The sequence below is a fragment of the Sitophilus oryzae genome, unplaced genomic scaffold (genome assembly GCF_002938485.1).
Source record: "Sitophilus oryzae breed Bouriz unplaced genomic scaffold, Soryzae_2.0 scaffold_1111_pilon_pilon, whole genome shotgun sequence".
Classification (NCBI taxonomy): Eukaryota; Metazoa; Arthropoda; class Insecta; order Coleoptera; family Curculionidae; genus Sitophilus; species Sitophilus oryzae.
The window spans coordinates 4,150,769-4,222,857 of NW_022145740.1; the positions used below are offsets into that span (position 1 = coordinate 4,150,769).

Genomic DNA, 72,089 nt, shown 5'->3' on the forward strand with positions numbered 1-72,089 from the left:
AAATATTAGATTTTGTTACATCAAATATATCCGAAATATTACGTATACTTAATTCCTTGTCAATGTAATCCAATATTTTGCATTTCTTCAGCAAGAGTAATGTACTAATTTTTAGCAAAATTTCATATAGCCATATTTTTAAGCGGTATTGGTACCCCTGTAATTCAAAAAAAGACAATACTGCAAATTGTTATAACTCGTTTTTTTAATTAGGAGAATGCGGACTCTATGTAAATTTGCTTGAGAATTTTGTTAACGTCCGATGGAAAGAGGTAAAAATGTCAAATTGTCGGATTAACAAAATACGCCGAACATCTGCATTAGAGAAGTTCTATGTGTAAAAATTACATCACTTAACAATAAAATATACTCGTATTATGTGAAGTAAATATGATTAGATAAAATGGTAAATTGTGGTAAAGTTCTCTTTCTTCCTATTCGTATTATTCTAATTTTTGTTTCTTAAGTTATTAAATTAATGAGATAGTCGGGTAGTTTCATCTCGCTTCGCTGATTTTATTAGTCCCATACTCACTATGCGCTAATGCGTCGATTTAATGCAGCTATACATGCATAGTGAGTATGGTGTGATTCGTCGTTGCAATGCGTCGATGCAATTCGTTAGTTTGTTAAGAAATCCATCCATTCTGTTCGTTATACTTCTTATAATGATTCACTGAAAAACCGACGTTCCACCAAACCGCCGGCCGGCGTCGGCGCCGCACAGCTCATCACATTGGCGCACTATATCGACGCATTGATAACCCGTATAGCGCATAGTGAGTATGGGAAGTTATGCTAAATTACAATACCAAACAAGTAGCTCTATAAATACCCAATTTTTGTATAAACATCTAGTTTTAATCATCTGCAAATAATGTTAACATGGTTTTTGTTGCGTGGCAAGGTTGTAATACCGTTGCTTGATTTAATAAATTATATCCTATTAGAAATGTATGAAATATAGCCAGGAGAAAAACTAGCAATCAAATAAGTGTATTTTCAATAGTAATAAAATGAATATGTTATTATTATTGAATGGCTGTGATATATACGGCAGTATTCTGTTAGAATATTAAGTTATATTTGATAAACTTATTAAATATTATTTGACAAACTTATTAAACCGGAAAGAGAAATTAATTAAAATTCTTGAGAATTTTCATAATTACTATTGAGAATTATACAAACTTCTTTAGATTTTGAACCCAGTGACTTTAAAATAAAAAAGATAACATTTTGATTTAATAGAAATATTGTCAAAGAATTAAATAAACGATTCTGAAAAAATATTGGAAATACAAACAAAGAATATAATAAAATTTAAAAAGCTGAATATCTATAAAAATTCAGAGAGGTGAAAAGTTGTTTATGTAAATTTTTAGTTATTAGATAGCTTTGGCTAATACAGTATTTATAAAAATTAATTGATTTTTTTATTGCAGGTAAGCCGACTTTCCTATATGAAGAATTTTATTGGTATATATAATTATTCGTCGAAGTTACAGCAGCTGTGAAACTAATAATATCTGAGGTGAGTCTTAATGCTTAATTCAGTTTTTTTTACATTTAGTATTTTTTCAAATCAGTACAGTAAAATATTTTGTTATTTGAAGTCAAATATTGACTTTGAGAGTTAAACAAAAATAAGACACACAGAATATTTGTGGGTAGAAGAATTGATTAAAAATATAATATTTTTTTTCACACTAGTTTTATTAAAGTGTTGAAAGTGCTTTATTGAAAATACATACCTATTTATAATAAAATGGTGTACTTACAAGATTGCTCATTAACTCATTAGTAATGTATGTTGTTTTTAATGTAGCAATGTGTGGCATAATAACAATATAAAACATAATTGTTAAAAATTAATGTGTGATATTCATGTTTCGAATGAATATGATAAATATATTCTCATTATTTTGAAACTAACGTACCCTTGGTGATAATAGATTTTCCGTATTTTAACTTAATAAATCGTTTTAAAGAAGAATTTCGGACTTCCATTGTCTTTATTTATTTTTGATCAGCACAAAGTTTCGGTCAGAAGGATCAGTCCTTTATACTACAGTCAGGCAAATAAAAGCTCAGTTGTTTTAGGAATTAGATTAGTTTACACTTGATAACGGTCACTGACCCTTCTGACCAAAACGTTGTGTTAATCAAAAATAAATAAGGACAATAGAAGTCCGAAATTCTTTTAGTTTCAATACTGAATCATTGTTTAGCACATGCAAGAAAATCGTTTTAAAGTAGTTGTAATTATATAATTAATAACTAACATATATTTTTGAAGACAAAAGGGAATAGTTATGAAGTTATAGTAATTCAAATGTACGCAAAATATACCACGATATATAGAAACAGATTTTTTTAATATTAAAAAATGAAACTTTTAATTTAATATAGGAAATATAGCACTGGCGGACTAAGTCTGTCGGGGCCCGGGGCGGCAAAGCTAAATGTGGCTCCCGGTCTTTTTAGATAATGATATTTATCTAATGCACATTTTGTAAAAATTGAATGATGTATATATAATGGTTGGCAAAATTCAACTATTTATACAGGGTGTCCCAGGCTGAGCCTGCGTTTCTAGAGAACTACAATGTCTAGATACGATATTTTGTGCATATCATTGTTTCACAATGAGATCTATCGATTAAAAACATTTTCAATATGGCGGCACTGGTGACCCCATTTTTTATTACATACTTAAATTCTCTGTAAAATTTTATGAATTTTGATATTAAACACTCTATACCTAACGTTAACAGTTTTTGAGAAAAAAAATTATAATTTTTGGAGGAAATAACTGCCTGTCAAAAATATGTATATAGCCTAAACGTCAAATTTAGTGATTGCCAGAGCCACTGTACCATAAAGACAAGACATGTGGCTATCTATATCAAAAATTAAATTGTCCGAATGTCATATAATAATGGCCGCAGCTGTCATGGAATTGAGCCATTAAAAAATTATCATAAATCATTTTTTTTAAATGGAAATCCACTTTTTTATTTTACTCCTGAAAAGGCTTTCGTTACTTTCATTTTTAAAATTTGTTACTTTTTTACTATACATGTTTCTGCACCTAAAATAAATCGGTTTTAAGTTATTTAAGATTTAGCTTTAATGCGTATATTTTTCTTGATTTTAACTAGTAGCCTATGACAGTATATTATCGATCATCATTTCCAAGCTAACTTTGCGCTGTTTGTTTTTCGATCGTACGGTATATTATTAAAATATCAAATATTATATATCACTAAAGAAGAAAATACGAGATATATTTATATAAATACACTTTTTAAATTTTTAAGGCAGCAGTAGTTAATAGTTATAATATAGGAAATTCAAATAATTAATTTTCTGACAGATGGAAATAAATTGTCTGACTGTTTGACACTTAATGTCAAAGGAAGCTAGATAAAATTAAGAAAAATATACGTTTTCAAACTAAATCTTAAATCTTAAATTACTTAAAAACGAATTATTTTAGGTATAGGAATATGTCTAGTTAAGACGTAACGAATTGGAAAACCTTTTCACTAGTGAAATAAAAAAAGTGATTTTCCAGTTGAAAAAAAAATATTTATAATAATTTTTTAATCGTTCAATTCCATGACAGCTACCGCCATTATTATATGACATTTGAACAATTTAATTTTTGAAATAGATAGCCACATGTCTTTTCTTTATGTCACAGGGGCTGTGATATCACTAAATTTGACTTTTAAGCTGTACACATTTTTTTGACAGGTAGTTTTTTTCGTCCAAAAATTTTAAATATTTTTTTCTTAAAAATGCTTCCAGGGAAATACCGCGACAAAATATCCCCCGAGATCCGAGGGGCCCCTTCGCTGTCTCAGGCCCGTGGCCCCCGTTGTACTAAAGACTCCACTATTTCACTGCTCATCATCAGTAATAAAGCTAGAATACAAGTTATGCTGTGCATTGGTTATAATTTAAAATGTTTATTCAGTAAAAATAAATAATGAAACCATTGAAAAATAACTTTTTCTTAAAAATGCTTCCAGGGAAATACCGCGACAAAATATCCCCGAGATCCGAGGGGCCCCTTCGCTGTCTCAGGCCCGTGGCCCCGTTGTACTAAAGACTCCACTATTTCACTGCTCATCATCAGTAATAAAGCTAGAATACAAGTTATGCTGTGCATTGGTTATAATTTAAAATGTTTATTCAGTAAAATAAATAATGAAACCATTGAAAAATAACTTTTTCTTAAAAATGCTTCCAGGGAAATACCGCGACAAAATATCCCCCGAGATCCGAGGGGCCCCTTCGCTGTCTCAGGCCCGTGGCCCCCGTTGTACTAAAGACTCCACTATTTCACTGCTCATCATCAGTAATAAAACTAGAATACAAGTTATGCTGTGCATTGGTTATAATTTAAAATGTTTATTCAGTAAAAATAAATAATGAAACCATTGAAAAATAACTTTTTCTTAAAAATGCTTCCAGGGAAATACCGCGACAAAATATCCCCCGAGATCCGAGGGGCCCCTTCGCTGTCTCAGGCCCGTGGCCCCCGTTGTACTAAAGACTCCACTATTTCACTGCTCATCATCAGTAATAAAGCTAGAATACAAGTTATGCTGTGCATTGGTTATAATTTAAAATGTTTATTCAGTAAAAATAAATAATGAAACCATTGAAAAATAACTTTTTCTTAAAAATGCTTCAGGGAAATACCGCGACAAAATATCCCCGAGATCCGAGGGGCCCCTTCGCTGTCTCAGGCCCGTGGCCCCCCGTTGTACTAAAGACTCCACTATTTCACTGCTCATCATCAGTAATAAAGCTAGAATACAAGTTATGCTGTGCATTGGTTATAATTTAAAATGTTTATTCAGTAAAAATATGAAACCATTGAAAAATAACTTTTTCTTAAAAATGCTTCAGGGAAATACCGCGACAAAATATCCCCGAGATCCGAGGGGCCCCTTCGCTGTCTCAGGCCCGTGGCCCCGTTGTACTAAAGACTCCACTATTTCACTGCTCATCATCAGTAATAAAGCTAGAATACAAGTTATGCTGTGCATTGGTTATAATTTAAAATGTTTATTCAGTAAAAATAAATAATGAAACCATTGAAAAATAACTTTTTCTTAAAAATGCTTCCAGGGAAATACCGCGACAAAATATCCCCCGAGATCCGAGGGGCCCCTTCGCTGTCTCAGGCCCGTGGCCCCCGTTGTACTAAAGACTCCACTATTTCACTGCTCATCATCAGTAATAAAGCTAGAATACAAGTTATGCTGTGCATTGGTTATAATTTAAAATGTTTATTCAGTAAAAATAAATAATGAAACCATTGAAAAATAACTTTTTCTTAAAAATGCTTCCAGGGAAATACCGCGACAAAATATCCCCCGAGATCCGAGGGGCCCCTTCGCTGTCTCAGGCCCGTGGCCCCCGTTGTACTAAAGACTCCACTATTTCACTGCTCATCATCAGTAATAAAGCTAGAATACAAGTTATGCTGTGCATTGGTTATAATTTAAAATGTTTATTCAGTAAAATAAATAATGAAACCATTGAAAAATAACTTTTTCTTAAAAAATGCTTCCAGGGAAATACCGCGACAAAATATCCCCGAGATCCGAGGGCCCCTTCATGTCTCAGGCCCGTGGCCCCCGTTGTACTAAAGACTCCACTATTTCACTGCTCATCATCAGTAATAAAGCTAGAATACAAGTTATGCTGTGCATTGGTTATAATTTAAAATGTTTATTCAGTAAAAATAAATAATGAAACCATTGAAAAATAACTTTTTCTTAAAAATGCTTCCAGGGAAATACCGCGACAAAATATCCCCCGAGATCCGAGGGGCCCCTTCGCTGTCTCAGGCCCGTGGCCCCGTTGTAAAAGACTCCACTATTTCACTGCTCATCATCAGTAATAAAGCTAGAATACAAGTTATGCTGTGCATTGGTTATAATTTAAAATGTTTATTCAGTAAAAATAAATAATGAAACCATTGAAAAATAACTTTTTCTTAAAAATGCTTCCAGGGAAATACCGCGACAAAATATCCCCCGAGATCCGAGGGGCCCCTTCGCTGTCTCAGGCCCGTGGCCCCCGTTGTACTAAAGACTCCACTATTTCACTGCTCATCATCAGTAATAAAGCTAGAATACAAGTTATGCTGTGCATTGGTTATAATTTAAAATGTTTATTCAGTAAAATAAATAATGAAACCATTGAAAAATAACTTTTTCTTAAAAATGCTTCCAGGGAAATACCGCGACAAAATATCCCCGAGATCCGAGGGGCCCCTTCGCTGTCTCAGGCCCGTGGCCCCGTTGTACTAAAGACTCCACTATTTCACTGCTCATCATCAGTAATAAAGCTAGAATACAAGTTATGCTGTGCATTGGTTATAATTTAAAATGTTTATTCAGTAAAAATAAATAATGAAACCATTGAAAAATAACTTTTTCTTAAAAATGCTTCCAGGGAAATACCGCGACAAAATATCCCCCGAGATCCGAGGGGCCCCTTCGCTGTCTCAGGCCCGTGGCCCCCGTTGTACTAAAGACTCCACTATTTCACTGCTCATCATCAGTAATAAAACTAGAATACAAGTTATGCTGTGCATTGGTTATAATTTAAAATGTTTATTCAGTAAAAATAAATAATGAAACCATTGAAAATAACTTTTTTCTTAAAAATGCTTCCAGGGAAATACCGCGACAAAATATCCCCGAGATCCGAGGGGCCCCTTCGCTGTCTCAGGCCCGTGGCCCCCGTTGTACTAAAGACTCCACTATTTCACTGCTCATCATCAGTAATAAAGCTAGAATACAAGTTATGCTGTGCATTGGTTATAATTTAAAATGTTTATTCAGTAAAAATAAATAATGAAACCATTGAAAAATAACTTAAAAGCTAAAATAAATAAATTGAGTCTCAAAATATATAAAAAATAATAATTATTCGACATTTTAAACAAAGAAAATTACCCCTTGATTTAATTTCCTAAATAGAAAATGCCATTGACAATTACTGGGGCCTGATAATTGATAATTAAGTAAATATCTGCTTCCATTTATACTGGTTATAGTTGGCGTATATGGTTTGCATACTCCACCTACAAACTGCTTTATAACTACTACTGAACACATAGTGGCCTTGTTTGCGAACAGTTGAATAAAAAATTACTTATTAAGATTCGGAGGCCCCCTAAAAGACGGGACCCGGGGCGGACCGACCCTTCCGCCCCCCGCCCCTACCACAGAAAGCTTGAAAATTTTATTAAGTGAAAAACTTAAACTTTAGCAAACACTCAAGAGGATTATCAAGATATAATTTGATAACTTTAGTTTGCACTTTAATTTTTTTCTATTAACAGCTACCAGACATTTCCTAACAATTGAATTTAGTAGATATTAATATAATATATTAGTTACATAACAGTTTTATCATATGTTAATAATACTTCTACTTTAAGCTTTATTATTTCATAAAAATAAGAAAAAGCACATTAAAATGTGTCTTGTTAACCTTGCAAATTTAGTAGCAATTAAAATATCAAATATATTGGTTTTTTACATTAAAGAAACGAGGAAAAACTTTTGTAACATTAAAACTTTGTTAATATATATAAAAAAATTATATGTAATTAAACATGTTTTACCCAACAGCAAATTTATTTAAATTATTTCAGTATATGAAAACATAAAATAAGGTGAACGTCAATATTTTAACTGCGTATCTGTAAAAAAGTATCAGGGCCTCGTATTATTTATGTTTTAATGTTTAATCTTTAATGTTAATATATTTTACCAACAAAGGTAGGTGATATATCTCTTGAAACGTGTGGCTTGCCGATCCACGAGCCTGGCGCGCGAATCGCCGAGCCAGGACGCGCGAAGACGCGCCGCCTATACGCGCCAATGCGTATTTTCGCATTTGCGATCTCACGACGGTTATTTATGTTCAAAGTTAAATAGTTATTTTTTTGCTTTATTTATGAAAGTATAATTAGAGTATATCATATTTTCAGAAAGCCTATAACAAGGCAAATAATATAAAAAAATAATATACTAGGTGTCTCGTTTAAAAAATAGAAGTCAGATTTAGAAAATGAGAACCAACAGCGAAACTAGTTAACATCACTGGATTCTACGTAAAAAACTCAACAATACTGAGTTTTTATCTTTTCGATAAGATAAGATAACCGATATACGATGGAATCGAAAAATGCAACATTTTAAAATTTGCCCTGTATTTTAGGAACTAAAAAGACTAGGACAACTCTTCTTCTTTTTTAATTATTTAATTAATTAATTTTTCAATTCGCTCATAGTGCAGTTGATACCAAACATTTGATGATTACCATATATTACCATATAGGGGTTAAAAATTCACAGATTTTACAACATGCGCAACTATCATAGGCGTATTGAAAATACCAGACACAAAAGTCGGCGGTGGTCGGCAATCACCTGTTTTTTACATTTTATATTAACTTGTAACGTCGTTTGGAAAAGGTCAATAGAAATATAAAAGAACTAAACCTTGTTTGGAAAGCAATTTGACATTCGTGACGTCAGCATTCTGGCCGTATAACGTATCGCTAGTCGCCATTCGCAAATACCAGGGTCGGCATTACTGGTCTTGGGTGCCGATTTTCGTGTGTACGAAACGTAAAATAAGATGTACTGAATAAAACAGAAGGCAAGTATTTTAACAAACGCGTGGAATCTAGCGTCATATTAAAGTGATTATATAATAAATACTTCGTATTTTGGCTCTCTCCGACTTAGTAGATTGCCATAGCGATTCACTCCTATACATGTAAACGCCGACCCAAGGTTTTGCTTGCCAGTAGGGTATATTCCAGATACGTATAGTGAACAAGTGAACCGTTCGCAACGTTAAGTAATTTTGATATTTAATTTTTATCGTTATGGCTTTTTATAAAAGTGTAGAATTTAGTAAGAAAAATATTGATGATGGAGATGGACGTGTGCGGTTTGGTCACGATCATGAATGGTCACGATCACGGTCACTACACTATAGAAATGTGAGGTATGTATATACATAGAATTAATGGCATTAATTTGCAATAGCACCTGGAACCCACAGTTTCATTATGGAGCCAGATTAAACCCATCAGAATGAGTATTATGTTACCGTAAAATCCCGAATATTGGTTAAACATATAGTGTGACCAACGGATCTGTAGCTACGGGGTATCGGTAGGGGAACGCAGTTGTAAACAAAACACGCCCTATTTCATTCATAAAATAGGCATGGGCGTACGGTGTTATATGAAAATAATGTGTATCATAAATATAATACTCAGATTAATAATTTTTTTCAAAAAATTTTATGCTGTTTGAATCGTTACTGTTGAGTTAGCAGATAAACACTAAAAGCTTGTATTAAAGCTCCCATAAATATTTTGAATCATTTTATTATTGTGTTGTTAATATAATAGAAGAAATAATTACAGCTGGGGGTTGGAACCTTTGGTGTTACACAGCAAAATAAAACACTAAATCAGTACAATACACCAGAACACTTTTAATTTTACACTGGACGCACGTTTCGCTAACCATGTCTGCCATCAGCAGATGATCAAGACTGAGTCTTGAGGTATACATATTTATTTATATATCTGTACTAACTATATTTTTTTTCTATAATACATAATTTTAGATATAACTATTTCCAGCAAAAAAAATCTTGAAAATAGTTAACTTTGGAAGCGCAAACAAAACATAATTTTACTCACCAGTAGATCCAATATTGCCTATTACACCAAATATGGTATCGCTCCGCCAGCAGTTTTTAAAGGTTAGGTCATTGTCTACCCATATGTTTCATCCAAATAGATAATACTTGGCTATATTTTCGAATTTCGCGTATATATTTATATCTCTCTCTGCAATATAATGGGCCGCTCCATTAATATTTATCTGTTATTTTAACATTTACGCCAAAAAAATTCATTTGATTTTAATGACCCCCTAAACGTTTCCCTGCAAAAGGAAAATTCGATTCTTCCTGCAATTTTTGCAAAAGCTTTCTAATTGTGGGGACGAGTTTGAATTCGAGATAAAATCTATTTATCAAATTCCTGACCACTTCGAAAAAGTCGTCGAGCTTTTCGACAGCAGTCTCACGTGGTCGTTTCTTTCCAGAGCTGGATATCATTTTATCGGGGTTAGTTTTCAGCCTTTTTTTTATCTTCTGTGTGAATTTTTTTATAGCGGATACGCTAACTCCGGTATAACGAAATATCCGCTCAAGTTTACGTTTAAGCGGCAACTTAAGCGAACTCTCTGTAGCTTCTTTATCGCAAACCCTATTATGAACACAAGGAAATAAACCAAATGAGATTTCATCCACGTTATTATTAACTTACCTATATAAATTAGCTATTATTTCTCTTGTCTGACTATGTAGTGTCTTACCCTTAACAAATTTATTCATTTTAAAACACAAATATACGATCAAACTTGATATTAATAACAAGATAACAAAACAATAAAACACAACTTAACTATCAAATATACGAAAAATATAGGAATAAAGTTTAGGATAACCGGTATCAAATAATGAAATAAAGTAATAATGATCAAAAAAATGACACCGCCACTGGATATTTCAATAGTATTCAATATTCCTACTCTTTTCAGAAGAGACCGTGAAGTTGGGGATAAAGCAAGCGAATAGGAAAGGCGTAAAAGCCATGGCAACCACGTGGTAACAAATCCTGTGACGTACTCTCGCCAATCATGTTCGATGAATAGGCGGCTATGCCGGTTTGCCAATGATATCGTTGAAAAATCTTCAACATGCCAAACCAAACCAAACTTTCATAATAAGCAGATTATACAGAATGAAAGAAATAAGTTATTAAATAAAACATATGAATGAACAATATGAACTACGTTAAAATTCCTTAGTAATATACGTGAGAATATATGCTAAACACATTATATATAATAAAAATATATTAAATTTATAGTTCATGTCTGGCAATTTTATAGATAAACGTGGCAATATCGATTTTTTTTCTCGCATTCCTTCCGTAGCTTCAGATCCGCTGGTCAAACAGTAGGGTTACCCACGTAGGAGCCCGAAATATACAAAAAAGGTCAGTTTAGGTTAAGTTTAGATTAGGCCTATATTTTTATTAATGCAAAACCAACTAAAAACTAATTCTAATCTAACCTAAACTCACTCCCTCTTTTGCATATTTCGGGCTATTACCTAGGTATTTCTAGGTTTAACCAATATTCGAACTTACGGTGTAAATTTGTGGATGGCCCATAAATTTAAATTCGCCGTACAAAAAATAAGTAATAGTTACTGTAGATAAAAATAAATTAAAATATAGTTCCACGATAATTTAGTTTGCAACTTCTTTTCATCATACCTAATAAAAAACCGTAACCAAACCACTACTCATAGTATGATGTATACCAAACCAAACCACTACTCATAGTATGATGTATACCTATGTATTTTTAAACATCATTATGAGATTTAAGTATACATAGGTGCCCATAATATGAGTAGAGGTATTGACGGTTTTTTGTCAAGATGAAAATGTTGTGTGATATGAAAAAGCAACAAAATATATTATCGATTGCAGCAACTATACCTAGTTTACATTCAGTATGTCCAATTAATATAGAACATTATACCTATGCATGATTTTAAAAATTTGCTACCATTATATTTTGATAGTTGAGTTTTTGAAATTATTTGTTAGTTTCTTAAACAAAACAGACCCCTAATAATTCAAATCTTTATCATCCAAGACTTCCAAGAATTATAAAGTAATCTCACGTCAAATTTTTTTTTAAATTATTGGATGCTTTAAATGTTTGCAAAGTTAACAAAAATATTTCTTTGAATATCTTGCGTCATATCCGAAATTCAGATTGTGTGTGACACAACGAAGAGTCAACGTGCAACGTGAACGACAAGAAAAATGGCAAGTAAAAAATTGTAAAGTCTTAATTACTAATTACACAGTCCTTCCCTTGAGTTCTTCTGCCTAAAATCTATATTGCCTTTCCTAAGATTTTAAATATAAATGATTGAAACTCATACAAGTTTACCACAATTTAAAGTTAATAAATAACTAATTAAGATAATTATTTAATTATTAAATCCATAATTATATTAAAATATAACACTTATGAAGTTACTAAATATTAACTATTTCTACTTAATCCAGTAGCGTAGCGTAGGCCCCGCAGCACACGCAATGGGGGCCTCGTGATTTTGGGGGCCCCGCAAGAGCCTCCAATTTTATTTACTAAATACATATATATGTGAACAGCGTCCCCTACAATTTCCAAAAATGTTGTGTTGATTTATTTTTTAATGTTTTATTTTTTATGTTCCTTTATTATTTTTTTTTCTTGTGTGGAATAAGTTTTTTTTTGTTTTTATATTTTAAATGACTTGATATACGTACATAAAGCTATATTATGTTTTTAGTGTGTTTTTTTTATTTTAATATAGGGGTCCCAAAAAAATCTTTCGGGGGGCCTCACATTTGAAGTTACGCTACTGACTTAATCATTTAATAATTCTGATAAAAACACGCCTGATTATTTATTTTAGAAATCGTACGGGCTATAATCATTAATATGACTATATTAACAATACTTAAATCAAAATTTATTTGAAGGAATGCCATAACCATCATTACAATAAATTGTAAAACAAGTATGTAATAATAACTCGGAATAATTATTAAAAACTGCTCATCGCGTTATAGATGTCGGCGTCTTGTCTCTATTATTTTATTAGCCGTTTAGCTATAGTTTGATTTCAGATAATGCAGATTTTAATGTGCCATTTGTGTTTTTTTATTAGAATTATTAATTTTAGCATATTTTGTATACTCTATGAAGTGATTTTAAGAAGTGCTCCTGTTCATTTTTCAATTATTAAAGTGCCTATTTAGATACATTTAAAATTAATTAATTGGTGTATAGTACCGTATGATCGAATAAAAACGGCGTCAGCGATGGCTATGAAATGAAGATCGCTGTCATTTTATATGTAAATTTATATAGGAAATGCCATCGATCGTCATTTCCAAGCCAACTGGACGCCGTTTTTATTCGATCATACGGTATTTGTATTATGGGTTTGTTTATTTTTTATTAAATGTATTTGTAATGTAAATGTAATTTTCGTATTAAAATAAACATAGCTTACTAAATCACTAGCTAGCCATTTTTAAATACAGGGTGTTAATTAAGTATCTGGCCAAACTTCAGGAGGTGATTTTTTAGTGTTTTTAAGGTAAAAAGTTAATATAAACGTGTGTCCGGAAATGTATAATTTTAAAGATACAGGGGTGTGAATGTGTTTTCTAATAGACCTTTTTTATTAATATCTCCAAGATCCGTTGGCCGATTTTGTTGAAATTTCGCCGTGTTGTGAACTTTGATAAGTTAGCACTAATTAAATGATAATTATTTACAACAATATTCAAACGATAAAATCTTATCCCAATAAAAAATATTTGGCACCGCCTTGGATTCATTTGTTTTTACACCTGTTGGCGGTGGAAACCATGGAAGCTTTTTCTTTGTCCTAAGTTGTTAATTAAAAAAATAATAATCATATAAAAAAAATATAGGTCCTAATAGCCTAAATTTTATCCTTGTTTATAATATATACAAGGATTTTATCAAAATGTATTAGCAGATCCGATGAGACCCGAGTTATTATATGTTTTGGAACTTAACGATTTAATTAATTATTCCTTTTAATGCATCGATTGTGCGCATTATCCTACGCGCCAAGAAAAAATATTGCATTAGTCTAAATTTATTATTTATGTTATTCCGCTCTTTCACGTATAGCTTGCCCACTGCTTCTCATACGGAAAGAGTTAGATTAAAATAGCCCAATTAATTAATTAACAACCCATGCCTTGACGCATATTCATTTCTTCGATAATAATATCGGCTTTCCCAGACTAAACATCCATATCCATAAAATAGTTGGCCCACACACACTAATAAGACCTCATTTCGGCCTTTGGACGTCCTTGCCCTATTCAGCTATTGACTTACGTGTTGACAAGTTGATTAGGCAGGTTATTGAACTCATATCGCCTCTAGCTTGTTGTTTTTTCAAAGATGGGTCCCATATAAACGCGGCCAGAAGTATTTTCAATACTAAAACTCAGATATAGTCTCGTTCGATCAAGACATGTTGTCTGGAAATATGCATAATATCAATTATTATTCTTCGAATCTCCGATTTTCTATAGATATGATTTCTAGGTTACATAATCATCACATACCTACTGTGTTCAAAGTAAACAATGTTTTGTCGTATCGGCTATTAATGTGTTTATGTATATGGCCGTCATCCGGACGGAGCATACATGATCTATGTGAAATTGTTCTCTGTGATCTATGTGAATGGTACTTGTTCGAAGTCGCGGACGGCCCGCCCGCGCCCCGCCCGTCGCGGACGCTCCGCTCTCCGCTCCATCTGAAAGTGCTGTAAATCAGTTCATTTGTGATTGAACTAATCGCTGAGGGGTAACTAACTGAGGGGTAAATTGTTATAATATATTGTTATAATCATCGGCAACAATCTCTCAAATTGCCGCCAATAAATTAGTATAGCTAAACTAATTTTAAATAGCATAATTGCACATAAAACTTTATGAATTAACATTTCTATAGCTCCTGTAAAATTTAAAAGTATAAATTAAATATTATTAAAATACAATTATTATACACACATAAATCACCTCATCAAAATGTATCTAGTGCTCCTTACCCTCCTAGTAATAGTCATCATTTTTGACATGTTCTACACCCTTCGGGGTATTTGTATGTAACTTATATTATTATACTTAGAACTAATAAACTATATCTTTTTTTTAATTAAATTTTCTTTGACCAATGTAATATTTTTTTTTACTTAAAGGGTTCTTGGCTTTTTGTAAATATTAAGCTTTTTCTGGGTTTAGGAAGTGTTTATTACATAACTAACGTTTCGGTTCAGTTTTAACCTTTTTCAAAGTCTACAATAAGATATTATCAATAAAATACGACAGTGCAAAAAATATAAATCAAACTTAATTTAGAATAAACAATAATTTTAAACAATAACATGGTATAGAGATGTTTTTAATAACATGGTAGATTATATTGGGATACCCTTATTTATCAGTAATTTTTATACCTAATTAATATGATATTTAGATATTTTTTTAAGCTAATATCAAATTATGTATTTTTGCATTAAATGAAGTTATGACGCGCCGACCGACGATCCTCGCGCCGACCCATTCACACGGCGTGTGGCGCGTATTTTTTGTTTCAGGCTCGGCGATCCACGCGCCGTGTAACGGCACCTTTAGACAAGTTTCTGCTGGTATCACCGAAAAATTGAACGCAAGAACCACTGAAAATGTTTTAAGTGTAGTTTCTAATAGTCTAAGAGTTGGCTACATAAAAAACCTTATTATCGTTACATGGATAATTTTTTGATGGCTAATGAAATAGTCATGTCTGCCAGCGCGATCCTGGTGCTTAAGGCGGGGGCGGCCCGTCGAAAGAGTGAAATTTTGACACTAAAAATGTTATAAAGTACACGAGTTATAATTGCGAAAATAGCTTTTATTTATTATTGAAACGTGGAAAATTGTTGATAGACATTTTTCTGGTCGCTAAAATACCGACAGTCAACGCGAAAGAGGCATGAAATTTTAAAAATTATCTCGAAAATTATTAAAAAATGAAATTTGACGAATGAAAAAAAAATACGGCATACATGCAAGCCGATTGGTGGAATGTCATATATATTTATTTTAAAAGCGGTATGCAAAAGGGCAGACAAAAATATAGTGGCTAAATCAGCTGCAAACAGTTTTATCAAAAGCGCGATATTACTCTAGCACGTTCAGGAAACGCTCGCCGCCTCATCCATTTAAGTATAGATAAGTTATGTATACGATTATATTATATATATTTTTTTATTATTTCAAAAGGAAATATCATACATTTACTATTCTCTGTCTCGCTATTTGTATCTGACTCATCGTACTGCAGATCCCCGCTCTCACAAACGAGTCTTTCTCTGACTCGATATCTGCACCGTAAAATTTTTGTAGACTTACAGGTATTCAATTATACAGGTATGTTTCAATTGATAACGCGGCCAGTGTTTCCTGAAAACGTTTATACAGGGTAAGTCTTAAATAAGTGAAAATACTTTTAAGGGTGATATATTTCGACCCCAGGAACACGTCTATTTTTTTTTTGGCGCAAAAAAATGTAGAAAATCGTGCATTATTTTTAAATTTTCCTGTATATTTTAGAAAACTTTTTAGAACTGCCTGTTCACCGTAAAGTTACCAACGGTATAATTATTTCTTAACCTATCATGATTACGGCTTTACACTATGGCTACGACACTAAAATAATGGATGCAAGTACAGAAAAAAAACAGGTGTCTCCCAAAATTATTTAAAAATAAATCACTTTCTTTTTAAATTTTCAAACTTGAATAACTCCGTTATTTTGGACTTATTTGAAAAACGGTAAAAAGAAAATATGTTTCTTTTATCGAGATATACCAGCTCTGAAACTATTTGCACTTATTCAAGATGTAGAGAAATATCTGTAGTATCCCTGTAGGGTAATATCGCGTTTTTTATAACTGTTCCGCTGATTGAGCCACAACTCTTTTGTCTGTTCTTTTGTATACGGCTTTTTAAATAAATAAACATGACATTCCACTAATCGACATGCATGTATGCGATGATTTTTTTTTGTCAAATTTCATGCCTCTTTCGGGTTGTCTGCCGGCATTTTAGCCACGAAAAAAATGTCTGTCAACAGTTTTTACACGTTCTTTAATAATAAATTAAAGCTATTTTCGCAATTATAACACGTGTACCTTATAATATTTTTAGTGTAAAAAGTTTACCCTTTCGATTGGCCGCCCCCACTTTAAGCACCAGGATTCACTCTTTTTATATTGACAAATCAATATTAAATTAGCTTCAAAAGCAGATTAAAATAATTTTAAGCAACTATAGAATAAAACTTTAAATAAAGTTAAAGGATCAAAATGAATGAATTTTGCATGGTGTATAAAATAATTCAATACGAATATATTTTTAAATCACTTCGATTAAAAGGAAAAATAAAATGTTTTAAGATCTTTAGCGTATCGACTTTACGTAACAAAAGCAAATTTCTAGAAATTAAAATTATAAGCGTAATTGGCAATTGCGAAAAATATATCTTTTTAATTACGAATTTTATAAAATCATCAAATTAGCACTAAGGCGGTCATCCCACCAACAGGTCGATAATGCTGGTTTGATGATTCGACACATTGAACTAATAAATGAGGAAATATCATTGGTTGGAGTCAATAGTTATTAGTTCGAAATACCTGGTAACACTACCCCCAAGCCAGTGACGATGTATCTCACTGTGTAAGTAATATTTATCTTTATAATTAATTTTAATCCTGTATTAATGGAAATAAATGTTAAATCAAATCTCAACTTCTAACCGGAAATATTTAGTATTATAGTTATTATTTTATTTACTATATGCGCTGGGCAAGGGCGAGGGAACCATTAAGGTTTATATCCAGCAAAAAACGTGGTATTCTATTAAAATATAGGTAGGTTTTTACTGCCGTATGAATATTCGCAGTTTGATGGCCGATCAAATAGCCACGAGGGTGTTAGTGAATAATATATAAATATATTAGTGAGCTGGGGGTACCTCGGTATTAGGTGAGCTTTTCTGTTTGCTAATCGCAAATTACCTGTTCATAATTGAGGGATTTTTTGCATTAGATCGAGCCTGAAGCTCTAGACTGAATAAAGCTGAGTCTGATCATCTACACATTATTTTCCATCTCTAATAAACCCCCACAATCCATCCTATTACATCTTGGCGCCTAACGTGGGGCAGAGATTTACTTTAAAACTTAAGAAATGTTCGTTTTTCAGACAAGAAATGACATTTTTTGGTTACATATTAACGTCAGAAGGTTATCGGCCAGCGATCCACGACGAATACAAGCGTTAAATGATTTTAAGGTGCCTACAAATAAAAAAGAGATACAAAGTTTTTTAGGGTTAGCAAATTTTGATAGAGCTTTTTGCGAATAATTTTCGAGTATGGCCGCTCCACTATCAGCGTTGCTAAAAAACAATGTAAAATGGAAATGGAGCGAAGTTCAACAAAGAGCTTTCGAGAATATTAAAAGTAAAATCAGTGGAGCAACACTTTTGTATCATCCTCGTGAAGACGTACCGTTTTGTTAGTATATTGATGCTTGTGATACGGGATTGGGTGCGCAATTATTTCAGATAGTGGATGGTAAACACCACGCTATTGCTTGGGCATTGGTTGACCGAGAAACCAGGTATTATATAAATGAGAAAGAAGCGCTGTGTTTAGTTCGGGCAACGACTATTTTTAAAAGTTATTTACTCGGTCGAAAATTTGTAGTTTATACGGATAATGCTACGATTACATATTTGAGAACCTGTCGATTATTGTCGCCTAGAATTGCTCGATATGCGTTGGTTCTTCAAGAGTTTGAGTTAGATCTGGTGCATATTCCCGGTCAACAAAACTTAGTTGCAGATGCATTGTCTCGATTATCCGCCATTAGACCACCTACGCTAGAAGATAAGCATTTTAGGATACTGGCTGTAAACAGATTTTCCAAGGAATTTCATTATATTTAGAAATAGAAATATTGAACGTTTTCAGAGGGAGGATAAGAAACTTTGCGATATAATGGAAAAATTGCCGCAAAATCAGGAGCTACAAAAGAAATTTGTTGAAAGAAACGGAATTTTGTATATACACCAACAGAACGACGAATTTTATCTTTTATGTGTGCCTAAAGAGTTGGTGGAGAGGTTTACAATGGAGTATCACCATGCGCTGGGACATTTAGGCGCGTATAAAATTTGGTGCGCTTTGCGTAATGACGTGTGGTGGACAAATATGTATAAAGTGGTTAAGCGAGTAATAAAGTCGCGCGAATTATGTCAGAAAACTAAAGCGAGTAAACTACCAATTCTGAGTTTACAGTCCGTGGTTTCGACGGAAAAAAAATGATCTGATTGCCGTGGATTTTTTCGGGCCACTACCGCCCAGTAGGGGAGGCGTGAGATATATTTTGGTGGTACTAGACATATTTACTAAATACGTAACCTTTTATGCCATGAAACGCGCCACCACGACAGTAGCTTTGAATCGAATAACAAAAATTTATTTGGAAAAAATGGGAAATGTGAAAAGCATTCTCAGCGTTCAAGGAAATCAATTTCTGTCTGCCCGATGGAAAAGTACCTTAGAAAGCTTGGGTATTGAGGTAGTATATACGTCAGTGCGACATCCGCAAGCAAATCCGTCGGAACGGGTTATGCGTGAGCTAGGTCGTTTAAGCCGTGCTTTCTGTCAAGATCAGCATACTAGATGGGCGTACGAGCTTCCAAAATTTGCTGATTTTATGAATACTGTGGTTCATGATTCAACGGGTTACGCTCCTAAGGAGTTGCAGTTTGGAACTGACAGGGAAAGGTTATTGCCTAATTCTTTCCAGGGCCAACTTTCCGGACCCGCTGCTACCTATGAACAGAAGTTGATTTTGGCACGGGAAACTTTCTTGACAAAGGCTGTTCGCCGAAGAGCACAACAGACCAATTTCCGAAATGTTAAGTTTAAGACAGAAGATTTAGTTTTGCTTAGGGCCTTCATCAGCTATTAAAGCTGAAACTAAAAAGTTTTTGTTTTTGTTTGAAGGGCCGTATAGGATTAAAAAATCGGTTAGTACGGATACTTATATCTTAGTGAATGATAAAACGAGTAAGGAACGGGATATGTTCCATGCATCGCATTTAAAATTATACAATCAACCAGTGTTATTGAATAAGCCCGATCTAAAGGTTTAGACTTTAGACCGTTGTTGTTATTATTTTATTTACTATTGTTAAATACGGTGAATGCGGGGCAAGTGCGAGGGAACCATTAAGGTTTATACCCCGCAAAAAATGTGGTATTCTATTAAAAGATAGGTAGGTTTTTACTGCCGTATGAATATTCGCAGTTTGATGGCCGATCAAATAGCCACGAGGGTGTTAGTGAATAATATAATAAATATATTAATGAGCTGGGTATCCCGGTATTAGGTGAGTTTTCCTGTTTGCTATTTGCAAAAATTACCTGTTACCATAATTAAGGAATTTTTGTATTAGATCGAGCCTGAAGCACTAGACTGAATATAGCGAGTCTGATCGTCTACACATTATTTTCTATCTCTAATTAAACCCCCACAATCCATCCCATTACAAGCTTTATTTTGCTATGCCACTATACATAACCCACAAATTGGGGATTGACAATATCTCAATAATTTGTAACATAAACAACTCATCATAATTTTCTTGTGTGACGATTTTTTTTATTGTGCTTGCACATTGATCACCACATAAAATACTTTTTAATTCTCTCAGAATTAATTAGATAGAACACGATTATATTTTACATAGGTAAATAAATTTCGGAATATTACGGTTATTTCATTTTTAAGCCAATCATAAATTGCATTTAGTTTTCCATCGATTTTACGGAAATGATGGTTTAGTTAAATATTCGTATAAATTAAGTGAAGTCTGGAAACGAAATGCGATATATTCCAGCAAAGTAGCAGCAACTCGTTTGGAGCGAACAAGTTTTCCTGGAAATGTTTTCCTTTTTGATTTAGTTTACTTATTTTATCTAGGACGCGCCTCGTGCATTACCTTCCTATTTTATTATGTTGTCAGGTCATACATTAAAGGATATTTGTAAATAAGTCGACCGAGATGTCAGAAATATACACGAGAGTTATTTATGAAATTCTAGTAATATATAAAACGTTTTAAGATAAACATATCTATTTGTATATATTAGCAATGTTTAATAATGCGGAAAATATACAATAAATTTATTGCTTGAAATACATTTGACACATTTATATATCTTAATAAAAATATATAAATGTGGGTTTCATAAGGATTAATTTAAATGGTATGCTTAAAACCGTATGTGCGACTTGTATGTGTTCTAAAAAATCATTATATCAGATATCATAATTGAGATTTTCATAACTTTTATTTGGCCAAAAGTACTGCACATTTTATAAATAGATTTATAGATTCATGGTATTTTAAATATATTTATATAAATATATAATTTTTCCCTAAATATATTTTTTATTTATACATTGTTAAACTATCCTGAGGTCAAATTTTCTTGATATTTTAATCTATCTCAATATTATATTACTGCATATTATTCAAATTTTTAATTAGAAAATATCTAATTAAAACTCTAGTATAATATAAGTATTGTACTTTTCTCAACTGATTATTACATGATATATACAGGACGATTCAAAATTATTTTATGCGTTTTCTTAACTTTTTCTTAATAATATATGATAATGACAATGATAATTTCTTATGAAATTTATAAATTAGCGCTGTTATCTATGCTTATGAAAGTATCCAACGAATTCATAAGAAAACATAACGTCGCACCGCGCCGGTCGTATCGCCCGCGTCGCGCGCCTTCGTCGCTCACGCTTCGTTCTACGTGGTCGACAAAAGTGAGCGAGCGACGCGTGCGACAACAGAGGGCGATGAGCTCTTCTGGCGCGACTAATTTCAATAGCCTTCGATGCCGCTTCAGTCGCGCGACTCTCCTAACTAGGACAGCTTAGTAAGAACACGTTGTTTGATATTTATCACAGCGAGCGCGCTTTTGTCTCCCACGTAGGACGAAGCGCAAGTGGTGTCCAATATAGGTTTTAACATAGTGCAACAGAAACGTTTGTCAACAACGTTTGACAAACTTGCCAGTGCGTGCAACTTCGTGGTTATAAATAGTCTTTATATAACTTCTTTGCGGAGGGGGTTAATCTTTTTTTGGTATAATATAACAACAAAAGATTAACACCTTCCGCATAGAAGTTGAAACCAATGCAATCAAAACTCTTCCGCGTAACTTTGTAGATATAGGTAGGTATATTTAATTATAATCGCCATATTTCTAATTATTTCGGACATAGGCCGAATTCGGCATCTGCCTCCAACATGTATAATAATATAGTTTACAAACTTTTATTTTAGTATAATAGGTGCCTGGTGGCCTAGAGATACCTACAGCTCTCGTCTGCCAGTCCAAAGGTTGTGGTTTCGAATCCCACAGCCGGCATTTTATCCGCTGACTATTTTTAATAAAAACAAAAATAGTTTGGTCGACTCAGCCTTAAATGAGTACTTGGGATTCACAATCCTGAGGTAATAATGAAGCGTAATGCTAGCCACAATACCTTCCATGTATACCGAACGACTCTAGCATGACAAGCTGTACATTGCCTACTCCCAAGGCGTTAAACGCTATATACGGGAGTTATTATTATTATTAACTTTTATTTTCTTCTCTTTCGCCTCTTCGCGTATTATTATTATTATTAGTATCCCATATTACACATTATGATTACAATTTTATGGTCCAAATGGGGAGGGTACATGTTCAAAGAGCCAGAGATAAAAATATTAACTTAATTGTTTTCATGTGCTTTTGATTCCTTAACGCCCCTCGCACACTACGTTTTTTATCCATTCGTATCGCAACGATTCGAACGTCGTGTAAAAATCACCATAAAAATGTCTGTTAGCAATTGATATTTTGTTGGGATCGACGGCTCGTAGGTTAACGGCGTGGCGTACAAAATATATAAATAAACACTAAAATTGGCTAAATAAAATACCATTGAAATTCAATAAAATAGTGATAATCGTGATATTATCGCCAAACGCTCTTGTGCGTTTTCACTCTTAATAAATTCGATTACCGTTGTGGAAGGAGACAGAGTGTTCTAAGCGTCGGTTTTGATAGTTTTCATAGAGAAATAAATCGGACATAAATTAATTCGACATTACTTTTACCGAGTAGAGCAATATGACAGAAACTGGAAGGATTGAACCATTATCTCTGTTCATATTATCTTTACATTAATTTATTTTGACACTCTCATATGCATTTAAATGATAATATTGATAAATTATTATTAATATTGTTGCGGACCGGTGTGAACTCGACCTAACCTAACTATATGGCCCGCCCTCGGATGACCTTAACATCGCATTAAAGAATAGACACCGTAATGATTCATCGAAGATTCGAGAAGAATCGAGTTCCACTAGAATGGAGTAGTACATACGAGAACAATCGAAACCTTCTCTATGCACCTAACGATCTATGGACTATTCTAGAGATCTTTAGCTGTCGGTATAAAAGCCGGCGGCTGTGGCCTACAGAGGGCAGTTATAAATCGACGAGTGCAGTTGACGCGCTAAAATTCAAAATAAATTCTTAGTTATAAATCGTTTGTAAATAGTTCTATAAGTTTTTTACCGTTATTGTTTTTGTTAATTAGTGTTAAATAAATAGTGTTTAAATAAATTGTGACTTTCTATCCACACGGAACCGACGAAAAACGTAACAATATCTATACAATAACTTATATCAAAAATATGTTGAGCAACGCAAGATTTAATTTGTTGTCAGAGGGGGTTGGAAAATATCCTGTTCCCCTTATAACAGGAAGATCCCCATGCATGATGAGTTATAGACTGTATGATGAGGTATAGCTCAAGAAAGGGGGACACAATACATCCTTAAGGTCGCGGTGATTATACCCCCTTCCACTTATTGTACATCTTTTACAACGCAAGATTTATCCTTATCTTATCTGAGCCTTATGTACTTTAAAATATTTAATATTGATCTTCTAATTTGTTGAATATATTTTTGATTACAATCTTTATATGAAACTTATTAATACCCGACTTTTCCAATGAAGGTGTTTTATGTTTACTTTTGAATTACCTAATAGTTGTTGTAATTTATTATTAGCGCGATACAAAAGTTTATAATTGAGTCTTAAAAATATATCTCGTGATTTAAATACCTACTGCTAATGTAAATACTGACTACTATACACTACTAATTTAAATACTACTCTCTATCAAACGGTATTAAAATATAGTTTGACGTATGTCTCCACTGAAAAAGTCGAATTTGCAAAAATCGCAAATTTCAACATACGTCTTCTAATTATTTTATCAACTACTGAAGGATAATATCCATTGCAATCAGCTATATTTCTAATGTAATGTTTTCTGTTTCGTATCTTTCGTTGGTAAGTGGAAAACTAAGTAGCCTATGAACTAAGAAATTTAAACTAGGCGTCTTATGTTCAACACTCAATTGCAGATTACTCTACGCAGATGGTAGCTTTTTCAGAACTTAAAATTTAATACCACATTGAAAATTTCTCATAGGTAGTTTTCCGTACCAAAAATAAAAATGGAAAATGACAACTTTTCTCTAGGTTTAAAAATTGACTGCTTTTCCAGAAATTAAAACTACATTGACAACTTTGCATTACCAGACACATAGATAGTTTTTAATAATAAATATATTAAATAGAAAACGATAACAGTAGAAATTGATCTGTATTTTGTCTAGGAAGTTAGAATGAAAAAGGTTTGTTTTATGGCGAACTCAAAATCTAAAACACAATTTTTACGACAAATAATATCCTATATCGAGATTATGATCTCGAAGATGTTTCTATGGAAACATCTTTTGAAAACAATCTCTGTCAGTTGGCATCAAAGATATTTAAACTCGGGAGATACAACGATCCATTCATAAAACGCTCTAAACCTTCATCACACATTGGTTAAAATCAACGAGTGCGAGAGAGAATGGACAAAGAAGGGAATAGGGTATCGGCGCAACGGCAACAATGTAGTTGTTTACAAAGATAAGACGGTTGAGGTCAATTTCCAGTGGCGTGCCGATCGACCGACAGTATTTTAAGGAAATTAAAATAATTGTTTAATAAATTTAAAAAATAATAATAACACTTACATATTTGTCGCATTGTAAAAAGTTGAGGGAGGATATTAATAGGAAAAAAAATAAGTTGAGGGAGGATAGCGAAATAAATAAAAACCGGCATAATTTTTTATTATAAGATAGCTTTTCACATAAGAATAACGATTAAAAAATCAATAAGCTTTTTTTTACTTTATTTTATTAAATAAAATATCAAATTTTGGGTGTATTAGTAAATGCAGTTTCAATATCTTGTTCCAAACCTTGTTCATCTCCGGTGAATGAGACTCCCTCTATTAGCAATAACAAAATAAAATAGTTATTTTAACCTAGTAACACAATATTTTACAAAAAACTAATATTTGTAGACTTCACATATTTTTGATAAAAACTTTATTATTATTCTACTTTTATTATATACCTACATGAATTTTACAACTACTAAAATGTGTGTCTAAAGGGATCGCACCGCGATTAAAAAATCGATACAATGACACAAAGTACCAGAGTGGTGCGACCCCAAAAACAAAATAGAAATAAATTAAATTATAAAAATAAACAGAATTAAAAAAAAATATAATTAGATAAAAAAAGTGAAAATATAATTTGGATGAGCGGAGATAAGCAGAGAGGCATAACGAAACAGTGTAACAGGAACAGCAATCAATGACGGGCATATCAGAAGTACCTCGAAGTCGAAGAAATTATAATTTTTTAAATGATTTATTGTTATGAATTTAGTAAATGATTTTTAATTTGTTTTTTATAATCTGTAAAGGATTGAAATTTAAAGTTATTAGAAATATTATTCCACAAATGTGGCGCTATGAAACTGAAAGATTTTTGGAAGTTAGCTGTTCGGTGTTGGGGAATTTTAAAATAATGCACTTGCCTAGTCGAATGATCATGGTCAACGTAGTGAAACAATGAGAACAAATAGGGAGTCTGCTCTGTAGTTAAAATTCGATAAATGAATGTCATTAAATGAAATTATTACAAATCTAAACAAAATTATTTCATATTATAATGCAGTCATCAGAAAAGTCTAGCGATAATTTTAGAAAATCATAAATAAAATAAAATGGCGATTGCTTAGTAAACGGTTCTTCCCTAAGTCTTAAAAAATATTTAGTTTTTTTCCTCTGGTTTGAAAGGAAAATTCATATTGTTTATAAATAATAAAAAGTGCATGTGCAAAGAATTTCAATACAATAAAATGTAAAAATACAACAAAATGTAGTAGTCATAAAATTTATGTAATAAGTACATTAATTATATGTATGTCAAAAGATGTCCATTTACATTATAGCAACCAAAATTTAAAACAAAAGCCGTATTAAATTGTAACGGCAACAAAAAAGTAAGGCCGCAAAATTCCATTTTTGGTACACCCCAATAAAATTTTCACAAAAGGTAGGTAATGATTTGTCAAACCCAAGTGGACACCTAGATTATACTTATTCAATACCCTTTCTTAAAAGGGAAACAGAGATTCTTATTAAGTTATTAGTAATTAGTACGTACCACACACACACACATGTACCTTTTTTTATAAATAATTTAATTAATAAATATATAATTTAAAAAACATAATAAATTAATAAATATACAATTTAAAAAATAAACCTAAAAATAAATATAATTAAGAAATCTGCTATTTTTTATGTCTAGGTCCGCCTCTGATCTACAGAGAAGAGGATATAATAATATACCTAACCCTACTTATTTTTATTTACCGGTGAAAAGTTAAATTTGGATTTAAATGATACACTCTCTTGTACACAATACATGAATGCACCATATTTTCAAATTAATGTCCACAGAAGTCCACAAAATAACGCAAAAATACTATAATAGTACTGCAAATAAGGAATACGGAGCTTGATCGGCGGCATAGCAACATCGCAACAGGAGAATCTAGGAATTTTCATTCATCCTCGAAATCCGTTGTACTACGCCGGCATATTTCTAAGACTGACGTTGCTAATCTGCTTTTTATTATTAAAAGAAACACGATCATGATATTTTTATTCCATTATAAAATTTAAAATAGTTAAGCAGTTAAGCATTAAATGAAAAAATTGACGTTAGCAAATTAATGTACTTGATATATTATAACTGGTTGTGGTATTTAATCGAATACTAATACCAATATACAGGTAAATCTGGCAAATGTTTTTGGTGTAAGAGAGATGCGAAAATAAGGATAGAATAATGGCCGATGAAGGAAAAAGGTAAACAATTGTATATCTTGAGTTTAAATATCTTTGGTTGGCATTAAGATCAAAAGCACGCCAGAGGAAGAAATTTTATACACTCAGATGCAAAAAAACAAAACGAAAATTTTTTTTGTCAAATTTAAAGTGATATATTTGTTTACTTTTTGCCCTACTTTTATGATTTTCTTAGCAAACTCTATATAAATATATCTACTTTAATCCTCAGTTTTTTTGTATACTTTTTAAAAAAAAGTATTTGGCTGGTATTTTTTGGTATTTGTTTTTTACCTAAGTTTAAAACACCCTGTGCAGTAACTTTGTGAGTAAATTTACCTAACACATTATTTTTCGGTCAGGACAATGTCTTCTGGGCATTTTATATATTATACAGAAGCCGTTGCTGTTGTTATTATTAATATATCGTTAGGAATATATTATAGGTAATACACACCTATCGCCCTACGATAAAAGGGTTAATGGAACGTTTTAGACAGACTGGCCGAAAAAAAAATCGAAAAGATGGTAGGTAGTGGTAGGAAGCGCAAAACTACCGTTCTAGACAATCGATATATCAGAATCAATGCTTTGCAGGACCGTCATTTAAAAACGGTGCAAACAAGACGTTGGTATCAAGGCAAGAATGTTACTGTATTAACAGTTTGTCGAATCGCAGAAACATCAGATGTCATGTCAACATGGAACTGTCGATATGACATTACAACAAAAGTCACAAAAGTCACCTCGTCATATTAAAAATAACATAAAAATGTAATGATAATTGAAAAAATTGAAAATTGTTGGTGGCAAGTTCATTTCACTCTTAAAAATTAACCAAGGCATGTGTTGATACGAGGCAAAAACCAAATTGCTCATTGTCATGATTCTCACCGAAAAATAATGTTTCAGGAAAATTTACTCAGGAAATTATTGCGCAGAGTATTTTAAAGTTATTCTAAAAAGAAACCTTAGATTAACCTTATATTACAGTTGAGGGTTGGAACCTTTGGTGTTACACAGCAAAATAAAACACTAAATCACCACAATACACCAAAACACTTTTACTTTTACACTGGACGCGCGTTTCGCTAACCATGTTAGCATCATCAGCAGATGATTATAAACTGACTGAGTTTATAATCATCTGCTAATGATGCTAACATGGTTAGCGAAACGCGCGTCCAGTGTAAAAGTAAAAGTGTTTTGGTGTATTGTGGTGATTTAGTGTTTTATTTTGCTTTTTAACCTTATATAATAAGCCAACTACAAAAGTATATAAAAACTGAGCTTAACAATAATTAATTATAGTAGGTATATATTTATATACAGTTTGCTAAAAGAAATATGAAAATAGGGCTAAATATAAAAAAAATGTGGCACTTTAAATTTGACAAAATTGTTTTTCGTTACGTTTTTTTGCATCTGAGTGTATATAGTATTTATAGAACGTATTGTAACCAAAGAAAATATCAATGTCTTAACTCCAGTGTATTGCAATTAAATTGTATTTGCAATAATGAACGGAAATAAATACGTATGCTTGCATGGAGAACCTAAATAATTAATTATTATTAATTTTGGCAAAAAGGAGAAGCTTTTGTAGCAAACTACAAATACGAAAGTTTTGATACATTATTGTAATAATCTAACATACTTATTGTAGATCACGTGACTGAGATATTTACAAATACAATAATTAAGATTGAAATTTTATTTATTCTCTTTCAATATCTTACTATCAAGACGCCAATTGCATTAAAAACAATTAAAATGTATTCTGATAAAATAATCACTTCATTTCTATTTGCCCAATTCCAAACTCAATTCATATTGAAAACAAATAATAACCACTTTAGTTAATTTCAAATATAAAAGCTATATCGACTTTGTTAAATAAACTGGCCGATTATTTACATTGTAAATTCTGAGCCTCTTTTGTTTTAAGTATTAATTTGTTGAACAATAAAATAAATATATACATATACGAGTACAATCTACACTGTAGCTAAATCAATCTACACTGTAGCTAAATCAATCTACACTGTAGCTAAAAGTTTTGTTTTATTGTCGAGATAATGTTTTTATATAGTAGGGGGCTTCCATGCATTTTTGAGGATTTTTTTCACCCTCTCTCCCTCTAACAAGATTTTTTTTGAAAATATTTATTTCACATAAAATTCGTATAATTCTGGATAGTTTTTTTTATAAAACACAGTGTATTTATAAAATACTGGCATTGAGAACTTAACTTTAAAAAAATAAAACAAATATTCTTGGATTTATTTCAAAAACAGAATTTGCAATTTATGTTATTTTTATTAACCCTCAACGGCTACACTGAATAATTAATTTTCCTTTAGTCGCTACAGAGTGGTCTGGTAGACACATCTATTAAATTACAAAATTTAATAAAAAATTAAATGTTTTTGTATATCTATACTTTTATGAGTTTATATTCATTACATGTGTGTGTGTGTGTGTGTGTGTGTGAGTCGGTTAAAAATATATACACATAATAGAAACAAGAATGAATCGGCAATCAAACATTATTGTTACGTTTTTCGTCGGTTCCGTGTGGATAGAAAGTCACAATATATTTAAACACAATTTATTTAACACTAATTAACAAAAACAATAACGATTAAAAGACTTAAAGAACTATTTATAACTTATTTACAATTTATCTAATTATTTATCTAACAGAAATTTATTTTGAATTAGCGCGGCGATTGTAACTGTACGCGTTGATCGGATATTTATCTCCATCTCCTTCAGGTTTCGGGCATCGGCTTATATATAAGAGAAACAGACAATCCAGACATATCTCGAAAATTCTTAGCGGCGTTCTCGAACGTCGGTGGGCGTATGAGTCATAGCCGAGTGGCCAAGCCTAAGGCCGAGTTCACACGGTACGGGTCTGCAACACTGCCCCCTTCTTAGGTACATGCTCGTCCCGAGATGTACACGGTGAATGAAGGTATTTGCAAAGCTGGCCCCTGGTGCATTGAGAAGTCTGGTAGAAAAAGCAGTCTACAGTTTTCTCGCCCGATCTCAGCTTTGCGTTATAGCAGCAAACGAGGATCTCGATTCCCGTAAATCCAAACAAGACTTCAATCATGTTCCGGATTGTACGCCAACTCAAACCATCCAGTCCACACGCCAGCTTCGGAATGGCTAATCGTGCAATGTTGTTGCTTAGCAGGGCTTCTCTCAGTTCAATCAGGGTCTTCCATAGATTGAGATAAGTCGGGTACTCGGGGACCATTCCTTGGTGACCAGGTAGAAGATGTGTCTTGCTTGACCATGTGCATTGTCGGTTAGCCTCAAGACGCTTCCAACCTCTGGATCCTGTCGGCGTAGTTCTCCGACACGCCCAAACTCCTTATTGAACGTCCCAGCGATTCCTCTGGACATCCGCAAATCTCGGGCCACACAGTGAGCGAGCGAATAATCAGGAGGCACGGAAAAGAGGTCTCGTGGTTCTTCTTTGGTTACACCATAGCGAGCCTTCTCACTGCTGTATCGGGCTATGAAATCATCAAAGGACATCTCCGAATCAGGGGGATCAAAGCTGTAGGTTCTCACGGTCTCAGCACGATCTTCTATTTCGCCTTGGTAACGGCTCAAACGGTTGAAATGAACTATCGTCGGTTTTCCTTTTGGCAATTTTCTGATACGGTATACGACGTCATTAATCCTATCCATGACTTCGTATGGGCCTTCCCACGAGGATTGTAGCTTCGGAGATAATCCACGACGTCTCTGCGGGTTATATAGCCACACCAAATTCCCTGGTTGGTATCCTCCATGTTCAGCTTGAATGTCGTAGTGCTCCTTCATTTGGTCACTAGCGCTTTGAATATTTAGGCGGACTCGCTGATGGATGTCGTCCATCCTTTGGCGTAGTCTATGGACATAATCTTCTCCGGCGACATCTTCTCCCGGTCGGCAACCAAACTTCAGGTCACAAGGTAGGCGCACTTCCCGTCCCATAACGATGCGGGCTGGAGTTTGCCCTGTGTATTCTTGGACGGATGAACGATAGGCCAACAGGAACAGGTGAAGAAATTTGTCCCAGTCTCTTTGGTGGTCAGAGACTACTTTGGCCAAATAACGGTTGATGGTTCTGTTTATGCGTTCAACCATCCCATCGGATTGTGGATGTAGAGCCGTCGTCCTGGTCTTGCGGATGTTAAGGACTTCACAGACGCCTTGGAACAGATTGGACTCGAAGTTTCTTCCCTGATCGGAATGAAGCTCCATGGGAACACCAAACCTGCAGATCCATTCTTTAACAAGGGCATCAGCAATGGTGAACGCTTCTTGATTTGGCAACGCGTAGGCCTCGACCCATTTTCTGAAGTAATCCATTACTACCACAATGTATTTGTTGCCATCGTTCGTCTCTGGGAAAGGACCAGCCACGTCGATCGCTATTCGTTCGAAGGGACTGCCTACATTGTACTGGCGCATTGGGGCCTTACCGCGCTTCAGTGGCCCATTGATGGCGGCGCAAACGTCACATTTCTTGCACCAGGCCCTCACATCTTCTTTGCAGTTCACCCAATAGAACCGTTCACGCAGCATGCCAAGTGTCTTGGTAACACCAAAATGTCCACCGCTGGTTCCATTGTGAACTTCCTCCAAGACTTCCGGGATCCTCTTCTTTGGAATTAGGATCTGTCTTCTTTCTTCTTGTCCCTCTGGTCTCTCGATCACACGTGAAGTAGTCCGTTATCTATTACCAATGAATTCCACTAGGACCTAACACAACCCAACACCAGTACGACTTCACGTTCGGCGAATATCTGCAAACTTCCTCCCACGTTGGTCTCTGGTCCGCGTTTTTCCAGTTAATCACCAAGCCCAACTCTGGATCACTGACTTGGTCATTTGCAAGATCTTCGGTTTGCCAACTATCACCAACCACAGTCGTCCTTAAGACTTTCACTTCTTTCTCTTCTTTCCACTTCTTCTTCTTTCCGTTCTTTCCCTTCTTCCGCAATTCCAACAGCGAATCGGTCCCCCCTGCTTGCTCATATACTGATCCAGTACTTTCCGCACAATCCTTTCCACTTTGGAATCGTCGGAACTCTCCTCAACAGCCCGTACAAATCCTAGAGGCCTAGAGCATTCTTTCGCGGCCTCAAATTCCAGGGCACGTGCTAGGGCATCTCCCAGATGTGCTGGATGAGCTAAAAGAAGTGTTTGCCTTGTCTCGTTGTCACGTAAACCATCAATAAAAGCCTGTACAGTTAAGCGCTCCATAACATTTTCGGGCATAGCGGGGTACGCAAGGCGAACGAGGCGGGCTACGTCGGCTTCAAAGTCCTGCAGAGACTCATTTGACTTTTGAATGCGATTTTTTAGCTGGGAATGATAGACATGTTCCAAATGAGCTTGGCCGTACCTCATTTCTAAATGTTGTACCAATTGCTGATAATCTCCCTGTTCCGATGGTGACAGTGTCTGCAGGATGTCAGTCGCATCTCCTCGCAGTGCGACAGTCAAAGCGGTAGCCTTTTCAGCGATTATCCATCCGTTCGCTCTCGCAGCGGCTTCAAATTGGCAAAAATAATTGGCCCAAGCTGTTTTTCAGTCAAACTGTGGAGGCTTAATAACTGACTTTGAGATATACTTATTTTCGACTAGTTTCGGTGCCTCCGATGTTTCTTGACATTTTGTTGAATTTGCCTTTGCTATTTCTTCTTTTAAAATTTCGATTTCTTTATTTACGTCGTCCTCAATTTGTGTTATTTTGTCTGGTAGCTCCGTAGAATTCTCTATAATCTTATCTTCTAAAATATTAATTTTATCACTGATTTTCTCTTCTAAATTAACTTCCAAGTCAATTATTTTACTATTCAAATTGTTCAGGTTGTCGTCCAATTTTTGAGAATTCTCTGTCATTTTATTTTCTAATTTTTGTAGACACGAGTCAAGGTCACCTTCCAACTCAAATCAAAATGTGTCAGGATCCTCACCTTCCTCAATCAAAACCTCTTTCAGTCTGGCTTGCAAAATGCTTTTCTTTCCATCTGTCTCGCACTCTCTCTCTTCCAATATGCATTTCAGTTCGAACACTTTCAAGTCTTTCAACAATTTTTTCGAAGCCATTATCAGTCTTTTTATTTTTCTAGTCTATCACACACGCCACACTTGACACCAATTGTTACGTTTTTCGTCGGTTCCGTGTGGATAGAAAGTCACAATATATTTAAACACAATTTATTTAACACTAATTAACAATTGTTTTACGATTAAAAGACTATTTATAACTTATTTACAATTTATCTAATTATTTATCTAACAGAAATTTATTTTGAATTAGCGCGGTGATTGTAACTGTACGCGTCGATCGGTTATTTATCTCCATCTCCTTGAGGTTTCGGGCATCGGCTTATATATGAGAGAAACAGACAATCCAGACATATCTCGAAAATTCTTAGCGGCGTTCTTCGAACGTCGGTGGGCGTATGAGTCGTAGCCGAGTTGCCAAGCCTATGGCCGAGTTCACACGGTACGGGTCCGCAACATTATTAAGAAAATTACGTGGTAAAAATAAAAATTAATATGTTTACGTATTTTTATACTTAAGCATAATATTTTTCATGAGCACTGTAGACTATTGGGTTTTTTACAAACAGTACAGAGGTAGTGTATGTTTTTTTTTCATTTTGTAAGAGCACATAGAGCAAAGACTTCTCTCAGCGGTTACTCTTCTCTCATTTCTAGTTACTCTTCTTCAGATGTTGTTTCACATACCATAGTGTGTTTCAATATTCGCCCTTAGTCTTAGTTTCCTTGGCATTTTTTGGTTGAGCAACTTTTTCTCGATCATTATATTTATATATAATAGCTTTGGCTAGATGTTTAAGAAAATCGATTTGTATAATAATATAGTAATAATATAATAATATGCCTTTATGGTGCTGCCGTCAACCATTTGGATAAAATTGTCATTTCATGTCATAATGTTATCCTATAGTAAACATACTTCAAAGATAAAAAGAAATATAAACATTTCAAAGGTATTGAGAATTATTGTTAAAATAATATAGAAACTTATAATATGAATAAAAATTATATCATATTATATAGAGAGTAATTTAGAATTAAAAGCAGAAAGGGAAAAAAGGAAATGTATAATAAATTCCCGCAGCAATATATTTACGTCTAAAATAAAATCTTACTTACATATAGGTAATATTTATTATATTGACATTAATTTAACAACATATCCTGTAAAGAGAGAGAGAGAGACTAACAGATTACTATAAAATAAATCACTAACTCTACTGTTTATTAATTCTTTTCAAACCCAACCAATAGCCCCCTTCTGCTCTAACTGAAATATCTTTTGTTAGTACTAAAGGAATTCTGGTTTTCTTGGTCGGAACAATCTCGAAATTTAGCAACGTCTTATAAACTAAAGCTTTGAGCTCTAAAAGCGCAAACCTTGATCCTATACAGTTTCTTGGGCCAGTCCCAAAAGGTAAGTAAACGTAAGGATTAATACGGTCTTTGTTTTCATCGTTGAATCGTTCCGGTTCAAATTTTTCAGGATCGGGATACTTTTCTGGATCCATATGTATGCCGTGAACAGGTATCCAGACAGCTGCACCTTTAGCGAGATGTATAGTAGGTTCCCCAGGATTTTTGGGTTTAATAACGTAAGGCTTAGTGCATACGCGATCTAGAGCAACTGCCACAGGCCATTTTCTCAAAACCTCTGGAAATAATATTAATCAATTATATGAAGGTAATGAAAATACCTTAAATTAAAGGACTATATATAATAATTAAAAATAGTAGATGTCCAGGGAATTTTTTTTAAATCAAAACAGTGTAATAAGAGTTTCTTGATGAAATTTCATAGTATAGATTTTGCCTGAAGTGTATGCATTTGAATCTTTGAATAAGAAGACTAAGGAAGGAGCATATCAAAAATCTTAGGTACACCGCGATGGGCCTCAAATATGGCCGACTTAAATTCCGGTTTATCAGTGTCGTTCTAATTTTATTTTAAAAATGTAAAACTATGATGTAGGGTAGACGTGGGGTAGACTCAATAATTTGTTGTTTTATTTTACGTTGTGAATAAATGTTGGTAGTTATTAAAATTGTTATAAAAATATATAATTCTAATAAAAATAGATATGTTATAATAAGTATTTATTAACACAAACATCCGATACGCTACTGAAGCAGGTAAGTCAAATTAACGTATCTAAATTCTTTGACATCTAATTTTTGACAAGTAATAAATAAAAGCTAAAATGCAAGAAAAATATATAATTTAGTTAATTTAAGTGAATTTCATAAATGATCGGTTTACGACATGTATGTATATTATATAGTCACTTACTAGCGAAAAGTTGTTCCATTATTTCACTCAATTTTTGCCGAGATCTACCGCACGCTACACAACCAACTATTTTAGAATCTTTTTCGATAAATCGCGATAGTGTCACTGTTAATTTAAGTTCTGCCACAATTTCCATCTAGATTTACTACCTTTATACAACTATCAGTAGTAGAATAAATAATAAATAACATAAAATAAGCTCCGTAAAGACTGATAAATCCACAAAATTTCAAATCAAATTCAAATGTGTCAAATGAATCGTTAAACAGAACTGTCAAGGATCCCCACCCTAGAGTGCTTTTATGGTGGTTTTTCCGCCCACCATGCATGAATACATGGATAGCATTATGCTCCTTCCTTAGTCTTCTTATTCAAAGATTTGAATCGGCCAGAAGTATGGTTAATTAAAACACTAATTCACCACATTACACCAAAACATTTAAATTTTGCACTTTCGCTAACCATGTTATTGTCGACATTAGCGTCACCAACAGATGATTAAAAATAATTCGTCTGCTGATTATTACAATATTTGGTGTAATGTGGTGAATTAGAGTTTTATTTTGCTGTTGTAACACCAAAGGTTCCAAACCTCAACTGTAATCTTGGTATTGTTAGCCTAAAAATAAAATTATAGTCACCGTGCTGTTGCCAAACCACAGGTTCTAATCTCTAAAAAAACATAGTTCGCCAATAATAATACAACAAAAAACAACAAAACTAAAATTATTATTTTTTATTATAGAATAACGTTTCAGGATGTATATTTTTCTCCACCGTCAGAACCCAAAAATAAAAGAAGTAATAATTATTATGGATATAACTATCTCGAGCATATAGACTCATTCTTATAGAGTGAGCTACCGGGTTTTGGTGATACCGAATGTTTCTCAAAAGTACCCCACCATAAAAAAATCGGTCACTTCCTGTTTCGCCGGAAATTACTACAACTTTTCATTTTTAAATATCACCCTCGATATTTTTTAACTTTACTCGATTCAACATGACACCTTGAATAGAATGACATGTCATATGTCATCTTTTGAGATTTTTACTCAAAAAAATCATATTTTAAATTTCAATCTATATAGAGTGGCTGTATTAGAAACATTTAATTTAAAAAAAAATCGGAAAAGTGGATTTGATCTTCTAATTTTTTTTTGTTTCTCATGTCTTGTCCTGGTCGGTAAAAAATGCCAAAATCGTATTTTTAATCATATTTCAATGATGGAACGAAGGTGGTTCATTAGCCTATTCGGAAGAAATATTTTTTTACGAATAATTTTGTACCACTTGGCTTTCGACTCAAAATTGACGTTATGAACCTCATATTACAATTTCAAATAAACCATATCAGAAAATGTCAAAAATTGACATATGATATGCCAAGCTATTCAGAGTGTCATTTTCTAACAAATAGAGTAAAAAATACCGAGGATGTCATTTAAAAATAAAAAATAATTTCAGTTCTGGTGACTGAAAACAACTGAATACATCAATCAATCCTCATATAAGTAGACAGAGGGTGAAAATGTTGATGTGAATAGAAGTTGAAAATGAAGTTGATGTGAAACTATTGTTATTTCTGAAACTGCAGGAGAAAATAAATCGCATTAACGGGATTGAAGTTGCTTAGTCAGATCGTAAATAAATGCTTGTCAAGAAATTATATAACAACTCGATTCGATTCCAATTAGATTTCTTTTGGGGATTTCGAGTGAATTTATCTCCATGATCTTATATGTTCGAAACTTTTATGAGCCTGTACAGCATTAATATGATATTTGTATACATTAAAATCTGTAGTGTTAAATATAGATATAGATTGATGGACTATATCAATCAATGTTTTTCTTTAATAGTAATAAATCAAAATTATATCATATCCCATTATTTACCTGATACTACCATATCTAAGTATTTCATCCTTAACAATGCATCATAGGTCATTTTTCCATCATTTTTTCTATCCACACTTCTTATCTCCTCTCTAAGTTTATTCTGGATATCTTTATTAATTGCCAGCTCATAACTGGCAAAACACATTACAGTAGAAGCACCATCGAATCCAGCAAAAAAGAATATCATTGCTTGAGCAGTGATATCTTCGTTGGTTAATGTTTTTAACTGTTTAAATTTACCTGCAAAACAATTTAATATTTGATAAAATAAATAAAGCTATATAGTTAATAAGAGACGAAAGGAACTGTTTTTAAAAATTAAAGAAATTAACTTTTCTTTACACAAATTATTAACGGTGACTAGAATTAAATATATTTAACATTTTTACTGTTCTAAATATCTGCATTCCCATAATAAATTATCCGAATTTTACCAAATATAATATATTATAATTAATTATTTAACTAATTGCGTAGTATTACAAATTAATTATTTGAATATACCTAGATAGGCGCTATTATAATAGCGCAGAGGAGTCAAATTTTTAACAAAAAGTGACATCTGGTTTTTCCCTGATGCATACTTCCTCCCCCGCATATATGCATATAATATATGATAATACTCTAACGAAATTTATGTTATTTGTATTAATTTATCTACATATACAGGATCGCTGATAGATATGGAAACGGTCGATTATTGGGTAAAATATATGAGGTTTAAATATACGAGTTAAATACAAATACGATTTTTAAATGTCTATTGGCGTGTAATAAATTTAAGCATACAGAGTCGGTCATAAAGTCGTTTCACATCAATGTTCATTTTTTAAATGGAACCCCCTGTATATTATTGCCAAATTTCAATTCTTCCTTCAATTCTAAGCAAAAATGGAGATACACACAATGTACCCCAAACCAACCGTTTCCGAGAAATTGACTTTTGAAAATATCACTTAGGTAAACAATAATTCGATTTACTTAATTTCGATTTGTTTGGTTTCATTTAACGATGTCATTCTGCGAAAACTGATACTTAATAATATTTTACATTAGTTTTCAAGTTATCATTTATGGATGTATAAAATGAGATTATATCAAGTCTGGAAGTTACAAGATTTTCGTTTAACATTTTAAAACCTAAACACCATATCTTGGAAACTTTTGGATTTAAGGTTAAAAAGTTTAAACGGTTGAATTTATGTACATTAGGTATATTCCAATTTTTGCTCAAAATTGAAGGAAGAATTTAAAAACCCGATAATATACAGGGGGTTCTATTTAAAAAAATGAATCTTTGAGGTGCCACGACTTAAATACGACACTGTATACTTAAATTTATTACAAGATGTTAAGCATTTAAAAACCCTATAACTTTTGTATTTAACTTTTTGCGGGACCTCGTATACTTTCCCGAATAATCGACCGTTTCCATACATATCAGCGACCCGGTATAGAATAAACTGAATATAAAAATATTACATATTTTGAATCTATTTGAAAAAAAAAACATTTTATAAAGCAAGCATACTCATATCAGGCGACTCTTGTACAGTCGCAAATCCAGCATCCTTTTCGTTATTTTCTTTAATATCATCTTGTTTTATTCCTCTTTTTACTTCTAACATCGTATTTAGCATATCAGGTCTGATGATATTATTCTCTTCTCTAGTCGTAATAGTTTCGTTTATAATAGATTTAAAGAAATTTGAAGCATTTTGGTCCAACAAAGCAATTTTAAATTTCTAAAACAGAATAAATTATGGCTGTTAAAAATTTATTTAATATTTCGTCAAAAAATCCTATGGGTATATCGCTACTTGTACTGCAAAATACTGTACTACTTCTATCTAGAAAATAGTTATTTTTTGTAAACACTGCTGCGTTAATTTAACAGAGACCAACTTCTCAGCAGTGATTTACTAATAAACAAATTTTCCTAACCGACAAGAAAATGCTTAAATTTTCGGGAAGTATATCTCTTCCCGGTCGTCGGAAGCAAAAAAAATACCAAGAAACAAAGAAAAAAACTAAATATAACTCCAAGGACATACCAGTTTTTTCAACAGGTACGTCTATAAAAACTGTTGATGTCCTGTTAAAATGATCATGACGCAGCCCCCTTTCACGTCCATAGTTGAATATAGGCCTCCTCTAAACGTCTCCAGTTCTCGCGGTTTTTAGCTTTTGCAATCCAGTTAGTTGTTATTCGTTTCAGGTCGTCGGTCCATCGGGTGGGAGGTCTGCCTTGGTTACACTTGTGGGCTCTTGGTCTCCACTCTATAAGTCTTTTGGTCCATCTCCCGTCTGCCATTCTAGCAATGTGTCCAGCCCATCTCCACTTTTGTTTTGTGATTCGCTGGATAATGTCATCCACTCCCGTACGTCGGCGTATCTCTTCATTTCTTACTCGATCTCTCAAAGTCAGGCTAATCATAGATCTCTCCATCCGCCTCTGTGTCACTTTCAATTTTTCTGCGGTTGCTTTTGACATAAATGACATTATATCAAGATAAACGTCAAAGTTAACAATTAATATCTTAAAACAATTACTTAATGAGGTAAAACCAAAAAGTCTCAAACTTTCTGTATGAATATTCTTTAATTTGTTTTTAATTTGTATTTATGTTATGTTTATAATTATAGTCGATTTTAGCATGGTTATCGTTTCTTTGATTTTAACGGACATTACATAAATAAATATAACATAAGTAAAAATTAAAAACAAATTAAAAAATAATCATACAGAAAGTTTCAGGTTTTTTGTTTTACCTCATTAAGTAATTGTTATCAGATAGTAATTGTTAATTTTGAAGTTTAACTTGGATATAATCTCATTCTAACAGACCGTCAACGGTTTTTATAGACGTATCTGTTGAAAAACAACAAAAGTGTTCTTGAATAGTTGCATTTATATATTTTAAATAGGCAGTTTTTCTTTGTTTCTTTTTGTTTTTTGCGTCCGACGACGACGTACAAGATACACTTACGGGAACGTTAAGCATTTTTTGTCCGTTAGGCAAATTTGTTTATTAGTAAATCACTGCTGACAAGTTGGTCTCCGTTAAGGGGCGTCCAGACCGGATGAGCGAACAGGAGCGAGCAAGAATTCGGGTATGTTCTATGGGAACGCTTAACTGGTTGTGGACGGTCTGCGAGCGAGCGAATGATTGCTCGCTCACGCTCGACGCTGTTCCACGCCGTGTCGGTACATCAAAGAAAATTCGCTCTATTGCACGTCCGGTTTGGACGGGATTTTGTTTACCAAGTTTGCGATCGAATATCAAAAATGGAATGGCCGAATGAAGTTTTTTTTTGGAACTAAGATTGTTTTTCGGTAATTGGTATTACTTTTCATTATTTTTATGTCAATTAAATCTAATAAGGTATTAAAATCTGTAAGTGACACCCGACAAAAGTTCTTAAATTTTCCAGAATCTTTTGTGTCAACATCGTCTAGTAAATTGTTACCACCATGAGAAACTCGATTTTTAAAAAGAGTTATGTTCCACCATCTCCTCTGCAGTCGTTTACTTTTTTGACGTTTCAACAATTTATAAAATACAATGAAAGACGCACAAGCAATAATTTTTTCCGACATTAGAGAGTTTTTAGGTCGTCTATTTGGTAAATGACGTAAAACGCTAAACGTTATGCTGATCATGCGCAGTTTGTGAAAAATAACCGACAAAATTTGTGGGCCAGGTACTGTCATTTTAGATTTTGAACCGTTTATTTAACACGTCATCTGTCAAACGTTAACGTTGTCAAATAACCTCACAAATTGAGTTTTTTTTTCTCTTTTGGGATTCGTGAAAATTGTTTATTATGATAAATTTCAATATATTGAAAATATTATTAGAGTTCGAAATGCTGACGGAGAAATAGATAATAATTTTGATAAGGGGTGCAATTCTTCACGATATTTTCGATCCGGATCTTGGCGTTGCCAATTTTTGTCACTCAAATATGTTGGTTATATTTTGAAGGACAAAAGAAGACTACAAAAAAAAATATATTTTTAGGAACTATTTTACGTATTATAAACAAATAAATTTTTTTACGTATTATAAACAAATAAATAACAGTTTTCTTTTTTTTTCTTCTTTGGTTAACCCAAATAAGTATTACACTTGGCAACCGTGCTAAAATGTATCCCGTAATAGCGTACCGTTTATTTGAACCTAAATAGCGGCGAACGCTATCCACTAATAGGGTAATACCTTATTTTTGTATCAATGCGCATGCTCTATATAACGGATAACGTATAAAGCTGATCGAATAAGGGGCTTAAAAAGTCTCTATTATGAACATGAAGTGCCATACACCTATCAACGCTGACCATACAAATAATCGCTAGGTCTGGACGGATGCTGATCATGTGCTCGAGAGCAGCAGAAATCACGAGCGAATTTGAATAAATGTTTGCTCGTGCTCGTTACTGCTCGCTCATCTTGTCTGGACGCCCCTTTAGATTAAAGCAGCAGAATTTGTAAAAAATAACTATTTAATTTTGTAGATATTCTTGCAGTATAAGTAGCGAAATACCCATAGGACTTCTTTGAAGAGATAAATCCGCTACAGAGATAAAGATATTTTTTATTTAATATTGCCAAAATTTTTAATGATTAACAGCGCTTTCAGATGGAGCGGACCGTCCGCGACTTCGAGCAAGTACCTACCATGAGTTTATATGAACAATTTCACATGGGATGGCTTCGTCCGGTTAGTAATATAATATAATCTTATGGTACTTGCTTGAAGTCGCGGACGGTCCGCGCTTACGGTCCGCTACATCTGAAAGCGCTGTAATTCGTTTGTTAATATACGATTTTTTATAAAGGTTTGCCGGGAAATGTTTTGTAAGTAAATACAGATGCTTATTTTTCAGTGTTTTTTTTTTAGTTTATATCGCAATCGAATGTCAAATTTATTAGTATTCGGAGGTGTCTTTAAACACATCATTATACTTTAAGAAGAGTGTGTTATGTCATAAATTCATTTTTTCTAAACCGCTTAAAGTGACACTAGCCTAATTTATATATTTTTAAATCTTACCTTGTACAATCCTGGAAATGCAAAGTATCCAAAAAATTTAAGAGACATCTTTATACCAGTGAAATTGGTTATTTTTAAACCCATTTTATAGAAAATATTTTCTGGTTGTGCCAATGAATCCACTTTGATTCCAAAAGCAGTTGTAGCTATAACATCATTAGTAAATCTAAAATTATTTTTGTTTTAATTTTTGCTGGAAAAACATTATGTGAAGTTTTAATACTACTGCAATTCGATAAAAGATTATTAAATATAGTAATACAAATTAATAAAGAATTATTAAATATAGTAATTCTTTGGCTTAACATGGTGTTAAAATATCCAATTTTCCAGGACGTTTCAAGAGTTTTTACTGAATAATGGGAAATATTGATTGCATCTTCGTGTAAAGCATACATCGGGTGGTGCATCGTCGCATCTTCGCAAAGCACAAAAAATTTACAAATAATAAAAAATTATTATCTCGTACAATTCCAAAAAATTACGTCAATTACGTAAACAGGTAACAATGCTAAACCAGGCAAATGCCAACATACCTTAATTTGTCAACTTATGATTTTCGAAATGTCAAATTGTATTTCATAAACGTTAGGCCTTTGGCTGTTTTTTACAGGTTTTAAATTACAACAATGCATTTCGGGCACACTAACTGTAGGTAATATAACGTAGTAGCGAAAAGAGCAGATCAAATTGACAAAATCATAGGTTGAGGACTTAAGATAGGTTGACATGTGTCTGGTTTTGCATTGTTACCTGTTCAGATTTAATTTAAAAATAGATGCATTTTTTCTTAAATTAGTTAAAAAGGGCTTATTCAAAATTGTTCAAATTGGCATGTGTATTCATCATACGCAGGTCTTTAAAAAACCTATTTGCAATTTTGCTGTAAAATTAATAGGGGAGTCAATATATGGACAGTTCAAAATTTGCATGGGATTTCCTATGTTTCCAACGCCGATGCACCACCCGGTATATAAAAAATGACAAGGTCAGTCAAAGTAGTCAGTGACTTCACTAATTTAAAATATACCTCGCATAACATTCTTTCATTTCTAATTCGATTAGATCTTCTTTTTTGTCCAAAAAGAACTGGACAAACTTATCAGCAGCTTCATTCATTAAAACAAACATACTCTTCATTTTAGAGCTAGTAAACGAACCGCTCAGGGTTGCTCTCATTTCACGCCATTTTTGTCCTAAAAAGAATTTATAAATACAGTCTTTATATTGAGTTATTCTTGATTTAAATTCATAGTGTATAAACACGATGATAAGCGGAACAGCATCTCGTTTTGACTCTAATGTTGCTAAAAAACCCAAATATTTCAAGCGACTGTATAATATTCTGTTAAAAACGGTTTATTAACATTATACCGTGACATTACAATTATACGAGAGATGCATTTTAGTTATAACTACATACATATATACAGAGGGGCGCACCTCATTCGCCTCGGTTGATTATACGAAAACGGAAAGATGTAGAAACAAAATATTTTATGGGTATATGTAGGGAGGTAATGTAGACAATTTAAATATATTTTGAAATGTACAGGGTGTTTCAGAACTAAGATCCATACCAAAGTTATATTTTTTCTTATGGAACACCCAGTATTTTAATTCATTTTTGGATTCTTGGGCCCTAAAAAAAGGTATTTATTATAAGGCTTAAATATGTTTAAAATCTTTGGTCTTTGAGATATTTAAAGATATTTAAATTTGCATGCCACAATAGAATAGATTATTAACACCCTGTACATTACTTTGCAGAATTAATTCTTGTGCTGAGTTTAAAGGTACAGAAATAACTTTACAGAAAAATGTTATTCCTCCCTTAAATGTATACAGGGGTATCAAAAATTGCTGGTCCATTTTAAATATTTATTTTACATAAAACTTCGTTATTTCAAATGCAACACTACGTATTTTTTTAAATAAGTCGAAGCAGATTTAAATGTTCTTTCAAACTATATTAGGGTTTCCTATCTGGCTCAGATTTTGGATAAAAAGCGATTTTTCAACAAAATTGTAATCAAGATGGCTACTGTTGTCATGGCAAGGTTCTAGTGACAGTTAGATTTAATTTACCTACAATAGTTTAATAAATAATATTTATTAATTGTGTACTTATTATTCTATCAAGAAAAACGAATAAGTAGTTCTTTGAATTATTTTACGATTACTTGTAGATATATGGATTTTCTATAAAAGAGCCAATTACGGCAACTTCATTTTCTTCACTTCCAACAACATGTTCCTGCCTAATAGGTTTTTTTTTGTAAAACCACTACCACCTCTGCGAAATAGGACATGAAGTTTTTCAAAGAAACGAAGTTTTTATATAAAATATATCCTTAAACTAGATCAGCAACTTTTGATAGCCCTGTATAAATTCAAGGAACCAATACCATTTTTCTGTAAAGTTTATTTATTTCTCTACCTTTAAACTGAGCATAAGGATTAATTCTGAAAAGTAATGTACAGGGTGTTAATAGTCTATTCTATTGTAGCATGTAAATTTAAATATTTTTAAATATCTGAAAAACTAAAGATTTTAAACATATTTAACCTTTGTATTTAACCCTTATAATAAATGCCTTTTTTTGGGCCCAAGAATCCAAAAATGAAACAAAATACCGGGTGTTTCATAAGAAAAAATATAACTTTGGTATGGATCTTAGTTCTGAAACATCCTGTACATTTCAAAATAATTTTAAATTGTGCACATTCCCTCCCCACATATACCCATAAAATATTTTGTTTCTACATCTTTCCGTTTTCGTATAATCAACCGAGGCGAATGAGGTGCGTCACCCTGTATATAATCTATATACAGTATGTCCCCGGATTGTGTTTACAAGAGGAACAACTTTTTTATTATTGACATTTTGAGAAAAATGCATTCTTTATAAAAAAAGTTGTCCTGAAATGGTTAATACCGTTTATACTTTAAATTTTCATACCGTTTTAGAGAAAATTAAAAGAAAACATGAAGGTCTGGTTGAATTTTTTTTTGTAAGTCTTAAAAATCAAAACGCGCTTCTGTAATATAATTTCGTTTTTTGATAGACTGCTATTGATATAATTTTATTTAATGTCATATTTGTTGCTGTTTTAAAATTTTAAAGAAGCACGACATTTATTTAGTTCAATGTTACGGAAAGGGTAATAAATGTATAAGGAAATGTGATACTCTAACAATAGCAAAAATATGACGTTAACGAAAATAGGATCCATCATAGTAAGAGTTTATTTTTAAGAATAATATGTAATTGAAAATATCAACTAACTAAAAACCCCTTAACCCCTTACTGATTTAATATTCTTCTACAGGTACAGTACCTTTCAAAGAAAGTAAGTTGCCACTCCATAGTCTATCAGCTTCCGGATCTACCATTGTTCTATGATCGGTAAAATACTCAAAATCCTTCACAGTAATTTGTTTAATTAATTCTGGATCTCGAACCATCAATATTGGTGTGAGAAATTGATAAAATCCAGTATATCTTGAATACACATATATAAATATAAAATTGTATTACAAATATAACGTTTAATAATGTTTTGATATGTAATAACTAATTAATTGGCTACTGTACCTTTCGTTTGGGTGTAAGTTATAGATTGTATGAACAAAATCGGCAAAACTCATTCTTCTAAATACTGTTGTCCAAGAATCTCCGAAAAATATCCATGGTCTCGTTTGTTTCACTCCTATTTCTGACCAATATTTAAGTGGTTTAATAAAAATACGCCAAAGCAATCCAGCTAAAATAGCTGCTACTACCAACCAAATCATTTTTTACCCTTAGACGAAAAATCAGCTAAAAATCGAGTACAAACATTAATCGTATGTAGCAGACTATATAAATTTTTGTTTATTCAAACTTACGTTTTGCAGTAGTGTACAAATAGTATCTATAAATATTTACTTTGGTGAAATTTATCTCATTTATAAACATTTTTATCTTTAGATTTTTTAAATTCGAATTGACAACGATAATTGCGACAAAACAAAATAATTCCTAAATTGGATTCAAAACATCGACGATCCCTAATAAGTTTTGTTTGTGAAAAGAATAATCTCAACTCAGCTATAGCGTTGATATCTCTAATAGATTTTTATTTGTTGAAGATTAATTATATTTATGTGCATTACTATTAGTAATGGAGCCCAAGATGCTAAATGGGGATTTAGTTTATCGTCGTGGGGATCAATTGTATTGTGAAAATTAGTTGCTGAAAAGAATAAAAAGGATATAGGGTAAACCACCCAGTTATTAGCACTTTAAGGACATACGATTATATTTTATCTAACGAAACATGTAAGAAAAATTTTCTTTGTCCGGTTATTTATATCGACGATCTACTCTACTTAATTTTAATGAAAAAATATTTAGTTTTGTCTATTTTAAATCCGAAATATTTTTTTAATTATTTTTGCAAAATTATAATTTTGCTAGTTATTGGCACACCTACCTAGTAAAATTGGCGTTGCTATTTTGCTAGTAATTGGCACTTGGTTTTTCTAGTTTTGACAAATAATATTAGATAACTTTATATTTTAGAGATCTTTCTTGGCATACATATAATAAGCATATTTATTAAAAATATACCTATAGATATTTATTAATGATAAAAAAATTATCACGGTAAATAACATGATAGAACATAGATATGACAGGGGAATACACAAAACATATTTTTTAAACAGTTTTAAACTCGGTTTCAAATAAGTAACATGGTACACTCTAATACAATTCAAATATTGTATACTAGTTTTTTATTTATTAATTTTATTTGCACATTGTCAAGAATTGACAAGAAAATTGCCAATAAATAGTATTATAGTGTTGCAATATGTTTTTTTATGTAGTTAAAAATCAATAGTAATAACTTATAGTAGTTAAGTTACTATTAAGTTATTTTATATGGTTTTGATATTTTTGAGTTTGATTTAAATAAAAAAGGCCTAATGACTGGTCATTTTATGTTTCGTTAAGTGCTATTTATTGGCACGAGTGCCAATCATTAGATGTAGAACAATTTCCTAAGCCATATATTAGCATCATCAAAATTAACAAAAATTCGCAAGTAAATTGTAAAGTTCCTAAGAGAACATTAAAATTAGAGCATATATTTTACCTAATAAGTATACATAGTTAAGTTATAATGTATAATATTACCTTTGAGACTTGATTAAATATTTCATATTTCTTAAAAATTAGCTATATTTTGCTCTTCTTTCAAAACATCATAGTTTTTTCTAACTTACTAAGAAGTTCGAATTATTTCCAATTATCATAAGTTTTAAAAATATAATATTCTGAAGATCATTCGCATAATGACTGACTGCCAATAACTATAACAATTTTTAGGGGTGCAAGGGGTATTGAAGCGATACATATAGCCTAGCTTACCCAAAAGTCAACCTCACCTTCACGTGGTGCACCCTGTTTACACAAACGAGGCTCTGACGTCCGAGTATAGGCGGTATAACCTTATACAACCCTCAGACCTACCATCTTCTGAGGAAAAGGAGTAATAAAATACACCTAGCCGGCCGAGAACGTAGCACAAGGGAACTATCGTCGCAGTCCTCACTGTGCCATAGCCATCCCGTGCTACAGTTGCAGCCAAAACTGTGCGGCAGCGTAACCGCCACAGTTAAACCTTTTCACGCAGCTTACACACAGCAATGATGGAACATTCGAGTGGGACAAAATTATCGTCCGGAGGTAAAATACCCCCTCAATCGGATCTCCGGGAGGGGTGCCTACTCGAGCGTATCATCGGAGAAACAAAAAACATCAATGTTTCACGTTCGCGGCGTGGAACGTCCGCACTCTACTGGACAAGATAAATTCAAATCGACCAGAGAGAAGAACAGCACTGGTCTCACAGGAACTCCACCGATTAAATATAGATGTTGCCGCTCTGAGCGAAACACGCTTTGCAGATGAAGGTAGTCTCACTGAGGAGCATTACACCTTCTTTTGGAAAGGTCATCCCGCAACACACAGGAGAATTCATGGTGTAGGCATTGCGATCAAAAACGAAATCGCCACCAAGTTAACAGAAGTACCTATTGGTGTCTCCGAACGTCTTATGACCCTAAGGTACCCCATATCAGACAAAACTTACGTCAACAACATTAGTGCCTACGCTCCCACCCTTGACGCTAAAATTGAAGATAAGGATAAATTTTACCAAGCATTACAAAATGCCTTTCAACGAATTCCAAAGCACGAACGAATCATCTTGCTAGGTGACTTTAATGCCCGTGTAGGCAAACAACAGGAAATATGGCCTGACGTATTGGGAAAACAATGGAAAACGCAAATAGCAATGGTGAACGCTTATTAACAACATGCGCAGAGTATAATCTTTGCATCACCAATACGTGGTTCATGTTGATGAACAAGTTTAAAGATACCTGGAAACATCCTAGATCAGGCCACTGGCATCAATTGGACCACATAATCGTTCGAAGGATGCATCTAAAAGATGTTAGGCTCACAAAAGCTAGAATAGATGCCGAATGCGGCACTGACCACCGACTTTTAATTTCAAAAATGAAAATCCAGTTAAAACCCAAACATCCACGCTGTAAAAAGCAAAACAACATGACCAGATTGAACGTACGGGATCTAGAGAACAAGAATACCGCCGACGCCCTCCGGGAAGCCATCAAAGAATCACTTCCACCGATAACTTCAATCTCAATATTGGAAGCTGAACAAGACTGGACACAATTAAGGGATGCGATTCATAAAACCAGCGAAGCAGTACTGGGAAAGTCGAACAAAAAGAAACAACCAGACTGGTTTGACGAAAATCAACAGCATATACAGGCTTTTTTGGAACAAAAGCATAGAGCACATCAAGCCGTCACTGCAAATCCACTTAATCCAAGACTGGTAGATAACTTTAAAGCAGCCAACAACACCCTTCGAAGAGAACTGCGCCAAGTAAAGGATAACTGGTGGTCACAAAAAGCGAATCAGATTCAAGAGTACGCCACTCATCACGATTATCGTAAATTCTTCGAGGCTGTAAAAGAAGTATACGGTCCAACTAAGAAGGTAAGCTGCCCAATCATGGCTCAAAATGGCGAACTTCTAAAAGAGGAAGAACAAATCAGAAATCACTGGAAAGAACATTACAGCCATATCCTTAACCAAGAAAACAACCCCAATATGGAAGCACTAAACACAATACCTCAGTATAACAGCCTCGATGTATTAGACATCCCAATAACAGAACAAGAAATAAAGACCTCCATAAAACAGCAACAAATCAGCTGGCTGTGACGCGATTCCGGCGGAAATCTATAAGTGTGCAAGTAAAGAAATTATGGATCATCTTAAGGCTCTCTTTGATGTCGTATGGGAAAGCGGAGAGGTACCTCACGATTTTCGCAACGCGAATATAGTGAATATATTTAAGAACAAAGGAAGTGCATCAGACTGCGGAAATTACCGGGGAATTTCGCTATTGGCTATCGGCGGAAAAATTCTTGCAAAAATAATGTCAAACCGCCTGCACCCATATATAGAAAAAATCCTTCCAGAATCGCAAAGGGGTTTTCGTACCAACCGCGGCACCGTCGATTCCATATTTTCCATCCGTCAACTACAGGAAAAAGTAAAAGAGCAGGAGTCTAAACTTTATGTTGCATTCATCGATCTAACAAAAGCCTTCGACTCTGTGAACAGAGATGCGCTTTGGGCAATTATGGAAAAGTTCGGAGTACCCAACAAATTTCTTACAGTGTGTAAAAGCCTCCAAAACAACAAGTCAAGAGTGTCACATCATGGATCACTGAGAGACCCATTCCTAACAAATACAGGAGTTAGGCAGGGATGTGTCTTAGCGCCTCTCCTATTCAACATATTCATGGCAGCGCTCTCCATTATAGTGGACAGCAAACTGCAGGAGAGAGGATTGGGCATTAGATACTGATATGACGGCGGTCTGTTCAACATAAAAAGACTCAGGGCAAAAACACGTACAAAATTTATCACAGAACTTCAATACGCTGACGACTGCGCTCTAGTTGCAAACACGGTACAACAATTACAAGAAATGTTGAACACATATACCTGGGCATACGAGGCTTTGGGCCTTAAGCTGAACATCGGCAAAACTAAAATCATGTGCACTCCCCCGGAAGATCACAACAATGCTATAAAAATCGGAGAAGAACTATTCGAATATGTGGCGGAATTCAATTACCTTGGCAGTTTGATTTCGGAAAAGGCCAATATTGACTCTGAAATTCAGCACAGGATTAGTAGCGCCTCAAGAGCATTCTGGAAATTAAAAGACAGGGTTTTCTACAATCATGACTTGAGTACAAAAACAAAACTTGCAGTATACCGAGCAATTATAATCCCCACCATGATATATGGGAGCGAAACCTGGGTGCCTTACCGCCGACACATGAACGCATTGAACAAGTTGCAACAGAGACACCTTAGACAACTCTTAAGAGTCCGGTGGTTCCATCATGTCTCAAACGTATCGGTCCTTGAAAAATCTAACTGCGAGAGTATTGAAGTCATGGTCACAAAATCCCGCTTAAGATGGGCTGGTCACGTATGCAGAATGCAAGAAAACCGCATACCAAAATCTCTGCTTTACGGTGAGCTTGTGGACGGTAAGAGGAGGCCGGGTGGACAACTGAAAAGATACAAGGACATTTTCCACGAAAATTTAAAGGGAATTAACATGCAGAATGAGTGGGAAAAAGCAGCTCACAATAGAACTCAATGGAGAAGGGTTGTAAACTCAGTTAACAGCGGCAACCAAAAGTAGAGAGGCAACAAAGCAATGAGATTTTTGAATGTCCGGAGTGCGGTAGGCAGATAACATCACGTATCGGGCTTTTCAGTCACAGAAAAGCTCATGAAAGAAAACGCCTTGCGTGACCATTTTCTTTATGTGTGTCGAATACTCGTCAGCGAGTAACGGCTGTATATGTATATGTATAACAATTTTTAGTTCCCAGCACCACACTTTTATCTTAGCTACTACGGTTTGTAAAAATAAAAACAATAACAACGCTTGACAATATTCACGTCACGTTTTAATTGCAACTTTGTGACTCTCCCATTTTCCCTATGTTAAATCGTCAGATTAGTTAACTACATTCCCTTTTTGCATGTAATTAACTTACTTTTCTTACTGGTCTGATCGACTATCCTACGCGCACAGGGTGCAAGGTTTCTCCCCTTATGTTATTCTGCCGCGCTTGAGTCAATCCCAAAATCCCCGCTTAGACACCCCTAATATATTGATGGACCATTCTACGTCTCAAACTATTTTTAGATCAGTTGTGTAATATGATGCTTAGAGAAAATAATTATACCAAATGATGTTATTAGAATCGATTGTCAATGAAAAATATATATTTGATAGTTTCTTATTAGATTACTAGATACCGCAATTGATATTGTAATATATTTGAATAAATACAACATAAAGTAGTCCATTTCAAAACTGCGACTTTAGTGCAATGCGTTTTAATAACCTCGAATACCGAATGGGTCATCATAAAAGCGTGGTCTGGATTTGAACGTGCAAGAAAGTGACGTAGACAGCTTAATAACAAATCAATGTGTATTATTCATTCATCAATAACAATGTATTAAAAAGAGATAAAAGTTGAGTTGATACATTTCTTCTATATGGTATTGCCGAATTTTGCATCAAAATTTCAAACCGCACAAGTAGGCGTTTACGAAAATTGTTATATCTAGGGTTGGAACTTTATTTTTCACAGTTAATTACTCATTTTGCTACAGATGTAATAAATTATATTTAGCTTAGATATATTATCTTCATTTCAGTAGTACACATGAAAGTTTTTAAAATAGTTTATTTTTTTCTAACCACATTTTTCTACGCACGTTAAATGCGACAACACTGTATGCCGTTTTTATTTTGTCTCTCTGTCTATCAACGGATCATTAATATTTATCTCTGTCGCATGCATTAAAATACAGACCACGTAGATAAAGTGTCCAGGATGGTAGGATGGCATACGCTACCCTTGAAATGTTTACTAGGCTAGTATAGACTTAACAGACTAACTGGAGCGTTTGTAAATTATCTAGTACGGCACTGTCTGGTTATTTTGATGGAAAACCATTTATATGCGAGAAAGTGATTTTTTTTCTTTAACCATCCACGACGTCAAGTCATATTTTGTGATACCCTTCTTATATAAATATTTTGAGATGGGAGTTGTTTAAAAATGGACGAAAAATATATTTTTGTATTTAAATAGTTTTACTAAATAGTTACTTATTTTCTAAACATATGCATTTTTGTTTGTGCCCTGATGTGTTATCTCTGTACAGGGTGTCCCACTAAGAATAGCTCTCGGCTGTATCTCGGAAAGTATTAGCCGTAGCGGCTGCGGAAAAAAATATTTATCACTGAAGAGGCTATGGGAAATTGCTGGAAATTATTTTCAAGTTTGTAGAACGACCGCTAGGGGGCGCAACTGCAACAAAAAATAAGAAAATGGAGTTTTTACACAATTTTGACTACATAAGGTGTACTGTAAGTAACATCTTCATGATCTTCAGTAAATTTTGAATATTTTTTGTTAGATCCATTTTTCCCTAGCTACCAAAATAAAGTGGTGGGGGAAGGTTAGATCTGTTTTTATTTGAATATTAATAACTCTGGACTGGATGATCGGAATCCAACAAGCGAGGGCTCGTTTAAAAGAGCGTTTCTTACACTATATTGTACCATATAAACAATAATAATAAGCTTTTGAACGTAGACGCTAGGGGGCGTTGTCTTACAAGTTAACAAACATTGCGCGTTTTTTCAAAAAAATTAAATGCAATAGTATACGTAATTTTAGCTGATAGTAAAGAGTAGTAAAAGCTTAAAGAGTCAGCGAAAACCGCATCTTGATATCTTCTTTGAAACCGAAGATATTAGCAAAATTATAATAAATACCAAAAAATAAGCCCTTGATTACCTTATTTTTACAACACGGTATCAGTAGCCCTCTTCATTATGCCCATTCTAACCTAAAAATAAGATAGAAACAGTTAGTTTATTGTAAAATCGACGAAATACCAGAATACCAGATGTATTAATATCTAATAATTAAGATATTAATAATAGTGAACAAGAAACGATGATTCAGTGAAGTCATGGTAGGCTTTGGAAAAAAGTTGCTTTTAACGTAATAGTATAAACGTCAAATTGTTATTAGATCAACATTTTGATAGTCTTAGCAGCGTTTTTTTATCTTTTGATTGCTTTTTCAAAACGCCCCAACAACTTCAACTACTTCAAATAATAAAGGCATTTTGAAAAAGCACTTAAAAGATAAAAAAACGCTGCTAAGACTATCAAAATGTTGATCTAATAACAATTTGATTTTTATACTATTACACGAAAAGCAACTTTTTTCCAAAGCCTACCATGACTTCACTGAATCATCGTTTCTTGTTCACTATTAATAATATCTTAATTATTAGATATTAATACATCTGGTATTATGGTATTCTGGTATTTCGTCGATTTTAAAATAAAACTGTTTCTATCTTATTTTTTTGTTAGAATGGGCCTAATCAAGAGGGCTACTAATACTGTATTGTAAAAATAATGTAATTAAGGGCTTATTTTTTGGTATTTATTATAATTTTGCTAATATCTTCAGTTTGCAAGAAGATATCAAGATGCGGTTTTCGCTGACTTTTTAAGCTTTTACTACTCTAATATAGAGTAAAAAACGCTCTTTTAAATGAGCCCTCGTTTGTTGGATTCTGATCATCCAGTCCGGAGTTATTAACATTTAAATAAAAATAGATCTAACCTTCCCCCACCACTTTATTTTAGCAGATAGGGAAAAATGGTTCAAACAAAAAAAATCCAAAATTTACTGAAGATTATGAAGCTATTATTTATAGTACCCATTATCTAGGCAAAATTCTGTAAAAAATCTATTTTCTTATTTTCCATAGCAGTTGCGCCATCTAGCGGCCGTTTTACAAACTTGAAAATAATTTCCAGCAATTTCTCATAGCCCCTTTAGTTATAAATATTTTTTCCGTAAGCCCTACGGCTAATACTTTCTGAGATACAGTCGAGAGCTATTCTTAGTGGGACACCCGGTACAGCCGAATAAAAAAAGCTAAAACAAAAAAAAACAGGTATCAACCTATCTCCTTAGTTTTTTATAATTTTTGTAAACTGGATTATTATAAAATGGACTACTACTTATATTTCAAAACTGTTTTTGTTATGCAGCTTTTATCAACGTTATTATTTTTCAGCGTTTTCTTGCTGAAAATGAACTCTGTGTTTAAATATGATGTGTTAATTAACAGCAAAAATTCTAATAATTCAAAACTTTAATTTGTAATGTAATTATTCGTATTTGCTAAATTTTGTAACTCGTTAAATTAACAGGGTATATAAATAAGCCCACCTGAAATATTAAACATACATTTAAAACCAAATTTCCTAGCAATTTTAAACAGCGTGAATAATTTCGATATGAATGCATTTGTTTTTTAATGACCATATTAAAATATATTCCCTTTGTGTAAAAGTGACAACCAATGGCGACCAATTTTTGCATTCTAATTCACGCATATTCGCTACCGAAATCAAGCAATGTATTTTAATTTTTAATTTAAATTACAAATTTATTTAGATTAAAACTGATTATCCTGTTATATTTATTTACAGTTTCTATGTTTCTCATTCGGAATATTAAATGTACTTTTAAGGGATATCCTATCGTATTTTTTATGTTATAATATTTTTTGATATAAATAAAATTGTCAAACCGTAAAAATATCATGAGCGTTGAATATTAAGTACTTATATTCAATTCTGTTTGCAATATATTTTGAATAAAATTGTATCATGTCGACATGGACTCTAATATACTTTTAAATTCCATATTTCTATCCAACTATTTGTATTTTTATTTAAAATTTACGCAATAAAATTTAATTTTCAAATTCGGTATAGTTTTTATGTGAAATATGGCGAAATCAGAGCTTAAAAATTTAAAGATTAGAATTTAATATTTATATGTTTGAAATGTTTTTTTAACACACAGTTTTAATACACAGCAGAAATTTTTAATTTAAAACAGATTTAATACCCAATGGCATTTAACATCAAATACATATTTTGAAATATACTTAGTATACAGAAGCATAAAATGCTTTAACCCTGCAAGTGTGCGAATTTCTGCATTAAGTTAACATAGATAAAAGAAAATAGCCATCTATTAAAATAAGTATGAAACTTAATAGGTAAAAAATTTGCTCCCCCCCCCCTCCGTGTCCTTAGTCAAGACTACGTTTAACCCAGCGCCTTCAAATGTTTTTTATAATATTTATATTTGAATTCAATGGATTTATTCTTAAGCTACTCTGATATACTAGTCTAAAAAAGAATATAATATAAATATGTATATAAAATATATTAGAATATATACCGTGTTGGCAACTGTTAATTTTGGGTCGGTATTTACATGTGTGGAAGTAAATCGCATAGGAATCTTATTGCGTTGTTGCCGGTACGCCTCTCCCTATCAAGTAAAGTAAAATCACGATCCCAAACCGCTTATTTTTAAGACTTTTTTTCGAAAAGGTAACGAGATAAAATCATTAGATATGCTTATGAGCATCTGAAATGAAATTATAAGGATATCGTTAGGGTGTCCATTTTTTTATAACGAGAAAACGTCAGTAATGGCGATAATTTAAAAACTCAAATTTTTAACACATAAGACGCCATAACTTAAGAACCACTTTAGATATTGAAGCATTTTTTATTTTGAAAATCGGGTCATTTACAATATGTTTACATAAGAAAAATTCGATAAAGTTAATTTCTTCCATTCTAAAATTTTAAACAACACATCCATTTACTTTTAGTGCATAGCAGTTTTCAGTAATCGTGTAACTTTTTGATTTATAAAAAAAATTACATACTGTCTGCGAAGAATTTTTTTGAACTACAATCAATTGTTTCTAATAGATTTCGAGGTATCGATTTTTGAATTCAGAGTTCTAATAGCGCGACCACTGTAAATACCAACGCAATTCCAGCAATTCCAGTTGTTTTCCAAAAATGGAAGTGTTTCTAACTTGCACTTAGTTTTTTTTAAGCTATAGAGAAAATTTCTCGTTAATAAATAAACAATTAGACTCGTTAATAAATAAACAAATAGAGTATCACAAGACTTAATTAAATCGTGAAGCTGAACGCATGATGTACACATTTCCCTAGAACTTTAAGTACTGACCAGGTACTGACAGAGGTACTGATTACCTTTAACCGTAATCAGTACAGACTGCGACAAATCTGCTATATCCCCTGCCACGTCTCTTAACAATGTGCAAATTTTCTTGGTTTATTTCATACGTTTGGCAACGTGTTTACTGTTCTCTCTTTGTTCAGTACATTATAAACGAATTGTACTCTTCTTACATACGGAAATCTCGACCCAAGACTAACCTTTGCCAGCCCTTAGTATAGAATACAATATAAAAAAGAAACCGGAAAGTGATAAAACATTATAAAATAAATAATTATTGTTAGTCTTTTGATTTTTTTAATAATATACATAGGGTTAGATTTAAAATAACAAAGACTTGAGAAATTTTATAACAAACGGAAATAAATATTTTTTCCTCCCTCTGTGTGTATTATTCAGTCAGGTAGTTTTCAATCAAGACATATCGAATATATCGACTTTCTTTTACTTACAACCCAAATGTCAACTTTTAAAATGTTCAATTCATGATTTTACCAACACTAATTTATTACAACAAGATCATGTTTCTGTAATTGTATACACATTTTATTTTTTATTTCAAAAACTATTAGAGATAGGTATAGGTTGAACGCTGAAAATATTTTAAATACATGGAGCAGGTGTCAAAGCATCAGAATTGTGAATCAAACCACACTTAGGAATGAATAGTATATGCAATAGCGTTGTATATGCAATAGCGTTGTTACAACGCTATTGCCTAGACCCCAATCGTTGGTGCAGTAGAGCTAATTTAACATGTAAAATTTAAAAAAAAATAATGATGATGTTGAAACTATAGTAGAATTTTTTTTAGCAAATGCAAGGTTAAAGAAAATGCAAGACAAAAGATTTGTTTAACATCTGGATGATAGCAATTAACAAATGCAGTTTTTGTAATAAATATTTTCAATCTTGATGGCTTGTTTGTTCTGAGTTGGTGTGGCTTTTGCCGTGACTTTGTATCTTTGGGCCTGATGAAGCGATATAATTCCAAAACTGTTGTTTTGGGATTACTTAACTCTAACTGTTGCTCCATTACTTAACAAAAATTATTTTTTAAAATACATAATTTAAAAACATTGTGAGGTTTGCATCTCCTTTCCCTCGCTAGAGGATTTCCATTTATTATGAACTCGCACTGGGTTAAAGAACGTTTTTAATGTAATAATATACCAGATGTTCCATTTAAAATAACAAACATGCTACTACTTTTAGAAATGAAGTGGCAACATTGTAATGCTGAAAATAATTTAGACAGGTGCCTTTTTTTTAAATCACTAGTTCTCCATAAACGGCTTAACTACCATGCCCGTGAATTAAATACAAAAAGTAAAGATTTCAGTTAACGTCTCCTTCTTGCTGCAAGGGCTAATCTGGACGGGGCCTACTTTGTTTACGCGGAATCCGAACCGCGGTCCTCGGCCATATCATGGTCAATGGTTTACCGATTTGGCAAGTGTCTAAATCGACTCTTACTCACGAGATATCCGATCTCATCCGTCCTCGAACGACGTGAATGAGCAGTGTGTATCAATAGATTTTACAGTTTTGCCTTTATTGGACAACAGCACGATACAGAGTTTCGAACCGGTCATCCGTCCATCCACTAGTATCGCCTTACGTCGCTTAACTTCGATGTTCTAATGGGAACCGGAGTTTCGACGTAGCTGGGCCGTTGCCGCCCGTGAATTACCCGGTATATACGTATATAGAAAATATAGTGGAAAGAAATTCCATATTAATTTTTGTTCTATCACTGATAACTAATTGTGGTTCAAATAGACCCTTATCAAGCTAATGCAAATGCTTTCACTTCATTCTTGGAAGTTAACGTAGCGTACTCCGGATATCGGAGGGATAAACTTGGCATCTTGAGGCAATCCGGCTTCGGGGAATGCCGGAAAATCCATTACTGTTTGAATATTTACGGGCAATCTAGTTCACTATCCTTACGCTTAGGAAGGTATATGAACATTTATAGGATATATATTTTTTTCTAATGTACAGGGTATAAATGAATAACGGTGTAAATTTCTAGACTAGCATAAAATGCTTCTATTTTTCTAAATGAGGGAGAAAGGCGGACAGGGAAAATGTCAGTAATAAGAAAGGAATTTTTAGAAACTTAGCTTTTTGTAATGTAATTCGTTTGATAAAAATTTGGAAAAGTAAACACGGCCAACGATATATTCTACTTAACACATAGTTTCACATTCTGTTAACTGTTTTTTAAATTGTTTGTATTGTTTTTAACGTTTAACCCAAATATATAATAAGACTATATTGCTAGTGATAATGAGTGGAAAGTGAAAGGAAAGAAAATAATAGGAATATCAATCTTGCATAAGTCTATCCTTTTCGTTCAATAGGATTTTCGTTTTTTTTTGCACGCACTTTCGTTTCGTTTTTTTTCGCACGCACCAAAAAAGAAAACAATTATGTTTTTGCGACGTATCGCGGCTTTGTTGTCGCTTCTTCAGGCACCAAAACATATATTAATCCATATGCCTACAAACATTCATGGCGATTCCTTTCAAGCCTTCCCAAACACCCACGATTTTTTTTTCTGCGTACTAACTACTGGGAACTAACAATAATCATACTATTTTAAACTCTAAATATTAATGACGTATAATATATTTTTTTATTGGTAATGGCATATTCAATCTGTTATTTTAGATATCCCTCATATCTATCCGTTTCTTGTATGTCAAAATTGTCAAATATTAAATATGTTATCAACTAATCGAGAAGCACTTCTCAAGCTTGCGTAGTTCAAAGCTGTTGAACGAAAAGTACCGACTTATGTGTGATAGCTCCATCTCAAAAATTTGGCTTCAATTTCTATTCCTGACTAGCGATATAGTTTAATATATACCGTGCTGGCAACTGTTACTTTTGGGTCGGCATTTACATGTGTGGAAGTAAATCGCATAGGGATCTCATTAAGTCGGAGTGAGAGAAATGCGACGGTGTGCTGTTGCGGCGTTGCCAGTACTTTCCCTATTAAGTAAAGTAAAATCAGGATCGCAAACCGCTTATTTTTTAAATACTTTTTTTTAAGAGATAACTAGATAAAATCATTAGACATGTTTCTGAGCATCTGAAATGGAATAATAAGGATATCGTTAGGGTGTCATTTTTTATAATGAGGAAACGTCAGTAATTGCGATAATTTAAAAACTCAACTTTTTAACACATAACAGGCCATAACTCAAGAACCACTTTAGATATTGAAACTTTTTTTTTATTTTCAAGATCGGATATTTTACAATATGTTTACATAAGAAAAATTCGATAAGGTTGTTTTTTCCATTCAAAAATTGTAAACAATCCATCCATTTACTTTTAGAGCATAGCGATTTTCAGCAATCGTGTAATTTTTTTATTGATAAAGATTTTCACATACTGTCTACAAAGAAAATACAGCAGAAATATTAACAAAATTCTTGAAAAAATTACAGTATATTATTTCTAATAGATTTCGAGATATCGATTTTTGAATTCAGAGTTCTAATAGCGCGACCACTATCGATCAGCCCTCAATTCCACATATTTTTACCAAAAATGCAAGTGTTTCTAGCTTGCACTTAAAAAATTCAAGCTAATTACAACGACTCGTTAATAAATATACAAATTAAGTATCACGAGACGTAATTAAATCGTGAAGCTGAACGCATGACGTACACCTTTCCTAGAACTTTAAGTAATGACAGAGGTATTATTGGGTCGACCGGTCAACTGCGACAAATCTGCTATATCCCCTTCCACATCTCTTAGCGATGTGCACAGTTTCTCGGTTTTCATACGTTTGGCAACGTGTTTACTGTCCTCTCTTTGTTCAGTACCATAGAGAAATATAAAATAAAAGAGTTGTGTCATTTCCATAGTCAAAAGTAGGCAACACGTTTAACGAGGATCGATTGTAGCGCACCCTTGAGCCCTAACTGAACTAATGGAAATATGACCGACGTAATCAATACAATAGGTATCTGCATTAGCTACCACAAAAAAGGCGGGCAGTTTAAATGTGAATATAAAATTCTTTGAATTTTAAAAAATATTACAAAATCAAAACTGCAAAAAATATAATGAAAATTTATTTTTAAAAAAGGTATATTTGAAAAGTATAAACTATTGTACACTTTTCAAATGCTTACAGTTAAATGCTAAATTAAATTTGATAATATAAAACATATGTTGAATTAACCTCGAGGGGGAAACCGCTGATGAATTTCTGTACACTAATGCCAAAGTAATGCCAAATAATTTAGTACTAATAGCAATAATACCAGGAAAATGCTAAAAATGCAAACATCTTGTACACCAAAATACACCAGCGGTTTACCCCTCGATTAACCTATAGTATAAAAAAACGTATTTAACAACGCCCCTAACAAAGCATGTACTAGTTTGACCAGTGGATCTGAAGCTACGGAAGGAATGCAAGAAAAAAAAATCGATATTGTCACGTTTATCTATAAAATAGCAAATTTGCCAGACATGAACTATAAATTTAATATATTTTTATTATATATAATGTGTTTAGCATATATTCTGACGTATATTACTACGGAATTTTAACGTAGTTCATATTGTTCGATATGTTTTACTTAATAACTTATTTCTTTCATTCTGTATAATCTGCTTATTATGAAAGTTGAAGATTTTTCTACGATATCATTGGCAAACCGGCATCGCCGCGCATGGCCGCCTATTCATCGAACATGATTGGCGAGAGTACGTCACAGGATTTGTTACCACGCGGTTGCCATGCCTTTTACGCCTTTCCTATTCACTTGCTTTATCCCCAACTTCACGGTCTCTTCTGAAAAGAGTAGGAATATTGAATACTATTGAAATATCCAGTGGCGGTGTCATTTTTTTGATCATTATTACTTTATTTCATTATTTTATACCGGTTATCCTAAACTTTATTCCTATATTTTTCGTATATTTGATAGTTAAGTTGTGTTTTATTGTTTTGTTATCTTGTTATAATGTTTTTCGTTCGTAGTTTTTAATTATTAATATCAAGTTTGATCGTATATTTGTGTTTTAAAATGAATAAATTTGTTAAGAGTAAAACGCTACATAGTCAGACAAGAGAAATAATAGCTAATTTATATAGGTAAGTTAATAATAACGTGGATGAAATCTCATTTGGTTTATTTCCTTGTGTTCATAATAGGGTTTGCGATGAAGAAGCTACAGAGAGTTCGCTTAAGTTGCCGCTTAAACGTAAACTTGAGCGGATATTTCTTTATACCGGAGTTAGCGTATCGGCTATAAAAAAATTCACACAGAAGATAAAAAAAGGTTGAAAACTAACCCCGATAAAATGATATCCAGCTCTGGAAAGAAACGACCACGTGAGACTGAGACAATTAGAAAGCTTTTGCAAAAATTGCAGGAAGAATCGAATTTTCCTTTTGCAGGGAAACGCTTAGGGGGTTATTAAAATCAAATGAATTTTTTTGACGTAAATGTCAAAATAACAGATAAATATTAATGGAGCGGCCCATTATATTACAGAGACAGATATAAATATATACGCGAAATTTGAAAATATAGCCAAGTATTATCTATTTGGATGAACCATATGGGTAGACAATGACCTAACCTTTAAAAACTGCTGGCGGAGCGATACCATATCTGGTGTAATAGGCAATATTGGATCTATTGGTGAGTAAAATTTTGTTTTGTTTGCGCTTCCAAAGTTAACTATTTTCAAGATTTTTTTTTGCTGGAAATAGTTATATCTAAAATTATGTATTATAGAAAAAAATATAGTTAGTACAGATATATAAATAAATATACCTCAAGACTCAGTCTTGATCATCTGCTGATGGCAGACATGGTTAGCGAAACGTGCGTCCAGCGTGAAATTAAAAGTGTTTTGGTGTATTATACTGATTTAGTGTTTTATTTTGCTGTGTAACACCAAAGGTTCCAACTCCCAGCTGTAGTTATTTCTTCTATTATATTAATAACACAATAATAAAACGATTCAAAATATTTAAGGGAGCTTTAATCAAAGCTTTAGTGTTTATTTGCTAACTCAACAGTAACGATTCAAACAGCATAAAGTTTTTTGAAAAAAAATATTAATCTGAGTATTATATTTATGATACACATTATTTTCATATAACACCGTACGCCCATGCCTATTTTATGAATGAAATTGGGCGTGTTTTGTTTACAACTGCGTTCCCCTACCGATACCCCGTAGCTACAGATCCGTTGGTCACACTATAAGATCGCAGGGTTTGCAATCTAAGCTATTATAACAGAAACAGATTAAGATTTAAATATGACATCATCAAAAATTAATTCACCTTTAACTTGGATTTATAAACTCAGCAGTTGAAGTTCAGTTGAGGTAGCAAATGTTCAACACTGTGAAATGAAGGCGCGAATTTATAGTCAGTTCGTTTTACGTTCACAGAGTTCAGAGATGGGCAATGTCTTTACATATCGAACTTGCTTTGCATGATACCCTTTCCTGGATCGTGTTCAAATTACATCATCGGCTGAACAAAATATTACATAATGACAGCAAAACACATAGCATAAAACATAAAGTTCAAATCATAGAGAAATATAAGGTCTCTGGTTCCTCGGGAAATAAAACTTCCTCCATAATTTCTGTACGCACAAACACAAAACAAACAAACAAAGTATATGCTACACAAAATAATAACAAAATTCCAAAATGCAAAACAAAATTGTAAACAATTGCAAACTACAAATAATTTGCTGTCATGTCACTTGTCAATCCTGTCATGACACGTGACAGGTAGCAGATGGCGACGCTTTGGAGCCCTAATTGAACTATGCAACATTATGGCCAAGTTAGACAACCTTTCAAACACTCTTTTGTTTTAGTTACTTTATGTTCAGTACATTATAAACGCATTGTACTCTTCTTATGCCGCAAGCGCACATGCGGCATTTGGCGATCTCCGATCGGGGCTTCGCCGATTTCCTATGTGTGTGGATGGGGAAGTCGGAGTTCGGCGACTCGATCGGCGACGAGAACGAGCGCTCATCTCTATGTTGTTGCTATCAGAGCCCGCATGTGTGGATGGAAAGGCGAAGTCCGATCACGAGCGCTTGGTAGTTGACGAGCGCTCGGAGTTCGCTAAATGCAGCATGTGCGGTTCCGGCATTATATACGGAAATCTCGACCCAAGACTAACCTTTGCCAGCCCTTAGTATGTTACGGTTAAGGTCCGATGGTCCGGTTAATGTCGACATTAGCAGGTTAATGTTTGGGTTTGGTTTTGTTTTGGTTGTTTTTTTTTGTGTTATCCCCGAGATTAACCGGGTAATATCGATATTAACCGAATATCGGACCTTAACCGTAACATCTATAAACCGATTTAACCGCTAACGTCTGGAAATTGATCATAACCCCTAACGTGCAGTCTGGCATATCGATATGCTATTTTTTATGTATAACAAAGGCAAATCCTTTTATTAGGAGCATTTATTTTTAAAATATTTAAAAGATAAGAAAAATACCAAAACATATTTAAATAAATACTAATATATAATAATAAACATATTCTAGATAATTTAACCTATTGCCTGATTGATACACAGTTGATGTGGATTTAACGCTTGTATTTAATTTAAATACGAATTACGTCCTTTAACTCTTTAGGGAGAACTTCACTTCCAGAACTACTAAAAAAATATATAAAGTTGAAAAAACACGCAGCATTTATTATTTTATATATCCAAGTCTAATGGAAAAAGTGCGTAACAACGCCCATTGGTGCTAAAAGGAAAAGAAAGTAGAAAGTATAAATCACACTATAAGTTCGAGTTTTGTTCGTTAGTCTAATACAGGTGTTTTCAGGTTTTATTTAGGACGGAACGAAATTTCCTCACATTTTGCCATAAATTTTCCCTTTCTTTTAGTACATAAAGTACAATTCTAATAAAAAGTAACAGCTGTACCCACCTAAAATCACTACTGCTTGCCGCGTTTTATTATTTGCCTGGAAACTGAACAACAATATTGAATTGAATGGGTTCTCTGAGAAAAGAGAAACTTGAATTGTTTGTTTTCCAATGCATAGGGACTGATCTTATTTAGTTTGTGTGTTTCCACTTATTAACCCATAAAAATTACATTGTCAGTGTAACACTTGACTTACTGTGTAATACTATATAACTCTTTTTTTCTCTACGTAAAAGGTAGTTCCAACCAAAATCCCTTTATATTTTCTTTTACAGCTCTAAAAGTTTTAGACGTATTTTTTTAAACGGATCTGTATATCTTAATTCTATAAAATTTAAATGCAAGCTTATTCAAGGTCACCTTGTGCACAATATTACCCTACGATTTATGGTATACCTGAAATTTAAACTTATCTATTTGTTATTTATGACAACAAATGTAATGTTACCCGCATTACCATTTGCTTATACTGAGTTTTCCTCAAAAGTAGCTCACCTCTATAAATCTTTTACTTTTTCAGATAAAAAAAAGAAATTTGGTATATCACTATATGACATAAATTAAAATTGATTGACGTATGCAATTATTTTCAGTGACTTCCTGTTTCACCGAAAATGAACTGATGATTTTTAAATAACACACCCGGTATTTTTTTACTTCATTTGATAAAAAATTACATTCTGAATAGAGTGATATTTTAAATATAGCTTTCTGAGTAGAATGACATTAATGAATAAATGCCACTCTAAATAGAATGACCTAGTAAGTACAGGTAGATGGCCGGTTCAACATCCTCCACAGTGTGGTTAGGTGACGTCAGTCGTAAACCAGGTAAGAACGGTTAAAATACGCTAATAAACAAGAATAAACAGGATTAAACAAGAAACAGCCGCTTTAAAATGGAAATAAACAGATTTGAACAAAAAATGAAAAACAGATTTGGACAAAAAATGATGTTTTAAACTAAAAAGCGGTTCAAAGCAGTTCAAAAGCGGTTCAAATCGGTTCAAACCTGTTTATTCTTGTTTATTAGCCTATTTTACATGTTTTTAGTTGATTTACGTCATCTTCCACCGCATCCTCCACAGTGTGAAAGATGGTGAATCGGCCATCTCCCCTACTCCTAGTAGTAGTAGTAGTATATTATGTCAACTTTTTATATTTTTAGTTAAAAAATAGCATTCTAAATTTTAATTTAGTGTCATAGCCGAGGCCATACCTATAAATGTAACGGCAATTTGTCACGATATACCAAGTGTGTGGTCCCAAATTATTCATAAAAATGTTTTTTCCGAATTTGCTAATGGACCATCCTCGTTCCATTTAAAAAAAAAAAGAGTTGTGATTAAAAATATGATTTGGGCATCTTTTAACCGGCTAATAAGACACGATAAACGTTAGACGATCAAATATATTTTTCCTAGATTTCTTGATTAAAAATTAGTGTTTTTAACACAACCGTGGTACTCTGGATTGAAATTTATAATACGATCATATGGTAATCTAGATTGAAATTTAAAATACGATCTTTTAATGGAGAATATCAAAAGTTGAACATATGATATGTCATTCTATTCGGACTGTCATTGTCTGCCGAACAAAGTAAAAAAAATACCAAAGATGCCATTTAAAAATCAAAAGTTGTAGTCATTTCCAATGAAAAAGGAAGTGACCGAAAACAACTGAATAATAATGTGTCAATCAATCCTAATTTATGTCATATACTAACGTACCAAATCTCGTTTATTTAGCTAAAAAATAAAAGTTTGTGTTTTCAACGCAGCCACGGGACCCTAGATCGAAATCTGAAATACGACTTATTTAAGCGAGAATATCAAAACTTGAAATGTCATTCAGATAAGTAATTTTATTCGTACCGAGTTTTCTCTTTTTAATACCGACGGAGCCATTTAAAAATCAAAAATTGTAGTCATTTCCGGTGAAACAGGAAGTGATCGAAAACCATTCAATTCGTCAATCAATTCTGATTTATGTCATTTCGTAGGTATAATGTGTTAAATAGCTTTCTCCTAATTTTACAGGAAATAAAAAAAACCGGGGGTACTTTGGGTTACTTTTCTGGTTAAATATAATATCATAGTAGAAGGAAAATAGTAGTTGCACTCTCCCAAATATTTTCTGCCAGTTTTTACAATCTGTCGAATATCGGAAGATTGCAGCGCGTTTCTGTTGAGTTCCTTCCGTCGACCTGCAAGGTTCGAGCGTTGCGTCCCAGCACAGAGACGGATTCACAAAAAATGAGTGCCTTATTGTGTGCTGCTATTGGTTGTAGTAATAATTACAAAAATTGTGTTTTAAGTTTTTTTTGAGAGTCATTTGTGATCATGTTTGTGTTCAGGTTAATTTTCTCATGACTGCTTACTACTTAATAATTTGATATTATTTTCATTTAAGCCTCAATTTTTTATCGATTTTACTTTTGACAACCATCCCTTGTTTGCTGTTTAACGAACTGCACCATCATGGAACAAAAATTTGCTGGTACCGAAAAAAAAACTGGAAATCCCGGTTTCTTAGAGGCATGATACCGAAATTACCGGTTCTGAAAAACATCTCCGGTTCCGGAAACGCTATAACGTACCATAACCGTGAATCGCCCTATACAGGGTGAGTCTTAAATAAGTGCAAATATTTTTAGGGGTAGTATATTTTGGTCCCAGAAATATGAGGATTTTTCTACGCAATTTTTTTTTAAATCTATAATTTTTTTTAGTTTTTTGTTAAAAAACATAATTTCTTGATAATATGGTAACTAGGGTTCAGAACCGGAAATTCCCGGTTTTTCTGAGATATCAAAGAACCGGAACTCGAAATTATTTATTCCCGGTTCTTTCGGTACCTTCGGGACTCGGTAACAATAACTAAAAAATTATTCTTTTATTACGTGAGAAAGTAGTGATGCTATTTCTAATTGTTCTTGCTAATTTTCTATTTTGAAATTTCTGTAATGTTTATTAGCAATTATTGAAGTTTAAATATGTTATTATTATTTAGTACAATGTGTTGTTCAATGTATTGACAAAAAATGAGTGTCTTACTGTGTGCCGCTATTGGTTGTAGTAATAATTCAAAAAATTGAGTTTTGAGTTTTTCCAATGAAAATCACCTAACCAATATATTAATACAAAACAAACACATTAATGTTAAAACTAAACTTGTTTTATATTAAAAAAAAATTGTAGAAAATCTTTGAAATAGATAATAATTATAAAAAACTATGTCATTATTATGTATATGTTTTCCGCATTTCTTCCCATCAGAAGATTTTCAGATACAGAAGAATTGTTACTTACACGAAATGTGAAAATATTCTGTTTTCAAGCAAATTTTACTCAATGATCATTTTTTTATTTTATTTTATTGTGAACTCATATTTTCCTAAATACATCTCTGGGAAACTATGGCGAGTGCCACTACTATACTTTGCCTAGTTGAATAATAGACCACGTCTATACAGCTACGTCAGTGGTCACGGGACGCGAGAACAAGGTCATATAAAGTGGCAGAAAAAGAACAAAGGATTTGACAGGGAGTAAAGCTACTAGTTTCCTTATGAACTATATACCTAAATATAACTATATAACTAAATACAGTCTATTAAATAACTATTCAAAATTAAACAGTGCATCCATCATAATCCGGTAGGCATATAAGCTTCTCGTCCAAGCCTTTTTGGAAATAGAGAAAACTATCCTCCACCTTATACTATATCAGTTTTCCGGTATCAGCTTTCGCTGACAGTAGTCATTATGGTACTGTTCTAAAAAAATAGTCTAGACTTCTTAATTTTAAATAAATGAACACAATATAGATAGACACATACTTTTTCTAACTTTCTCATTTCTAAGAGAATTTCAACAAAAGAAGAGACTGATAAACGATATGGGCTTTTTCAACTTTTAACTTGAGTCAGTCGATAAAAACATGTAATCCTATATTCCTACATATAAAGTATGTAAGACGCGAGAAAGAATCGGCAAAGTCTTATTTCTGAAGGAAAATACGAGAATTCTCTTTCAGGTAGTTTTCTGACTTTACAGAAGCTTTAAGGGATAAATTCGCTAAATTACCAAACTACTTTAGTAAAAGACTAAATTATTTATTTTTATAAACAGTCAAATAACTAAAACTACACACAGTTCAGTTTTATCTTCATCATACCAATAACAATGCTAATTCACGATAAATAAAAACATTGGACAAAACAGCACTCGAGTTCTTAAAAATATAAAAAGAAATTTAAAAATAACTAATACCAGGATTCATAATAATCTGGGAAAATGTGTTTTAGAGTAAAGACTGTCTTAGACTCTTAACTGGAATGAAACGCTTTAAATTTCAAAACATCTTTTTCCACTCCAAATTCTATATACCTTTAGAGTAAAACATGTTTCTCGATTCAAGTTCTATATATTCTCGATTCAACTTTTCTGATTCTTGAAATTTTCTGCTTCTGTTTCCAGCTAAATTAACTTGGGCTGGTTTAGCAGCTGTGAGTAGCTTTAAAATGTTTGGCAGTTCTAAGTAACTATATACAGGGTGAGTCTTAACTAAGCGCAAATATTTTCAGGGGTGGTATATTTCGACCCCCGGAACACGTTTTTGAGTTTTTTTTCGCAAAAAAGGTGTTGAGAATCGTGCATTTTCTTTTAAATTTCCCTGTATATTTTTCGAAAACTTTTTAGAACTGCCTGCTCACCGCAAATTTTCCCACGGTATAATTTCTTAATCTCTGATATTACCATTGTTACGGCTTTACTCCATGGTTACGGCACTAAAAGGGATGCAAATACAGAAAAAATTCGGTGGCTCTCAGTTTTTTTTTCAAAAAAATCAATTTTTTTAAATTTTCAAACTTAAATAACTCGGTTATTTTGGACTTATCTGAAAAATGGTAAAGAAAAAATGTTTCTTTCATCGAGATCTACCAGCCCTGAAAATATTTGCATTTATTTAAGATTCAACCTGTATAGAGATGTTTATATGTATGGGTGGTAGTTTAGACTCCGCCAATTCTTAGCATTCTCTTAGCATCCTCTTGACTGGTTCCCGGCAACCATCCATCATGTGGGTCAATTAGCTTTACGGAAAATAAAAATAAGGTCCGTGGTTTTGGTTCCTTGTTTATGAACGGGTTGTGAGGCACACCTTACTATACTGTCTCGGTGTGGATTAGTAAAGTTCACCATTTTATCCTAGGCGACGTCGGTAAATATATACATGTAAAATTCACTTGGTTTGTAATTCAGTAACATACATTTTTCTGTGTATTCTTTTAGCGAAACTATATAAGAACTGTCCATATTGGCTCCTCTATTGATTTTACAGAGAAGTTGTAAATCGGCTATTTAAAGGTCTGGGTATGCTACAAACACATGCCAAATTTGAACTAAATTGGGCATTCCGTTTTGAACTAATTTAAGAAAAACTGCTCCATTTTTAAATTAAAACTGAACTGAATTTTAATATGTAAAACCAGGTAGCTGCCAACATATGTATAATGGTCTATTTATGATTTTGTCAATGCCAAATAATATTTCCTAAACCTTAGGCTTTTGTCTAAGTTTTAAATTACGAAAGTGCATATCGGGCAAACTAACAGATTGTATTCAATAAAAGGTCGCCAACTTAAAGTATGTTGACATTTCCCTGGTTTTCATTGTTACCTGTTCAGTATTAATTTAAAAATAAATGCAGTTTTTCTTCAATTAGTTAAAAACAGCTTGTCCAAAATTGTTCATATTTTACATGTGTATTCAGCATAGTCAGACTTTTAATAAACCTAGTTACGACTTCGCTGTAAAAAATAGGGTAGCCAATATTTAGACAGTTCAAAATTTGCAGGGAGATCCTTTGTTTCTAACGCCGATGCACCACCCGCTATAAATAATTGTTTAAGAAATACTGAACATAATAAAATGCTATTAAAACGAGATTCTCCTAAGTTTATCTGTTTTGTCAATCGTTTTTTGATTTAATAAATATCCTAATAGAGAAGAGCCTAGTTAACAATAATTATGTTATACTCTTATATACAGTTTTGTTGAACTGAATTATTTTGTGAAAAGGGTTAAACTGGTTAAACGAGGTCAATTGCTCCAATTTGAAATGAGTAACATAAAATCCTAGATAAAGTAGGGAATTAAATAAATTGCTAATTTAATTTTTAATACAAGGAGCGTAAGACGTAGGTGTATTATTAGAAAGTTGTTTAGCTCCCGTGTCAAGGATTTGAAGATAATTTATTATGCTAATTGTAAATTACTTTTGTTGTTAGTTATAGTAACTTCCAAAAACGCCAAGTAATTTAAGATTAATTCTACCAATAATGGGTGCAAGGCGTTTATTATGGGACCGATAATATTTTTTGGATAAGTGAAAATCATTCATATTTGTTTGTTTAATATCGTTTAGGACTGTAAACAAAGATGGCTTAAAAATGCTTTTTGTGTTTATGTTTTACCTCTTTCAGATATTTTTAAACTAGCAGGAAAGTCTAGATTTTCATTATTATTGTTTTTTTTTGTTTATTAAGTTAACCTCACATTTTTGCTGCAGGGCTAAGCTGGACTTGTTTATATTTTCATATTTTATAAAAATTGTCAAATTTATAAAATTGCCAATTTTTATTTCATATCACTTTTTGTGGACAAATATTTGGATGGAAAATAATCCACTTTGGTAAAGATATAAACTATAGATTCAGTAGTGTTAAACAGCGTACACACTATGCGAGAAACAATTCGAAACATGCCAAGGTGGCATTTCGTCTCCTAACTTTGACGTGTTTCAATTTATTTCCAGTGGTCTTGACCCATTTCGGTTTGCCTCGACCTACTTTCGATTCTTAAAAGCGCCTGAAAATTACTCGTGAGGAGAGCGAGGGCGGATTTTTTAGAGTTTTTTGTTGCCTCGTTCAATTTTGTATTGTTTTGCGCTGTTTCCAAAAGGTGTCCAAGGCAAAGGATTTTTTCATAAATCTCAGTAAAATAAGTAAGCCTATACGTTTCTAAAATAGCTATTGTTACGATGATATTTCTTTAATTACATCTCATTTTATGTTATATTGATATATATTCCACAGAATTAATATTTGAACACACGTTTATTATATGTATAGTAGATATTTAGGAAAAAAACTTTTCACTTAAACTGCAGGAATATAATTACAATATTTTTATGATTTAATTTTATCATAATGAATTAGTATATAAAATTTTATATGATATGTTTGTTTACGGGGCCTTAATTGATTAATA

At 32.9% G+C, this 72,089-nt stretch overlaps 2 protein-coding genes across 4 annotated transcripts; one reads left to right on the plus strand and one right to left on the minus strand.

Moving 5' to 3' along the window:
- Nucleotides 1-18,184: 18,184 nt before the first annotated feature.
- On the plus strand, nt 18,185-19,139 carry LOC115881650. The gene is made up of 3 exons (XM_030899223.1): nt 18,185-18,326; nt 18,519-18,724; nt 18,786-19,139. The coding sequence occupies exons 1-3, from the start codon at nt 18,185-18,187 to the stop codon at nt 19,137-19,139; spliced, it is 702 nt and encodes a 233-aa protein (XP_030755083.1).
- Nucleotides 19,140-34,344: 15,205 nt separating this feature from the next.
- LOC115882271 (cytochrome P450 9e2-like) lies at nt 34,345-47,017 on the minus strand. Of its 3 annotated transcripts, none has more exons than XM_030900240.1 (8): nt 47,000-47,017; nt 46,120-46,344; nt 45,863-46,026; nt 43,551-43,716; nt 42,521-42,686; nt 38,994-39,207; nt 37,460-37,702; nt 34,345-34,925 (listed from the first exon to the last, which is right to left on the minus strand). In XM_030900240.1, the coding sequence occupies exons 2-8, from the start codon at nt 46,317-46,319 to the stop codon at nt 34,489-34,491; spliced, it is 1,590 nt and encodes a 529-aa protein (XP_030756100.1). In that variant the 5' UTR covers nt 46,320-46,344; nt 47,000-47,017; the 3' UTR covers nt 34,345-34,488. The 3 variants fall into 3 exon arrangements, with proteins under 3 accessions (XP_030756100.1, XP_030756091.1, XP_030756080.1); XM_030900231.1 differs by lacking the exon at nt 47,000-47,017 and adding an exon at nt 46,413-46,526; XM_030900220.1 differs by lacking the exon at nt 47,000-47,017 and having other exon boundaries at nt 46,120-46,422.
- Nucleotides 47,018-72,089: the final 25,072 nt, after the last annotated feature.

Bases quoted from the DNA above. Each gene is read 5' to 3' on its own strand.
- LOC115881650 (XM_030899223.1), top strand. From the start codon at position 18,185: ATGGCCGCTCCACTATCAGCGTTGCTAAAAAACAATGTAAAATGGAAA. The intron at 18,327-18,518 runs GTTAGTATATTG...GAAAATTTGTAG, and splicing joins TCGTGAAGACGTACCGTTTT to TTTATACGGATAATGCTACG. The intron at 18,725-18,785 runs GTAAACAGATTT...GAACGTTTTCAG, and splicing joins AGCATTTTAGGATACTGGCT to AGGGAGGATAAGAAACTTTG.
- LOC115882271 (XM_030900240.1), bottom strand. From the start codon at position 46,319: ATGATTTGGTTGGTAGTAGCAGCTATTTTAGCTGGATTGCTTTGGCGT. The intron at 43,717-45,862 runs GTACTGTACCTG...AATTCTTTTTAG, and splicing joins CAACTTACTTTCTTTGAAAG to GACAAAAATGGCGTGAAATG. The intron at 37,703-38,993 runs GTATGCTTGCTT...ATTGTTTTGCAG, and splicing joins ACAAGAGTCGCCTGATATGA to GTAAATTTAAACAGTTAAAA.